The following is a 72089-nucleotide window of genomic DNA, read 5'->3' as shown; positions in this document are numbered from 1 at the left end:
TGTCTGTGGCCTGCAATAACTTCAGGCAATGCTGTGTACCGGGCCTGCCTATGATGTAGATTACAGATTGCCTCAGTCAATATCTGTTCCAAAATCCTTCTCATTTGCTTTTTGATATGGCAAAGACTAGAAATCAAAACCCTACATTTCCCAGACTCCTTTGTACTAGAGTTCCAGGTGTAATTTAAGCTACCAGTAAGATGCATTTGTGCAAGGCTTGAATTAGAAACTGAGGTGAGTGGGCAGAAAGACATCCATTTCACTGGTATCAGTCTAACTAGCATGATATCATCTGAAGCTAGTAGTTCTGGTAGCAGCTTCCTGATTGCCTGGCTTGCTGATTGTGACTGAGTTCCCTTAGCAGGATGGTTCTTTGCTATGGGTCTAAGAAGTATTCCTGTAGGTCCAGCCTAGAGCTTGCTTTGCCCCATTTCTAGCAACAGTGTAAACCCATAATTTCCTATATAAATACATAAAATCCTTGCTTGTTAAAATAGTAAGAGTGGTTTTGTTATCCGCAACTGAATTTGACTGATACACAGGCTCTCGGGTATTCACAAAATATATAAACATGTTCTAAAATTTCTAGCAGTAAAATATCCTACTTTGCCTAGCCTGTCTCAAATGTATTTGCCTTCACTGTATATGGGGGTTCTATATATTATGTTGACTCTTCATATATCTTTCATCTTTCAAACATGCCTGCTCTTTACTATCTCTGGGTCTCAGGTTTCTTACCTATTAAAATTAATTGTGTATACTTTCTTCTTTATTGTCTTTGAAGGGATAAAGAGGAGGCAAAAATCTTTAACTTCTGATCACTAGGGGAAAGAAGGAGCAGAAACTTCTGCTCCAGGAAGACTTGGAAGGAGGAACACAAGTTGAAAATTGTTCTCTCCTTTTACCTGTTCCCTGTTTTACAAGTTCCTTGCCTGCATGCACGTTTGTGTCATCTCTTTGCTTGCAGTTCTTCCAAAGGCAAGGCTGCCTGGCTTAGTGAAAGAATGCCTGTGGTCTCACCCTGAGCAACTTTTATGTATTTCTGGAACGCTTTAGGCTTCAAGGATTCTATTGCTGTGTATAATACCTAAGAATATGGCTTATACATGCTGCTATCAAATTAAGCCTTGCCTCAGCCTTCTGGGCATAAAGGAACATTCCATTGATAGATCTGCTTGGTAGGCTAACACATTTTTGCTAGATATCAATTACTAAGTGTGTTCAGCTGGATCCAGGACATTTGCATATGATAGTCCATGTGATTTTGATTAGGACCACCAGCTAAGTTGAGGGTTTTGGGGACTCCAAATGGCTGGAAGAGCTTCATCACAATTCAATGTAAGTCATTTGGGAGTCTGAAGGGAAGGTTCTCCTCTGGGAAAATGTCCTCATCGTGCTGTTTTTCAGTGAGGTGGGTTCCCTGGGGAATATGGCATAACCGTTATGTGGTTCATGTTGACTGCCATACTGCCCCTCAGCAGTGTGAAGGCTGGGGTGGTTAGAGGTGGCTTTTGGATGTATTCTCTTAGGAAAAATTGCTCATTATGCAAGGGTTGATTTTATTTGTCAACTTTGGCTAGGCTATGGTATCTGGTTGTCTGGTCAACTAGTCTAGATATTGCTGTCAAGTATTTTGTAGATATGGTTAGTGTCTATAAGCAGTTGGCTTGAAGCAAAAAAGATTACTCTCCATAAAGTGCCTTGCACAATCAGTTGAAAGTCTTAGGAGGGAAAAACCTGAGGTTTCTTGGAGAAGAAGAAATTCTGTTCCTCTTGTTTCTCTGGAGAATCCTGACTAATATACATGGGAATTTCAGGAGTGAAAACTGAGCAAAAAGGCTAGGCAAAAGCGTATATATGAGGATATTTGAGCCAAGAGGGACCCATGAGATAAAATAATTCAAGTCCTTTATTCTACAGGTAAGAAACCTGAGACCCAGAGACAGTAAAGAGCAGGGATGAGGCACAGGGCCCAAGACTTCCAACCTAGCCACCTGCACTCTTTTCTGAATACCATGAGGATGCCCCAGGATTTTTGATTCTAAAGCAACAATCAGAGAAGGAATCTCAACCGTGCCTTCTACATACATCCTCTACATTTTTTGAAATGCTTTTGAAATCGACAATTGACCCTCAGCACTGGTCCAAGTGGGGAAAGTATCTTTCTATGCTGAGAAAGAAACAGTCTTTGAGCCTGAGGACTCCTGACTCTGATATCCCGCTGACATGGGTTCCATAGGCAATGCCAGATTTCAAAATTTGTGGTTCTCAAAGTAGGGTCCCCATCCCAGAAACATCAACATCACCAGGAAAATTGTTAGAAAGGCAAACTCTTGAGCCCCACCCAGACCTACTGTTGTCGAATTTGAGAGAAGTTCAATTATTTGAGTATAGAGAGGCCAGGACTCAGGAATGATTTTGAGAAGGAAAAATGGTTTATTGCCAGAACGGACTCGGGAACTTTCTGTTTGAATCCCGAGCCCCGAGCAAGATTTTCAAATGTCTTTTATACAGAGAGGAAAGGCCAAATGGTTCCTTTGTTTCAGTTCTCAATAGGCTTCAATTAGCATATATATCTTCCACATCTTAGGTAAGCTTTTAGCATGGACTCCAGATATTCTAGATAAGCTTTTAGCATATTTACTTTTTGCATTTCCCCTAAATACTTAAAGTTTATAGCCCTTGCATTGTTAAACTGTTTCCTGGGACTGGAGCCTGTTGCCATTGTTCCTAAGGGCAGGACTGCAGCCTCTTACTGTTCCACACCCACAGCCTTCAGCTTAGGTTATCTCTGAAGAGACAAAGAGCCTTCCACCCATAGCCCACATCACTACCAAATCCTAAACTTGGGGTTGGCATTGGCACACTTGGTATTTTTAAAAGCCCTCCAGGTGACTCTGATGCACAATCAAGTTTGAGAGTCACAGAAAAATTTTGGACTTCCCTTACATGATGTGATTTCAGAAGCAATTAGAATATTTCCTGCCCCTGGCCTGCTGTTGCCTGGAATTTCTACTCCTAAGATTTATATCTGTGGATTAAGACTTCTAGCTATAGATTATTTTGGAATATAAAGCATTTTGTACCTTCCAACCCTTTACATACTAGTGTGTACAATGTTACTAGAAACTTCCTTAAATATTGATTTTGATACAGTATATTTGTAATGTATTTATGCTTACTTATAAGAAAGCTATTGGAGCCAGTAATGAAGGCAAAGTAGAAGGGTGTCGTATAATGGGACACAAATACAAGGAGACAGCACATCTCAGGAACAGAATCAAAGCAGGAGGTGAATGCCTGCAGCACGCCTGCCTGTCTCTTGTCTCTGTTCTGCTCTAGAGGTCTGTTTTGTTTTCTCCCCTTGCTGAAGGCTGGCTTTGTCTACCTCTCAATCTATATGGGAGAACATGGCTACAGCCTAAGGCTCAAATGGAACAAGTCCAGTCACCAGGAAAGAGCCTGTATTTCTCTGCCAGTCTCAATTCTCAGTTCTCAGAAAGGGGAGTTCAGGCAAAGTAGTGCCTGCTCTCCACTTAAAGTCAATCACCTGTGGGTTAAGGGTGTAGAAACATGGTCTTGGGGAGCCCCATGCCTCTCATGGTGTGGATGAGGGATGTTCTATGAGAAGTGGTGTGGGCTGGGAAGTCAACCTAGTAGACAGAGAAAGCTTGAGGGCCCTTGGTTGGAAGGAAATTAGAGGAGCTTTATTTTAGGGTTGAGAGGACATGGAAAAGGGGAGGGGAGCAGGGGCATGAAAAGAGTGCATTTCCCAGGTGATAATTCTAAGGGATCAGACAAGACAGTGTTCTTTAACCCTTTCATGGCTATTGAACTGCCACTCTGCCACATGCTCCAAGTACCACAAAAGATTAGCCTCCTGCGTCCTTCCATTATTCCTAGTCTTGGTCATGACAGTCTTCAACTTTTTTGCTTAAGCTCTTCTTATATTCCTCATTTTCTGGTTTCTATTTTGCCATTGGCAGACTGATTTACTACATTTTCTGAGCTCCTTTCTCTTTGAATGTTGAGACTCTGTTCTATCTCTTATAACATTAGATCTCCTTTGTCAAACTATTTCAATTGCGAGGGACAGAAACCCAACGTAAGCAAACCTGGGGATTTATTGGCTCATAGAATTCTAAACTGCATGAGTTGTCTCACTTCAGGAATAGCTGGATCTAGGAACTCAAACATAATCAGGAAGACACTTGCCTTTCTTCATCTCATGGCCCTGCCTTCCTTATTGCTGGCTCCAGTCTCTGATGGGCTCTATGATATGGTATAATGTGGCTACCCAAAGTGCTAGACTGACCTTTGACCAGCAGAGCAACTCCAGTAGGACAATGTTTCTCTCCTGATAGTCCCAACAGTAGCTGGGAGAGCTGTTCTTGTTCTTGTTCCGGCTTGGGTTCCCAGGCTGTCCATTCCCAGGAACGAGACAATGTGCTATTTTGATCGGTCCACTTGAGTCATGTGAGCTGCCCTGGAGCTTGGAGTTGAGGTCAGCTAAATCTGAATCGTGCACCCAAAGGGCTTTTGCCATTGGCAGGGGTGGGGGGTGGGATGGGGATGGATATGGGGCAGGCAAAAAAAAAAAAAAAAAACGAGAAGTATCTAGTGTATCTCCCACTTCAACTCAGATTCTTTTTCTTTTTGTGTTGCAATAGACTAATAAGTACCTCTCCTGGTTCAACAAGACCCTACTTCATAGATTTACTTAATTTTTCTGCATCCTGCAGGCAGTAGGAGAAGTGAGAGAATGAGTGCTTTAGGAGCTTGACCAAGGTGTTCTCCCATGAAAATCAAGCAATGTAATTAATATTTTCCCAATCATTTCTCAGTCCATACAGACTCCATTAAGTTAATGGATGGTATTTGCTAAATTTCATATTTTGCACTCATGAAAGTTTTCTGAAACCATACTAAAAACTAAAAGAAGACAGTATTTGTTAAAGCCCACCATTTATATATTTCATTATTTTTATTTAACATATCATTAGCTCCACAATCAAGACAAGTCTGAGGTCAAGGCTCAGCTGAGTCTATGGATTTTTGCCTGCCTGAAGGTGGGAAATGCTCTGCCCCTGCCTTTTTAAAAAATCTCTTTAAAAATCCCTTCAAAGACACATAGGGAATGTTCTGTATAGAGCTGGGAGACTTCCTGGTGATCTTTAAGAATTGTAGGGTCATGGTGGGAATTTTTTTCCCCCCAGATATGGCAGGGGAGGGTCACTGGTGCAGAGCATTTGTGGTGGTGGTGGTGGGGCGGATATTAGGAAAGGGTGGATCTGGGGCATGCTTCTATGGAATATGAATGTGTTCATCCTGTCATAGGGTGTTATCTCAGTGGGTGGAAACCCACACAATAAACAAGAAAATATTAAACTTGCTTCCTGGGGAGACCCGCTACATTTGCAAATAGAGGAGCATGAATCTCTCGAGTACATAGGCAGTGTCTAATAAAAGAAAACAGACTAGTATGTCAAACCCTCAATATGAATGGTGTAACTATGAAACTTATTCGCCAAAAATGGAAACTTAGTGGCCATAGGTTCTGGGGCAGGAGAGGGAAGAATAGGTGAAACATGGGGCACTTTTAAGGCATTGGAATTATTCTGCATGATTTTGCAATAACAGATGCAAAATGTACAGTGGAAGTATACAGTGCAAAATGTAAACCATAGTGTAAACTATTGACCATAGTTAGACAATGCTTCAATATTTGTTCATCAATTGTAACAAATGTACTATACTCATGTAGGATGTTGTTAATGGGGGAAAATAGGGGAGGGGGAAGGAGTAAGGTCTATGGGAATCCCCTGTATTTTCTATGTGACTTTTCTGTAACCTAAAGCTTCTTTGAAAATAAAGTGAAAAAAAAAAAAGAGAAGAAGATCCTAGGGGAAATTACAGAAGAAACTGTAAACATACGTAAAAGAGAACAGATCTTATGGTGATGAAAGGCACAATGCAAAAAAAAATTTTGGTTTTGTTTTTGGGGAGGTTTTGGACTGTAGAATGGTTGCAACTGTGGCAGGGGTGTTGGTGGTGTGGGGGTTGTGTGGGGAAGAGTGCACGTGGGGCATGCCTCTATGGGAATATGAATGTGTTCATATGGTCATGGATTTTGTCTCAGTGGGTGGAGATCCACACAATAACTGACAAAATATTGAATTCCCATCCAATTACATTCTCCAAAAGAGTGGTGAGAATCTCTAGAATACATGGGCAGAGCTTGGCAAAGTAGAACAATTTGCCAGGCCTTTGATATTGATGCTTATACTTATGAACCTTGTTCTTCTGAAATTGAAATGTAGCCTAGTAATATATAATGCCAGAGAGTTATCTCCTGAAAACCCCCTAGTTGCTCAAATATGGCCTCTCTTTAAGCCAAACTCAGCATATAAACTCACTACCTTCCCCCTGGTGTGGGACATGACTCCCAGGGATGAACCTCCTTGACACTGAGGGATTATTAACAATAGCCAATTAGAGATGCATTTGGAAAAAGACCTTAACCAAAAGGGGGGATATTAATACAAATAAGTTTTTATGGCTAAGAGATTTCGAAGTGATTTGGGAGGTCATTTCAAAGGTTATGCTTATGCACATCTTGCTGACTGTCCGGTAAAAGTGCTTCAAGTAGGGGTGCTCCTGAGGGCTCTAGACACATCTGGACGCTATAGGCAGGGCAGATAACCCCAGGAAATTGGCACTCTGTTGGTGGGCCTTACCTTGGAATATGTGATAACCTATCTCCTCATGTATTGGAATTAGACACATTTATAATTTTCCTACATTTGGTTCTTCTGCCCCTTTTATTTGAAACTATACTGATTACTATACCTGTTAAATATATGTTTCAGAGACCAAAGATTTCTTTGGTCTATTCATATGCCAGTTGAGCCCTAAATCTCAACAGAGTTGTAGCCAACATCTACTCTCCAGTTCCTCAGTCTTGCCTAGGACAACTAATAAAAGAATGATGATGGACAACACCCATCCCCCCAAAAAGAAAGTATCCACAATTGCAAGCAAGACAGTTTCACCCATCTGCCCATAGGATCTAAGCTCCCCTCATTCAGAAGCAGAGTATGTATCACCATCCCCAAATCCTCAAGATTGAGAAATGAACAAACATAAGGGGAGAATGCAACTATGAACTAAAGTAGACTTATTATTTTAGTAATGGAAGGACTTGTAACACCGATATAAAAACAGTAGCCACCAGAGGTTCTGAGGAGAAGGAGAGGGAAGAATATGTGTAACATAGCACATTTTTGGGACATTAGAATTATTCTGCATGACATTTCAGTGATGGATACAAGCCATTATACATTTTGTCAAAACCTATAAAATTGTGTGGTGCAAAGTGTAAACCATAATGTAAACTATAGAGCATGGTTAGTAGCAATACTTCAATATGTGTTCATCAATTGTAACAAATGTATCACACTAATCAAAGATGTTGTTAATGGGGGAAAGTGTAGGAGGGGGAATGGGTGGGGTATATCAGAATCTTCTATATTTTTGATGTAACATCTATGTAATCTAAAACTTCTTTAAAAATAAAGGAAAAAACTGTAGGATCGCTCTTTGCAAAACAGACTATTGCTATTCAGTACATTATTTTTCTCCTTAAATTTCTTCTGGGGTCTAAAGCTGTATTATCAGAAGCATTTTTTAATATCTTTCTGGTCTCAATTCTATATCTTCGTCCTGTCATCGTCTTCTTCTGGAATATATTCAAGACTTGGTTAAAGTCTCATTTTCTCCTTCCATGATGCCTTCATTGGTCCCCTTGATGCTAAGACTACATCAGTAAAAAAGTAATATGTCATTCTTGCTCTATTGAGGTGACTGATAATAAACCAAAATTATATAGAGCGTCCAATGCTTCCAATTGTGATTGGTGCTAAAAAGGAGAGTGTGCAGCAAGGGCCTCTAATTAGCATGGGGATGTGGGTGGGCAGCAGTAGTGAAGGTGTCCCTGAAACTGCTGCATTTAAATGGAATTTTGGAGGAAAAACAGGGGTAGTCTGGTGATGTGGGGCTTGCATGGGGGTGGGGTGGGGTTTGGTCTCATTCACGTCGGAGGGAACAGCAGCAAGGAGTTTGGCATGTTTGAGGAATGAAAGATCAACAATATGGCTGGCACGCTGTGGGTGAAGGGAATAGTAGCAAGAGATGACACTGGGAAGGAAGGTCAGGCCAATGATCTGGGACCTTGTGAGCCCTGTTAAGGAATTTGGACAAAATGCTATGAGCAGTGGGAAGTAATAACAAGATTTTAAACAAATACCAACCAAACAGATTTGTGTTGGTAAACGGTATTCTAACATCTGTATGGATTGGGGAGCTGGCAAGAATGGGTGTGGGAGACTCTTAAAGGGTATTCATATAGTGTTGCATCATTAGAGGACCTACCTTTGTTGGGTACTTATAATAACACTTGCCTTTGGTAAATGTGCCTCTCGTATCACCATTCATTTGGTTTTTCAATCCAGAATCCTTAGATTTCTTCCTCTGCCTTTCCTTCCCTCACCTGCCATTTCAAATACTTATCAAAGATGTCCCTCTAATCTCCTAAATATTCCTTTAATCCATCTGTGTCCTCCATCTCTGTTGCCAGCATTAGCTCTTGCCTGGAGGACTACGGCCTCTTTACTTATCTACTGCCCTCACTGTGCCCGGTGCCTTCCAACCTGATCTTCATACCACAACAAATTTGATCATATCACCTTCCTGCTTAAAATCTCCTAATGACGTCTTTTGCTCGCAAGATACAGACAGAATTTCTTAACATGGCCTCCAAGCCCCTTCAACATCTGACCTGAACCACCTCTCAACCTCCTCTCTCTCTATTTCAGTTACAGTGAATTCCCTCTGTCCACTGACTATTGAATTCCCTCCCAACACAGGGCTTTTCCCTGCCGTCCTCTCTGCTTAGAAGACTTTGTTTATACTCCCCACTTAGTAAACTCATGTTCCGTCCTCATCTTTCAGTTCCTCAGGGAGCCTCTTCTGCCTTCTCACACCAGGCCAATCTTATCATAAAATCCCATAGGTCCATATTCGTGCTTGTTATAGTTGCAATCTTGCATTTGTCTCAGTAGATTAATTCGTTTCCCCCACTGGTTGGTAAGCTCTCTGAGGGAAGGCTTAGCATTTGTCTTATGCCTAGAGCTTCATAGGCCCTCAGTAACTTGTTGAATGAAAAGTGACTAAACACATATCAAATGGTGCTTTTTATTGAACATTTGAATATGACCCAAGCCCTTTGCACACATTTTCCCAGTTCTTATCACAACCTGAAAAACAACTAGTAATCTGTTTTATTTATTTATTTATTTTTAAAAGATTGATATTATTTATTTCTTGTCCCTTCCCTCTTGCCCCCCCCCCCCGCCCCCCTCCCCTGTTGCCTGCTTTCTGTGTGCATTCACTGTGTGTTCTCCTGAGTCCGCTTGCATTATCCCGTGGCACTGGGAATCTGCGTCTCTTTTTGTTGCATCATCTTGCTGGGTCAGCTCTGCGTGGTGCCACTCCTGGGTGGGCTGTGCTTTTTTCATGCAGGGCAGCTCTCCTTGCAGGGTGCACTCCTTGCACGTGGGGCACCCCTACGAGCGGGTGCCCCTGCCTGGCACGGCATTCCTTGTGTGTGGCAGCACTGTGTGTGGGTCAGCTTACCACATGGGTAGGAGGCCCTGGGTCTCGAACCCTGGGCCTTCCATATGGTAGGTGGATGCTCTTATCAGTTGAGCCATGTCTGCGTTCCAATTTTTTTTATTTTAAAGATAAGGAAAATTGCAGCTCAGAGACGTGACCTTACCAAAGATTACAGAGTTCATAAGTGGTATCTATACAGGATTAAAATCCTATTTTATCTCTTTCTGAAGGCTGTCCTGTTTCAGCTGTAGCCTACAGAATGTTAAGGCTGGAAGGAACCTGGAAAGCATTTGGTCTAATGCTGGCATCATGCTGAGAAGGAAGCTGAGGCTCGTGGTTAAAAATAAAAGACATATTAGATCAAATAGAGTATCCACAACAGAACACATACTAGAAACTAAATTTTTCCTGACTGTGCTTTTTCTATTATATTATGCCATTTTAACCCTTTGAGTAAAGAGTGGGAGCTGTGACTCAACATATTTTGGTTTATTTTTTAAATACCCACAATTGCCAAAAGTAACCACCCAGACTAGGGTCAGAATTAAATTGTACTCGGAGCAAAGAACCCTGGCAGATTTCAGGTTATAGGGGCTGCAAAGGGAGCAAGGGCAGGAGTGAATGGTAAATAAAACCAGTTTTCTTGCTGATTTTTTTTTTTTTTTTGCTACTTAATGTAAAGCCACAATCATCACCATGGCAACACATTCGCTGCACGCAACATGAATATGTAGATTCCCTAGGGGGAAACTGGAAAACTGGAACCTTTGTGCACCTTTACTTGAAAGAAGAAAATATTTCAATCCAAAGTTGCATAAACAGGGCTCTGCGTCCACGTAGATAATTATTCCAAATGACTCCATAACCATCAGAAGTGAATGATGTCCTTGCTGAGGTTACAGAAGGACAGCTTATGATTGAAATTGTGTTTATGCATGTGCCTGTGCATGTGGGAGGGAAAGAGAGGGAGGGAGGGAGGTGGGGGGAAGGATTTGAAATCAAAGGCTATGGGAGCTTTTGGAGTGGCTCTGGGAATTTTGTAATGTACCTCTCTTATTTTACAAATGGAGAAATTGAGGGGAATCTGCTTAAATAGTGGCCTTTTTTCAAATCTGAAGCTTCCAAAGGGCCCTGATTATTGAAGCATTTAAACATTTGCTCCTCCAGAGTGTTGACTAGATTGTAGACCATGGGACAGCCAAGGCCAGAAGAGGAGCGTTGCAGCTCGAGAATTTCTTTCTATATGGGAGAAACTTAGGGCAGTCATCTTGTGAGAGGGTCGAGAGAGGACTGGGTGAGCGTGGAAGGGTCCACAATATGGTTTCTACTTAGATTATATTCTAACTGGGTTAGACTTAGAGAGGACCTATGATACCCTCCCCCTCCTCCAAGCATCCCTTGCAGCCCCCACAGAGAAGAAAGAACCCTCCAGTTTTCTACTTCACCTCACTAAGTGAAACCTATGGAAAGGTCTGTGGATTTGGATGCCAATATCCCAAGTGAGGAGGGGGCCACCATACCTCAAGTGAGGTCTAAGGTACAAGTGCAGAGACCATCCTAGATTTCCTGAAAGAATGCCAGTTCTAAACACTTCTGTGACTCCATAAGTAATTGTTAGATTGGAGGCAGGGACTTGGGGCTCCTCATTCCTGCAGACTCTATTTCAATGCTTTCTCTCATTCTCACTGTACCTCTTCCTGTGCGGATAACATAATCAGAAATGCATCTCTACCTACCTACTTGCCTACCCTTCTACCTATCTCTTCACCTCTATTTACCTCTCTTGCCTGCTCTCTTTATTGAGATATAAATGTGAGTGTGTGTTTATTTTTTTGAGATATAAATGTTTGTGCCTATAAAAAGATATATACATAAATAAATATGGTATATATGTGACTGAATGTATAGCACATATTTAATGGGCACATACTATGTATGACAGGCACTTTTATATACTCCTGACATACTTCACTGAACAAAAAAAGACAAAAGTCCTTGCCTTTGTGGAGCTTACATTTTAGAGAAGAAAAACAATGAGCAATAAACATAATAAATTAGTCACAATAAAACCTATACAAGAATTAGGGTGAGGCAAGCGGAATGGGAGTTGGGGGCAGGTTGCAGTGTTCTCTGAGGTGGTCAGGAAAGTCCTTGGTGAAGTGATACTTGAGTAAGTACAAGTGAATATTGTCCAGGAGTGGCTCCTAAGTCTCAGAGCAAATAGCAGCTGTTTGGTTTAAGCGACATGAATTTTCCATTGCCTTATTTTCTTTGAGATGTTGGAAGTCCCAGGAAACCCTGCATTGTTAAGTCAGTGAACAGGCAAAATTTGAGTGAGAAAAGCCAGATCCTAAGTTCATCAGAAAGAGACTGCAGTGTCAGACTTTAGTTTAAAAAAAAACAAAACTGAAGAACCAGACTGGGAAGATCAAGGCCAGGTCCTGATGACAGGTTGGCGTCAGCTTGGAGGCGTGAAGAAAGTGAACAATTTATGGTCGGCCAGTGAGGTTGCATTATAATTCCTGGTCTGTATAAGAGCTCAAGGAACAGAACAATGTTTCCAGGTTCTGGTTTCATTTTATGTTGTTCTCATTTTTTATGGATTTCAGACTCTTCAAAGGTATTCTTTAGGGACTTTTGTTTCCAAAGGAAAACCAAAAGAATGATACTGGAATTTTATAGATAGGATGGGTGAAAGAAGGGCTCACCCTATCACCCTGAGAAGAATTGTTTTGAGTGTAGAGCCAGCTGACTGCAAAACAGGGAAAACACATAAGTAATATAGGCCCTGGGAAGTGCATGTGGTAAGATTATGTCCTGCCAAAGCAGAGAAGACACAAGGAAGAAGGAATTATTTACTGTTCATAAGAGACTGCTCTAAACCCCAAAAGCTGATTCATAAATGCTATCATCACCCTGTAAACACAATAAAAACAAAATAAAGATTATAGTACATGTACCATCCCATCTACATTGACAAAATCCAGTGACTGTAATGAATCATTATTGTAATTCCCATTGTCATCTTAATATTATTATTATTTTTGCATTTAAAGTCTTTTTTTTAATTGATTTTGTAAAAATATTACATTTAAAAAAATATATATGAGGACCCATTCAACCCCACCACCCCCACCCCACCACTTCCTCCCCAGCAACACTCATTCCCATCATCATGACACATCCATTGCATTTGGTAAGTACATCTCTGGGCACCTCTGCACCTCATGGTCAATGGGCCACATCATGGCCCATACTCTCCCCCATTCCATCCAGTGGGCCCTGTGAAGATTTACAATGTCCGGTGAGTGCCCCTGAAGCACCATCCAGGGCAGCTCCAAGTCCCAAAGACGCCTCCACATCTCGTCTCTTCCTGCCATTCCCCATACCCATTAGCCACCATGTCCACTTTTCCCACTCCAATGCCACCTTTTCTCTGTGGACATTGGATTGGTTGTATCCATTGCACCTCTATGTCAAGAGGAGGCTCAGATTCCACGTGGATACTGGATGCAATCCTCCCGCTTTCAGTTGTAGGCACTCTAGGCTACATGGTGTGGTGGTTGTCCTTCTTCAACTCCATCTTAGCTGAGTGAGGTGAGTCCAATAAATCAGATTGTAGGTGCTGGAGTCTGTTGAGGCTCAGGGCCTGGCTATCACATTGTCAGTCCAGAGATTCAGATCCCCTAAATATATCTTAAACCCCAACACCAACTACAACTCCAGCACAGTAGCATGAAAGTCTTATGAAGAGAGATTCCATCTGAGTCCAGATTCATCACGCATAAACACCAGCTCCAAAGAAGGGCCATCTGACATGGCAGTTATAAAGTCTATTTTGTCCAATATTAGTATAGCTACTCCTGCCCTTTTTTGATTATTGTTTGCTTCTAAGATTGTTTTCCAGCCATTCCCTTTCAGGCTCTTCAATCCCTGGGTCTAAAGTGGGTTTCTTGTAGGCAGCATATAGATGTGTCATATTTCCTTATCCATTCTGCCAATCTGTGCCTCTTTACAGCTGAGTTTAATCCATTAACATTCAGTATTACTACTCTCAAGAAATTACTTACATTAGACATATTTTCTGGGGGTTTAAGTATGTCATACATTGTTTTCATTTCTCTTTTTGTCTTTTTAGTTGTTCTTACACTCTCCTTCCACTTTCTCTCCTTTTTGATTACATTGCATGAAATTTTTCTAGCTTCCATGCTCCTATAGCATAAAATTCAAATGGTGTAAAATACTGCCAAGTTCCTTTATCTGTCCTCAGCCTACATCTCCAAATTCGTTTTCTACCACTCTCCTATAGGCATCCTTCCTGCTGCTGGAAGAACTTTTTGCAGTTCCCCAAATAAATCATACAGTTCCATGCTGCAGTATCTTTGGTCATGCCTAAAACATGCTTCCCACCCTCCCCCACCTGGCTGGATATGTCACTTCCTACTGGCAGTTTTCCTATCCTTTCTTTTGCCTTAGTCTGATTAGGGTCTTAAACTCCCAGAGTATCCTGGGAATATTTCTCTCACAGTACTTAACCATTTGTAATGTAATGTTTATTTATTTATTTATTTTTCTTATGCCACAGACTAAGAATTTCTTGAGGGCAGAGTTGAAATGATCTCTAACCCCAGCTTCTAGAATAGGACTGCAGTGCCCAGCATGTAGAGTGACTCAATGAATGTGTGTGTGAAGTTAAATCAAAGCACTGAAAATCTCAAACATTGTGATGTCCAAGACATAAAGACAGGAATCCTGGTAACTTCTCAGAAATCATTAAACTAGTGATTGTGAAAGAGATGGAGCTTGATAGGTCATAACTATTAGTAACAGTTTTCCAAGGTCAGCAGTTCACTATGAGCAGTTACTGGGTCCTATTGACTTCTCTACAACCCCATAGGTGACTGAGCAATTTGGGGTGGAGCAGGGGGTGGGCGTGAGGGGTTTGGGTAAAAGACTTTTCCAATTCCATTCATTTCCACAGATTTTAAACCCTGTATTTCCACTGTCTTCATATAAACTTCAACCAGCATGGACACTGTTCTACAAATGGAATTGATCAAATTGTAGCATGACAGTGCATTTAGTCTTTAATCTAAGACAGACCAGCTAACAGCCCCCTCTGTGCAAGGCCACTCTGTGTCCAAATTAGGTAGCAGGTGGACTCAGTGTGGTTGTAGGATACACATCTTGACCTGCCTCCTCTCTCCAAGCATCCCTCCCATTTTCCCAGGCTCTGGGTTGCCAACTACTGCGCCCTGTACAAGGCTCACCTCCATCCCTATGCCACTGCCCATCAGAACTGTCCTATTTTAATCCTTCCCTTCAGATTTTTGGGAGATGATTGACTTGCTAATCTTTATTGGACTAATTCTTATTAAGCTGCCAGTGCCATAGATTCATAGGATCTTAGAATTTTTAATCCTTAGAGTTGGTCTGATATAATCCCTTAATTTTGCAGAAGAGAAAAATGGAAGTTCTAGAGAGAGGAAGTAACCAACTGACAGAGAAAGAACTATTATCTGGGTTTTCCCTGGCTTTACAGCTAGTCCCACAAACTAGACTCAAATCCCTGCACAGTCATTTATGGATCATGTAGCCTTGGGAAAACTGCTTAAGCTTCCAGAGCCTCAATTTTGTTCTCTGTAAAACTCAGATAATGCTGCCTTCTTCCTCACAGGTTTGTTATTATGATTAAATAAGTAAAATGTATATAAACATATAATAGGCTTTGCTAAGTCCCTGACCTGCAGGAACCTCTCGATAAAGGCTAAAAAAGTTTATCATCCTCACCCCAAACTGGGGTCTTGTACCAGGATCCTAGGGACAGTTAGTTTGGGGCAGGAGACCGTCTGTAGTTCCAGGTCATGGCATCGGGGAGCCCTTGTTTTGACCACTTACAGCTTACTTTGCTTATCGGCCTTTCAAGATTAAGTGAACATGTCTCCTAACAACTAACGTTTCAGTTATTCGCATTCAACCTACTTGAGAGGGAGAAGCCTTTTAAGCCTCTCCCCGCCCATCTGTGCTTCTAGATTAAGGTCTATCTCCATTCGTCCGTCCCCCGCTTGCACAGACGTTTCTTCTGACATTGGCTGTAGTTGGAGCAGCCTCTGTGGAGGGTTTCGGCGGAATGCTCAAGAGGGCAGTGTGGTAATGCCTAAGAAAGCAGCCTCGTCTCGAGGAAAGCCTTGGCCATTTTTACATGAAAATGTTTACCCTGGAAATTAAATTATATTTGGGATTTTGGGTTTCCCCTCCCCCTCCCCCGCCGTGGGAGGTTTCGGAAAGTTACTGCGGTGCCCAGCACAGTCAGGGGCTGTCAGCGTTTCGGCCGGGCTGCCCCAGGCCCTGCAGGGTCCTTCAGCACCTCTGTCCCCGGGGACCCTGTGCACGTGGGGGGCTGGGACTCCCGCGCGGTGGTCCTGGCTTCGCTTGCCCACACATTCTCCAATCTTCAACCACTTTTGCATCAACAGTTTAGGATGAACTTCAAACATAAGTAGGATGGTTAGAGAGGGCGTGTGTGAGCGTGTATGTTCCAAAATATTTCTGAGAAAGTAGCTCTTAAAAATGCTGCCAGTGTATCCATGGACTCATGCATATTCATAGACTGCTTCTCTTTACGTTCAAATTTTCTCCTCTGTCAACAGAGGCGTTAGATAAGTTCTAAGGCCCTTCTAGGCTCTGGCATTCCAGAGTACTAGGTATTCAAGAAGAGAAAGAAATCGATGAAATGACCCAGCCCCCAGGAAATCCCTTCTTTCTCTGTGACTTCTAGCAATGAAACCAGTCACGAAACGTTCTTAATAACTTGAAGATGAACAATCTTGTACTCTAGGTGTCTTGCCCTTTTAACTCAACATTCACCACCAAATAAATATGCACTGACACTTCAGCATGTGTCAGGAACTGAGCATATAAAGTGGCGAAGAAAACAAACACAGTTCTTACTCTCATGGAGCTTGCAGAGTACTATGTAAATAATCACACATGTAAAAAGTATAATCACAGAGTGAGATAAAAGCATACTCTTTCTATGAGTGCAGGAGAAATACAGGGTACAAAGATAAAGCATAAGGGGGATCTAATTTAGAACAAGGGGCCAGGGGATGAGGAAGAGTGATATTTTAACTAAGATATAAAAGATACATGATGAGTGGCTAAGCAAAGAGTCTACATCACCCTGTGTGTAAGAACGAAGGCATGAAACCAAATTATTGACATAGAATGGCTCATTAAAAGTGGTGCCAGTGGGGAGCAGATGTAGCTCAAGTGGTTGTGTGCCTGCTTCTCATGTACGAGGTACCAGGTTCTATCCCCAGTGCCTCCTAAAAACAAACAAGCAAAAATAGTGGTGGCAGTGATCCTGTCTTTTGACACCCAAGGAAGACACCGATACATTCCAATTCCCAGTTAATATTAGTAGCAAAGCCCATGCTATTCCATGTAGAGAAATTGAATTGTCAAAGAATCAGAGCATCCCACTGTCAGAAGAAACCTTAGAGTTCATCTGATTCATTTCAGATTTTGAAATCTCCTGGAAAATAGGTAGAACAGTTATTGTCAGAATTCTTTCAGGGGAATCAATGTCTTAAAAGTTCACAGTTTACACTCTTTATAGTTTAACTTTTTCCTTACATTGATTTCTTTGATATCCCCCTTGCTTAGATTTCCCTTGCTAGACTGTAAGTTCCATGAGGGCAGAAATCCAGTCTGCTGTGCTCAGCGATGTATCTCAAGTATCAACAATAGTGACTGCCATATAGTAGCTGCTCAAAGCATATTTGTTGGGAGAATAAATTGAGGCTGAAATAGGTCTCCCTAAATTTTTTGCTGATTGACTCTATTTTACCTCTCTAGAACAACAAAGAAAAAGCCCAGTATCTCATATAATCTTACAATCATTTGAAAATAGCTCTTGTTTTCCAGATCTCCTATTCTGTCTGTTAAACATTTTTATTGGAGTGGTTTTGAATCCCTCTCAGTTTTGATCACTAATTCAGATCCAAGTGGGCATGCAATTGCAAACAAATATGGATCTATTTTTTATATTATCATCTATCCATCATTCTTTTGATTCTTTCTTTAACCTTTCACCTCTACATGTATTCTCCTGTCTGATAAGACTAACTGCAAGAATTAATACGTTTGGAGGTTCTACATCCAGTCAGGTTGTTAAAGGTTGCAAAAGACCTTCCACACGTGGTAAAACAAAAAGAAATGTTGATAATGTAAAACATATTCGTACGTACTGGAATGTCACAGAAGAGTGAATGTAAGAAATCATTGAAGAACTAAATTACAGAGAAAGATTGAGAGAGTGAGCATGAGAGAGAGAGAGAACATATGTATACCTCATAGGTGAGCAGGGAGTTGTACCTTCTGGGAGGGTGGGATAATTATGAAATCTGTTGCATGTAGGGGGAGATGAAACCTTTAAGTTTACTTGGTCCAGGAGAACCCATGGATAATTGGTAATGATGAGAATAGAGGGTTTGGATTAGATCCAGAAAGACTCCACATGAACTCATAATTTACTTGAAATAATAACCATCTCTAATGCTTACCCTCCACCCCCCATTTTGCTGCAAAAGTGTCAGTGAAAGCAAGACCAAAAAGCAGAAAGAACTTGTAAACTCTCGAGCATTCTTCTGGCTTGGAAATTGGCCTTAAATCCTTCATGCCAAGGGTGAGACTGTACCCCAACACCCTTCTGGCTTCAATATCAAACAGTGACAAGAAGATACCAACTGTTCATCGTCAGGGCCTACAGCAACAGATCTGGAAGCTGGGAGCTCAACTAACCAGACATTTGCCTAGTTTCTTAATGCTGGGAATTAATCCCAGAGCTACTTATTGCATGTTGAAATGTAAGTAATCACTTTCTCAACTTACCTATTACACATAGAAAAGAGTTCAATTCTCTAGGATAAACAAAACGAAACAGTATTGTGCTTCAATCCTTACTATAATTCTATATACAACTTCTGATATACAATAAAATATTATGAGATATGAAGAAGCTAGGAAATAAAACCATCATAAATGTTTCAGTAGAAACTGACCCACAGATGACCCAAACATTGCAACAGACAAGGATTTTTATAACTTTTGTATAAGAGACTTTTAAGGATTTATAGGGAAAGATGAAGAGACTGAGACTACATGAATAAAATTATAAAAGATAGGCAATATAGAAATTCTAGAGCTGGAAAACATAGCTGGAAAACAATACATATTAGGCGATTTAAAAAGAAATCTTCAGAACCAGATGGTTTTACTGGAAAATTCTACCAAATATTTAAATATTAAATAGTACCAATTCTAATAATCTCTTCCAAAAAATAGAAGAGGAAATAACACCTCCCAACTCATTTTTTGAGGTTATAATTACCTTAACACTATAAGTTTAGACAGTACCAAAAGAAAAGAAAATTACAGTCTGATACCCCTAATTATCATAGATGTAAAAATTCTCTACAAAATACTTGCAAATTGAATCCAGCAATAAAAAGTAATATATCACAACCAAAAAGAGATGATTCCAGGAATAATTTCAGCAAGACTGTTTCAGTATTCAAAAAATCAATGTAATCTACCATATTAACAGTTTAAAGAAGAAGGACCACATGATCATTTACATTAGTGCAGAAAATTCAATATATTCTAACATATTTCAATGTAATATCATAAACAATATGAAACTAAAATTTAAAAAATAGCATAATTTATAATACCCCTAAGCAAATGAGATACTTTAATATAGATCTAACAAAAATGTACAGGATATGTATGCTGAAAACTATAAAATGCCAATGAAGAAATAAAATAAAACCTACATAAATGGAGAAACACACCATGTTTGTGGATGAAAAACTCAACTTAGTAAAGATATCAATTCTTCCCAAGTTTATAAAAAAGTTTAATATAATTCCTATCAAAATCTCAACAAGATTTTTTTTTAATAGGTATAGAAAAGTTGATTACAAAATTTATATGGTATGTGACAGGAACTAGAATAGCTAAAACAATTTTGAAAACAAAGAATAATGGAAGAATAACCCAATTCTATTTTAAGACTTGCAGTCTAGCTACAGTATTCAAAATAGTGTAGTTGCGGAGACATAGACACATGTAAATCAATGGAACATAATATAAAATTCAGAAACAGACCCACACAAATATGGTCAACTGATTTTTTTTTTCAGAGTTACTGGGTAATGAACCCAGGGACCTCATACATACAAAACGGGCACTTAGCCATTGAACTACACCTGCTCCACCAACTGAATTTTGCCAAAGGTGAAAAAGCAATTCAACGGGGAAAATACACACTTTTCAACAAATGATGTTGAAATAATTGGACACACATAATTGGACAGACAGAAAACATGAACCTTGATAATACATCCAGTCTTATGCAAAAGTTATCTCAAAATGGATCTTAGATGGAAAGGTAAACCATTAAGCTATAAAACAGGTTAGATGGCCTTAACCACAGAACAAACACTTCAGAAAAAGGGATTAGGAGCTCGAGGACAGTTCAGTTTCTAAAGAAGCCAAAATAAATCACAGAGAAGAAGAAGAAAAAAGAAAAAGAAAACAATGTTCTGTGGGAAAATATCACGCAGTCTAATATAAATATAATCAGAATCCTGGGGAAAAAATGAGGCAGAATAATATCTGAAAAATAACATATGAAAAATTTTTGAATTTGGTGAAAAATAGCAAACCATAATCACAAAAACTGTGCAATTTTCAAAAAGTATAAATGCACAGAAAACCACATATATATACAAAGTGTTTATACTTGTACAAACTTAAGAGAAAAATCATTTTAAAAAAGAGAAAATTCTAAAAGAAACTAGAGATATAAAAGGTCTTATAACACACATAACAACAATCAGATTAATAGGTAACTACTCAGGAACAATTTAAGCCAAAAGGCAATGGAATGACATTTAAAAATTGTTATAAGAAAAAAAGAAGAACTGTTAACTTTAATTTTAACTATTGAATATATATTTCAAAAATTAAGGTAAAATAAAGATATTTTCTGATAAATAAACCTGAAGGAATACAGTGTTCAGCAGGCATGTACTGCATGACATGCTAAAGAAAGTTTCTTCAGAAAGAAGTCAAATGAAACAAGTTGGAAATTTGGCTTTAAAAGAAGAATCGAAAAGCAACAGATATGTTAAATAAGTTGGTAAATATAGAAGGCCATTTTTAATCTACTTTCCTTATTTCTTTAAAAGATATATAACAGTTTAAAGTAAGAACAATATATGAGGTTTAAAATAAATACAGTGTTTTGGTTTTCTAAAATTTTTTTTTGTTTGTGCGGCAAGATTTTGTTCTGAACTGAGTCTACATTCATGAGGAATATTGTGCCATAATTTCCTTTTCTTGTAATATCTTTGTCTGGTATCAGAGTAATTCTGGCCTCATAAAATGATTTGGGAAGTATTTGCATCTCTTCTATTGTGACCATGTAGAACTGGTAGAATTTCTTCTCTAAATTTTTGGTAGAATTAGCCTGTAAAACCATCTGAATCTAGAGTTTTCTTTATTGGAAGATTTTTTAAAACTATAAATTTAACTTTTTTGATAGATGTTGGACTGTTTGGGCTGTCTATTTCTTCTTACCTGAGTTTCAGTAGTTTGGGTCTTTCAAGAAATTTATTCGTTTAATGTAAATTGTAGAATTTATATGCATAGACTTGTTCGTTGTGTTCCTTTATTCTTTTTAAATTCTGTAGGGTTTGTAGTGATGTCCCCTCTGTCCTTCCTGTTATTTGCATTTTACACAATCTTTCCCATTTTATTTCTTGGTTGGTTTGGCTAGAGATTTATCAGAAGAACAAACTATAATCCAGTAGGTTAACTTTTAGTATATTACATTGAGAAAGGGACCTACAAGGGCAAAAGTGCCTAGGGCCTATGAATGTCATAGTGCAGCCTATTCTGTAATTATATAGATCATATATTAGCTGGTAATCTTGATCAAGTTATGGAAGTTTAATATCTTGGTCTGTTTTCTCATCAATGAAATAGGAGGTATTAATAGTAGTTACTTCATAGGAATATGGCTTTTTGGAAGATTAAACAATAAGCACTAATACTTATTAGTGCTTATTGAACTGTTGTATAATGAATGCCTTATAGAAAGCAGTTGTTTTAAAAGTGTGTACATATGATATACTACATACTTTGCTTAAACATTCTGTTTGGTGTTTTTTATTAATTAAATACAGTTAGGGACCCTTGTATTATAGTACAGCGTGCATTTTGGAGATTCTTTCTCAGTTTCATAAAGTTTGTATGAGAACCCCTTATATCAAGGTCTAAAAACTGCAGTTATTGGTTGCATGCTAATTATCATTCTAGCTTTTATGCAAAGATATAAGAAAGAGTAAGTCATGTAGGCATTTTATGGATTGATGATTCTGTTGTATATCTTTAGTGGAACATAGGTCTGAGTTGCTTTTCTATTTGGAGTAATGGTTTTACACCCACATACTTTCACTTTATACTTAGTCCTCTATTTTACTACTGCATTTAATGGCAAAAAGCACTTAGGGAAACAATTTGTTACCACTGGCCAGAGGATTTTCTGTGTATGAAATTCATTGACCCTAGGGCATCAAAAACGTAAACTGGCCTGGTTCATGTCATGCTCCAATTTAGTGATTCTAGGGAGAGTGACTATCTATCAACAGGCTTTGGGGCCCTTAGATTATTTTCTGGAATTAACAGTTTACATATTTGGCACATTTTTTTTGAGGAGTTGTTGCCTTTTAAAAAAAAAATTGATTTCCCAGAGTTCTTAATATATTATGGATATTAAACTGTGACTAATTATGCATTAATATTATCATCTCCCAGTCTGTAATTTGTCTTTTAACTATGTTTATGATGTCTTTTTCCTTCACAAATGCTTTCTTTAAAAAAACATATTGAGGGAAACGGACTTTGGCCCAGTGGTTAGGGCATCCGTCTACCATATGGGAGGTCCGCGGTTCAAACCCCGGGCCTCCTTGACCCGTGTGGAGCTGGCCATGCGCAGTGCTGATGCGCGCAAGGAGTGCCGTGCCACACAAGGGTGTCCCCCGCATGGGGGAGCCCCACGCGCAAGGAGTGCACCCGTGAGGAAAGCCGCCCAGCGTGAAAAGAAAGTGCAGCCTGCCCAGGAATGGCGCCGCTAACACTTCCTGTGCCGCTGACGACAACAGAAGCGGACAAAGAAACAAGACGCAGCAAATAGACACAGAGAACAGACAACCAGGGGAGGGGGGGAAATTAAATAAATAAATAAATCTTTAAAAAAAAAAAAAACATATTGAAATATATCATGTGCAGGGAATGGCACATATCATAGGTGCTTGATGAACACACCTATGTAGCCAGCACCCCACAGGCTGCCTTCCAGTCTTTCCTTCCCCCAGAGGTAACCACTGTCCACACTTCTAAAATTGTTAGTTAGTTGTGTCTGGTTTTTAAACTTTTTGTAATTGGAAAATGCAGCATGTGTTCTTTTACTCCAGCTTCTTTTCTCAATAGAATGGCAATGAAATATGTTTGTGTTGTTGCCTGATGCAATCCTTTGTTCCTTCTCATAACTATAATATTTTATTCTTAGAATGTGACACAGATCATTTATCCATTGTACTATTAGTGGACAGTGTTTTCATTTTTAGCTAATCTAAATAATTGTCCTATGAACTTTCTTGCTTGTATTTTTGGAAAACATATGTATGCATTTCTGTTTGACATATAACTAGGAGTGAGATTGTTGGTCTTAAGATAATCATTTATCAGTTTTATAGCTAGTACCACACAGTATTCCAAAATTTAGTACCAATTTACATTTTCACCAGTCCTGCACAAAAATTCCTATTGTTCTACCACCACTTAACTATTGCCTCTTAGTATTAACAGTATTTTCCATTTTATCCATTGTGGTGAGTATGTAGTAAAATGGTATGATGGTTTTAATTTATATGTTACTAACAATTAATGAAGCTGAACATCTTTTTTATATACTTATTAAAACTTGGACTTTCTCTTTTATGAAGTGCCTGTTCAAGTCTTTGGCTTCTTTGGGGGGATGTGATGTTCTGCCTTTTCTTTTTGATTTGTAGGAAAAGTTCTAGAAAAGAACATGTATATAATCTCCTCCCTCACTCAGTGGTTTGTCATTTCAATCCCTAATGACATCTTTTTATCACAGTATAACTTTTCTATCATTTCTCTATATTTTTATATTCGACTTTTTTCTATATTTTAATTTTGAACCATGTAAATATTATCTTTTTAAAACTGAAGCACATATATACAGAGAATCACTCTTAAGTACATAACTCAGTTTTCACAAAATGAACAGATCCATGTAACCAGATTTCAGATGAAGAAACAGGATATTACCAGTGACCCAGAAATTTCCCTTGTATCTCTTTCTAGTCAGTTTCCCAAAGGGTAACCACTAACCCAATTTATAAATCCATGGATTAATTTTTCTAGCTTTTAACTTTATATGAGCAGAATTATACTTTTATTTTGGGGGTTGGCTTCTTTTGCTCAATATTAGGTATCATTACATGAAGCAAATTATTTTATTCTCACTGCTGAATGAAATTCTTTTGTATGAATATGCAATAGGATATTCATCCTACCTTTGATGAGTATTTTGATCATTTCCATGCCACAGCCATTAGGCATAGTACTGCTATCAACTACCTTGTACATCTTTTGGAGAATATATGTTTACTCATATATCTGGGTATATAATTGGTGGGTCATATGTTATGCATATGCTCAGTATTAATAGATAACTTCCACAGTTTTTCAAATTCTTTTTTTTTTTTTTTTACCAATTTATGCTCCCACCAGTAGTCTTTAGAGACATTTGAGGGAGCCAGTGAACGCTAGAAGAATTGCAAAGCCCGCATTGGTTATTGATTTGAGCCATTGAATTTTAGGCTCAATATTGTGTCAATATTTAACTGATACACTCATGTTCTTGGAATAAACTCCTCTTGGTTATGATATTTCATCCTTTATACATTTCTGAGTTCTAATTTTTAATTTAGATTAAAATTTTTGCATCTTTGTTCATTAGAGATGTTAACCTTTAAATTCCCTTTCTTGCCATGCTTTTAGTATCAAAGTTATGTTGGTCTCATAAATTGAGATGAGAATGTTTATACCACCACATCACCCCAAGATTTTTTTCTAATATCTGGAAGAAAAGTGTGAAATGTTTTTATCATTTCTTCTGTAAATATGAGGGACAATTCACTCGTAAAGCCTTTTAGACCTTGAGATTATATTGTGGAAAGATTTTAAATTATAGACTCAATTTATTTAATGTATCTTTATTTACATGATATGTAAATATAGAATATATATTTCAAATATATACTTATTTATTAAAGTTGGTACAAAAGTAATTATGGTTTTGCATTGTTGAAATTTGTTGTTTGATATTGGCATACATTTTTCAATAAATTGTGGTTAAGTTATATATCATTTCTCACTTTATGTGTGTTTGGTAATGACTTATTATTTGCTGTTTATTTTATATTTATTTTAGACTATGGACATGATGTTAGACAAAAAGCAAATTCGAGTGATTTTCTTAGCGTTGAGCCATAAAGCAGTGGAGGCTACTTGCAACATCAACACATTTGGCCCAGGAACTGCTAACACAGTGTGGTGCTGGTTCAAGAAGTTTTTACAAAGGAAAGGAGAGCCTTGAAGATGAGGAGTGGCCAGCCATCAGAAGTTGACAATGACCACCTGAGAGCAATCATAGACGCTGATCACGATCTTACAACATGAGAAGTTGCCTGAGAACTCAATGTTGACCATTCTACAGTCACTCGGCATTTGAAGCTAATTGGAGAGGTGAAAAAACTTGATAAGTGGGTGCCTCATGAGCTCACCAACAATCAAAAAAATCATTTTGAAGTGTCTTCTCTTATTCTACGCAACAACAATGAACCAGTTCTCCATTGGATTGTGATGTGCGACAAAAAGTGGATTTTATATGACAACCAGTGATGACCAGCTCAGTGGCTAGACAGAGAAGAAGCTCCAAAGCACTTCCCACATCCAGCTTGCACCAAAAAAAGGCCATGGTCACTGTTTGGTGGTCTGCTGCTGGTCTGATCCACTACATCTTTCTGAATCCCAGTGAAACCATTACATCTGAGAAATATGCTCATCAAATCGATGAGATACACTGAAAACTGCAGTGCCTGCAGCTAGCATTGGTCAACAGAAAGGGCCCAATTCTTCTCCACGACAATGCCAGACCGCTCGTCACACAACCAATGCTTCAAAAGTTGAATGAATTGGGCTAGGAAGTTTTGCCTCACTTGCCATATTCACCTGACCTCTCGCCAACTGACTACCACTTCTTCAAGCATCTCAACAATGTTTTGCAGGGAAAATGCTTGCACAACCAGCAGGATGCAGAAAATGCTTAATAAGAGTTTATTCAATCCCAAAGCATGGATTTTTAGGCTGCAGGAATAAGCAAACTTATTTCTTGTTGGCAAATATGTGTTGATTGCAATGGTTCCTATTTTGATTAATAAAGATGTGTTCAAGCCTAGTTATAATGATTTAAAATTCACGGTCCAAAACTGCAATTCCTTTTGCACCAACCTAATATATCTTATTTCTTCTTGTTTCAGTTTTGACATTTAGGAGATTTCTAGAAATGTGTCAAATTTATTGAGACTTTCAAAATTACACACATGAAGTTGTTAACAATATCCTTTTATTATCTATTAATATCTGTAAGGTCTGTAGTGATCTCATGTTTTCCTACTAGTATGGGATTTTCCCCATCTTTCTTTTCTTAATCAGATTTTCTAGAAGTCTATTAATTTTTTTAACCTACTCTGAGTCACTCTAAAAAATTTATCTATTAATAAATTAGTTTTGATTTCATTATTTTCTTTGCTTATCATTATGCTTTCCTTTCATTTTCTTTGGGGTTAATTTTTTCCTTCAGCTTCTTTGGTTGAATACCTAGATAAATGATATTCAGCTTTTCATATTTCTAATACATGCACTTCTAGGCTATATCTTTCTCTCTTAGCACAGGTTTGCCTGTATTTCACATTATTATTTTCATTATTATTTAGTTCAAATGCTTTCTGATATCCATTGTTATTTTTTCTTTGCCATTTGGATTACTTAGAAGTATATCTGCTTAATTTTTAAAGAGTGGGAATTCTCCAGTTATCTGTTTATTTTCAATTTCTTGCATTATACCACTGTGGCCAGACTTTGAGCATGCTCTGAATGTTTGTCAATTATTCAATGATTTATCTACCCTTGTTCTGTATTCAGAGCAGAGGAAAGACTCCATGTATAAACTTATTATGCCTTCTTTTTTGGTTTTCAAGTTGTAAGCTGTAATACCATAGGATCTTGTGGTTTTCCAAGTCATCTGATTGTCAGAAAGAGGAACAACAAGCCTAATTTCTATCCTCCTCTTTCCCTATATCATTTTATTTCGAACAGATCTAACTTTTATCTAGTAAACTTCAGTAGAATAAAATTTTAGTTTTAAACTTTTGGCTGTTTAAACAATGTTTAAAAGCCACTTAATTAGAATATACTGCTGTCCCTTCCAACTTTGATATCCTACCTTTCTGAATAATTTCCTATTAGCAAAATTCAAATCATTTTGCAAGGATCAGAATGATCTAATCAATTAATATTGCACCCTAATAGATAGCTGTTACTTATTCCATAAATGTTAGGGAAAATTCCCTGGTAGAGCCTTCTAGGATTTGGGATTATATTGTGGAAAGGTTTTAAATTATAGAATCAAAGATATACAGGTTATTCCAATAATATCATATCATTTTTCTTTATCAAATGGCACAGGTGAAGTATTTTTGTACATTGCCATTGGAAATCTATATTGAAAATTATTTGGCTTCATTGTATTTTTTTCTATATAAGGAAGAAATTGGACTAGAGTCAGATATCACAAATTCAAATTTCTACAGGAGCCAAGAAGAGAAAATCAGATTGATATCACTCCTTTTCATGGAAGTATTCAATCTTTCTACAAAGTTCACAGGGGGTGACCAGGAAAATAAATGGAGCTGAGAAGTATTTCAGGTATAAAGACAATTAGATGTGCTCAAATGTGAAGCATTTTGGCACCCAACAGCCCTTCTATCTCTGTTTCACTCTTACACACCCACAGATACATTTGATGACAAAATCAATGAATTAAAGATATAAAGCAAAAACCAATCAATCAGAAATGCAGCAGACACAGTAAAACAGTAGTGGTATGTACTGAATCCTTTTAAATCTAAGACTTATTCAAGCCAATATGTAAATTATATTTACAGACCATATTATTCAAGTGCCAAAATATGATTAAAAAGATAATACAATTTATTAAACAACCAAGTGAGGCAGTTAGAAGAAGTAGGAGGAGCTATGGGATTTTCCTTTGATAGAGTCAATTGATAGGGTCCAAAACGGAAACATATTAAAAAATATCAAACTCCTAAATAGTTTTCATAATATGTATCTTTCATGACCCTTAGAGGGATATTTTAGGCAAATAAGAAATAAGGTCACTTTGTACTTCCTCCTTTCTATTAACATCAAGTTAAATTAAAATGAAGACTTTTTTGCAAAAGAATCTCAGCATGTTCCTGTTTTTATACATTTTCAAATTTATGATTCTGTCTTGCATATTTAAAAATGACAGCGCAAATGATATATTCCCAGTCTTAATGATGGTTGTTTCTTGGTGGAAGATTTAAGGTGATGTGAGACAGCATTTTTCTTTGTACTGCTCTCCATGGCTAAAATTATTTATAATGATCATGCAATAACTTTACAGAAAGTCTAATTAAATATTTGTCTTCTAAATAAAAATCAGCAAAGTAAAATCTTGTAGCTCATTCCATAGGCTACATTATAACCTAAATGATCTTTGGGAGTTCTTGTAATTCTAAATCCCATCAGTCTGGTTCCAACTAATAAAATGAGATAACTCGTGAGACTTATGTTCCTGCCTCTCAGAGGGAAAGGAATCCACCTCCTTCTCTGGCCTTACTCCTGGGGCTTTCCTTACTCCCCTACCACCCCTCTTTTTCCTGTGCAGTGTGTTTACAGTTTCCTCCACTGTCCTATGTGAATTGGAATTTAAATTCTACACAGCATATTGTGGGACAAATGGATCAGAAGAGATTGTTCCTCCCTGACGATTTCTCCCTTGGAAGGAACGGTATTTATTGTTTTAATTAGAGCACCAAGCTGTAGGAGGAAATGCAAGTCTTCAGCTCTTCTCCTGACAGCTTCAATTTGAGGAGGCAACTTGGAAACCTTCTCCTGCAAAAAGCGCCAGCTGGATAATTACTATTGTGTGGCTAATAGTTAGTGGGAGGGAATGGTCTGAGATTCAGTGTAAGAATCGTTAGCACATTTTAACATTCTAAATGGGGTTCCAAAAATGTTGCTGATGAAATGTTTGGGAGGTTTTACTTAAATGTGACTATTAATGTTCTCTTTGTGTGGAGGGAGGAGCAAGATGTTGGCATTAATCTAACCTGCAGCAAATGTCACTGAATTGCTGAGCTAGCTTTCTTTCTGTGTTGAAAGGAGAGACTAATTCCCCACAATTATTCCTCCAGGGAGCATTTAATTTACCAACCTGATTAAGACAAGAAAAGACAAAGTTTCCCCAGGCATTTTGGGATTTTAGAAGTCTGAATATGTCATAAATTTTCAAGGTAATAACCTTTAGTTGTGTCCAAGGGTGATTTCCAAAATAGTTAATGATGAGTACTGCATTGCTGAGACCAATCAGAAGGAAGCTGGCCATTATGATGCCATACAGGTGCCAATTGCCTCCAGATCAGCCTTGACTCATCTCATTTGCGGTTGATGTATATTGTCTTTGGGAGGAAAGATGAAAGTCTTTGTTCATCTTTAGAAGAAGAAATTATTTATAGGCAGATTTGATGACTTTTTATAAATTCTGAACATGATCTTCCTTCATTCATTTATTTACTCAACAACCATGGCATTGAAGCCACTATGTGCCAAACATAGGCGTTGCAAAGATAAGCACAGATTACAGGCCCTGCCCTCAGATATTTATGCTGTAAAGCAGATGGAAAGGGCCAGATAATGAATTTTTTCAGTTTTGCAGATCAGGCAGTTTTTGGTGCAACTACTCATCTCCACTCTTGTAATGTGAAAGCAGCCATAGATAATAAATAAACAAATGTGCGTGGCTGTGTTCCAATAAAACTTTACTTATGGACACTGAAAGTTGAATTTCGTATAATTTTCACATGTCATAAGCATTATTTTTCCTTTAATTTTTTCTTTCCCTGATGATTTGAAAATGTTAAAAACCATTAGTAGCTGGCAGGCTGCACAAACACAGGTGGTAGTGTTGTAGAATTTGAGAGAAGTTCAATTATTTGAGTATAGAGAGGCCAGGACTCAGGTATGATTTTGAGAAGGAAAAATGGTTTATTGATGGCCGGCCGGACTCGGGAGCTTTCAGTTTGAATCCCGAGCCCTGAACAAGATTTTCAAATGTCTTTTATACCGCAAGGAAAGGCCAAATGGTCGCTTTGTTTCAGTTTTCAATAGGCTTCAATTAGCATATATATCTTCCACATCTTAGGTAAGCTTTTAGCATGGACTCCAGACATTCTAGATAAGCCTTTAGCATATTTGGTTTGCATTTCCCCTGAATACTTAAAGTTTATAGACCTTGCATTGTTAAACTGTTTCCTGCTCCCCAAGGGCAGGACTGCAGCCTTTCATCATCCCACACCCACAAGTCACAGATAGTTTAGATTATCTCTGAAGAGACAAAGAGCCTGCCACCCATAGCCCACATCATTTCCCCCCTTTGCCAAAGTTTAACTTGCTAAGCTTTGGCATAATTATTGTTGGAGCTATGAGGTGGATGGCTGTTTGTTGTTTTGATTGATTATTTATCAATCTTTAGTGTAGCATCCAGGACTGTTTTTAAGAGTTTAGAAGATTTCATTCTGGACAGCAGAATCTTGGGGCGGGAGCCTCCTGCAGTCATCCTGAGGCCACCGGCGCTCACATGGATTTCCAGTCAGGTTCCAGATCCATCTATTAATTTTATTTTACCCTTGAAGAGTTTAATTTAAACCTTTAATTAAAAAGGGGTGCTGAAGGTAGATTGATCTCTTTTCTGTAACTGCTTCCTGCTGGCCATGGGCTGTAGTCATTGCCTAATAAGGTGTAAAACTCTTAATTTATTCTAACTGGAGGAAGATGGATCTGGAATTCTGTACAAAGTTGGATGAAATTTTCATATGGTTAATAAGATGTTCACTCTGAAAGAAACAAACTTAATTAAAAATTTGGAATACCCGTTTTTAAAAGAGGACACATTGGATTACAGAGGTAGACAAGGTTAGGTGCCTATAAAGATGGCACTCCTTAAAAGCTGGTGGGAACAGCATATATATTCTTTTTTAAGTTATCTATCTTTAGAGATAAATTGCAACAGACACTTAGCTTTGTCTGAAGACACATTCCAAGCTGTTCAATGATTGACACTCATTCGCTCTGTCAGATGCTCCTGGTGAACTGGCACTCCTTGGGCAACTGGCTTCACTCAGGATTAAAACACTAATTTGGAAATACTCTTAGTTTTCACCTGTGGAAGTGATCAGAACTACAGAATAAAGATTTTTACACCTTGGTTTTCATTGTACAATTTCTAGCAATTTTGACTTGTTCAATAGGTGACTCACCATCAGCAAGCAAGCCTCACTTTTGCTACACAGCAGAGTACAGCAGAATATAGAAGTTGATTGAGACTGGCTGAGACTGCCACCTTATTCTATAGACATGTTATTAACTGTTTAGAAAATGATTTTACCAGGAATTTAACATGTCTAATACACTTCTGCACTTGATCCAAAATAGAAAAGATAACATTACAATTATTAGGCATATATTTAGTACGGGATAAAAGTACAGCACTTAATATTAACTAATGTATTACTTAATGCATAAGGATTCAGAGTTGCAATTATTAGTTTTGAGTTTCAGGTTTGTAATACCTTACATGTTATCTCTCCATGAGAGCAGGCCATAATGCCAATTGAGTTTAAGTTTCACTTACAGTATCCTGGTATCATGGCTCCACTTAGCATGTTCTTCAACGCAGTGAGCAAGTTGCAGCATCCTTCATCTTAGAGAGATTTTCCAGTATTCTACTAGCCTGGTGCATAGTGCTCTCTGGCACTATGGAACAGTGCCAGTCTGGAGGCGATAGCCATTGTACACTTGGCTGTACCGAGTCATTATTGGCTGCTGCAGGAGCTTGAAACTGCAATATAGTTTCCATCGACTTCAGGAGCAGAACCAGAGACTGATATAGCACATATTTTAATTGAGGGGTCAGTGACCAGCCTAGCCAATAACTCACATGGAGAGGCCACCTGTAATGTATTCAAGGCCTGGTTTGAATGCACAAGAGTTTGACAATGTTAAAGTTTATTCCTTGTTTTTATATATATTTTAAACAACTTAATGCAACACATATATCAAATGACTGTTTACTTATACAATTTTACTATGAAGATAACAGTAGGTACTTTACTTTAGTAATAGAGGAAAAATATTATTTTTCATTGTTAGAATGAAAACAGAATATTTCCAATAGAATCAAAACAACTTTTTATTACCATTTACTTAAATGTGTACTTTGCAGTGGCCTTCAGACAGGTTTATTATCATGAAGTTATTTCTGCTACCAATACCAATCTAAGTTTTTTTAGTTAACAATGACTTCTACAACTAGAACTATTTAAACATTTTCAGTTTGGAAGATGTTTTACAAACTCTTTATAATTGACTATAACCACATTGACTAGCCACCTCATGTTTAAATAAACTTACTAAATTACAATTACCAATGAAAGAAATTTACTCTTTATTTAAGAGAGCATATCTACAATCTTTTTCCTTTAGCCTAATTTCACCAATGTGAACTTACAATTTTCATTACTGTAAAGATTTTGTACATATAATGTTATTTTAGTTTATAAATTAACTATGGGAGATTACACTCAAGTTAAATAAAATTGAAACCATAATAGTTTATGCAAGGAATGTTCTTTTTCCCTTACAGGAAGCTAAAAACTTCTTTTCTTTGTTTAAGTTATGAAAATTAATAATTTAAAAGCATACTGACTACCAGGTTTTAAAACACATGCATACTGACTACCAGGTTTTAAAACACATTCCACAATTACTTAATTTTTTAAAAATCATAACCCAGGAAAGATCTCTCCATAGTTTTCATGGACTTTCCTTTACTTACTGAAATTTGTTAATAGAGCCACTAATTACCTTTATTTTGTTGGAAAGAAATCTTCTGGAAGAAAATAAGGCTCACCAGATTGTGGAGAAGAAAATAATTTATTCTCAATCTTGCAAGAAGGGGCGCAGAGCCAGATATGGCTGGTGCCCCAAACAAAGAAAAATGACACAATTTATACCCCTAAGCCTAGCATGCAAGCTCTTCCTCTGTTTTTCCATAGATTGGATACTTCAGAAGTTACAGCTTATCTGAGATTTAACTTTCCCACGCAAAAGTTTGATTTCACTGCTTCCTCTATCACATTCCAACCATTTTAGTTTTTACCTGCTCCCCCCTTTGTCAAATAAGGAATAGAATTTAGTGCTGAAATGGCACCGACTTAGCTCCTTCTTGGGCATCCTTCCACTGCCCATAGGACTGGCCTAAACTGGTCTCCTCCACTGCTGTCCAACCCGGGAGTGGGAGACTGAGGCAGCAGGCCGCCAGGTTACATCAACATTTTTCTTATGGGAAAATTAACCTAATCTTTGTTTTTTTTTGCATTTTATGGCTGACAAAAGGTTTAAACTGGGAAATTACCAGGCAAACTGATTAATTCCCTAGCCTAGTAGATAGGTTTAATCTGCTACACCTAGTCTTGCCTCTAAAGCTCTTGCAAAGAGGAGGCCCTTTCCCAATTGTTTCTATAATCAGATTTCTATGACTTTTTCATCCTGCTTAGTTTAATTTGGGCTTTAAGAACATTTATTTACATATATAACTGCATATTTAATTAACAATTTGAATAGAGCTCTTTTAAGAATTTTCATTTGTTAATTTGATATTATTATCCTGATGTATGAAGACATACACTGAGCAAATGGGCAGACACAAAGAGTTAGACACAGAAACAAAACTCATTGATATTATTTATAATTTGCATTATTTTATATACTGTTTAGCTTAATTTGGAGTCCTGAAATATATATTACTTATAACTGCATATTTAACCTCAACAATTTGAGCAAATAGGCAGACATGAATAGTTTGACACAACAACATAACTTTAGTTACTTTAAACTTCTAATTCTTACAAAACAAGTGTGACTGCAAAACATTTCAAAGACTCTTGAAACTCTTAATTTGCACTATGACTGTGCAGTTTTATACTATGACTATGCAGTTTTACACAAGAATTTTCTTTCTTAATGGATTGTAACCAAAATGTTCTCAATGCTTTAGCACTATTTTTTTGTTTCAGAACTTTATATTTTACTTTGAATTTAGCAGAATTTTGGATAAGCAACAAGATTAATTTTATATATATTTACTGAGGCTATTTGAAGCCTCAGGGAGACAGACTGCTTTCTCTCATGAATTGCCACTCTTAGGAACACTGACCGTCAAGGCAGGAGACTTCTCCCCCTCCACCCCCCTTTTTGATTTTGGAGATAATAAAACTCCAGTGGTCATTTAACCTTATTCTATCAGGCAGCAATTTATTTAGTTTACACTTGAATTCATGAGAGAAAGGGTTACTAATACCAGGAGAGGAGACAGTGATGTCCCAGCTCTTCTCTGGCCTATAGGGGCAGAAGCTATTATGAAATAACCATAGGCAAAGGCAAGGGGTGAGGTTAGACTTGAAGTAACCATAAATTAAGGAAAGGTAAAGTTTAGAGTTTACACTTAATAATTTCAAGCTAAATTCACCCAGCTATAATTTCAGTTATTACCTTTCCACTGTTTTATAATATAAATGCATTTATAAATGATTTTAACTCTTAGTTACAGTTTTTATTAATTTTTTTAAAAACCTATTAATTTTATAACACCTTTAAATACCTTTCATTCGACTTATAACATATTAAATGAACTTAACCATTACTTTAGTTTTTCCTTTAAAGTAAAAGAATAAATCTCTTGCAGTTACTTTGAAATAAAAAGCTATTTTTCAGGATTTGATTTCTAGAACATAAATGTTCCTTTAAAAGAGGTAAGACTCTTCTTCAAATACTGAGGAAATGATGAGGTTAAAGCACAAGAAGCTATTTTGTAAAGATTTTCTTTGTATATTGATCTTACTCAATTTTAATCATAAAAATTTTCCTTCCACAAACCTTCTACACTTTCAGTATTCATTCAAGTTCTGTCCCACACTCTACTCTTTCCAATAATCAATCATTTTATCTTAGGACAAAATCATCTTCTGTTTTCTTAACAATAAAAACACACTCCATATATCCCACATACTAAGTTACCAGGCAAACTTCTTACAACATATAATTGCCATTAATACTAAACAAGTTTGTTAAAATAATGAACTTTTCTTCACTTTAAATACTTAGTAGCATGTAATACCAGAAACAGTTTTTTTGGAAGCAAGTTGGCAGGGGAGACTGGCTGCCGAATAAGATTGTTATAAAATTGCCTTTTATTATTATTATTATCAATTCAGTTTTTGTTAAATAATGACCTTCTGCAATTAGCCATTTAAATACCTTAATTTAAACAATGCTTTGTAAAACTTTTATAATTATTTATACCCTTAATTAATTATTTATACCTTCACAGAACACATTCTCTTACTTAAAGTTACTACAATACCTTCTAAGAACCTGGGCAGAATGCAAAGGTATTTTGGCTTTGACACCCTAAGGAAGGAACTTTACTGCATTTATTCTGATTCTGCTTTTCACCCCCTTCACTTCCCCCCCTTCCAGGCAGTCGGGTGCACAACAAACAGGAATGCGGCTTATGAATAGAAGGGTGGACTCACTGGAAAGGGGCAAGCCGCTCCTCGCTTTCCAGCTTTCAGCCAAAATGGGCAGACAGAACCTACTCAAATTTGGCAACTCTCCCAGGGACCCAGCCACCCTGACTGGGACATCCCCAACAAACTTGGGTGCATGGCGCGGACACAGATGGCCTCCAAGCCCCGGCAAAGGGCCAGACCAGAGACAAGACAGCAGAGCATGCACAAACATCCAGACTCCTCAGCTTTTGCCCCAGAATCATTTCACCCCCTTGCCAATGGCAAGGGAGGGCTCCAGCTCAGCTGTAATTCTACTTTACATAAGGACACAACTCCAACACTAGCATTGAGCTGACACAGACAGAAGCACAAAGGTCACTAATCTGACCCACAAGTTTATATAGTTATTTTCACCATGGCTGCCCCCACAGCCATCACAAACCTCAGAACACTTAACATTTGGTGTAAAGCAAATTCATTCACAAATTAGCACCATAACAAAAGATTTCAGCTAGACTTTTTCCACTGTTTAAACTTTACACCCAGACCAAGCTCCACCAGAAAAGCCGATCCATTTTCCTGTAACCAAGTTTTGTTTTCCTTAATCTAGACCAATTTCCAGGACATTAGGACTTGAACCTATAAATAGCCCTTCCTATTAAAATCGAGACTCCACTCCTTTAGTGGATATAAGACCAGTACCAGATTCTAACATGCAGTTAGACAAACCCAAAACACCAGGGCTTTTCCCCGGTTTTTCTCCTTTTCCCATGCCTAGAGAGAACAGCTTCCCCCCAGCCTTCTGGGGCTACTAGGGTTCTCTCGGGAGGTGATCAGCCTCCCCTTCCTAGCAATTAAAGCTAGGGCCTTCCAGACTGTGCTCACCCGGGGAGTCTTACCTTCTTCCAAGTTCGGAGTTCTTTTTTGTTCCCAGAATCTTTCTCTTCAGACCTTCCATTGCCCTCGATTTTTGTCGGGAAGATTCTGGTGGAGCCTACATCTTTTCTGGATTAAATTTAATCCAGGGACGCCCAGATTTGGGGTTCACCTGAGTCCTCCCGGCTTCCTCGGGGATTTGGAAGGGGCAGCAAAATGCTACCGTCTCTGGCCTTCATTTGTTGTCCCATCTGGGTCGCCAAATATGTTGTAGAATTTGAGAGAAGTTCAATTATTTGAGTATAGAGAGGCCAGGACTCAGGTATGATTTTGAGAAGGAAAAATGGTTTATTGATGGCCGGCTGGACTCGGGAGCTTTCAGTTTGAATCCCGAGCCCTGAATAAGATTTTCAAATGTCTTTTATACCGCGAGGAAAGGCCAAATGGTCGCTTTGTTTCAGTTCTCAATAGGCTTCAATTAGCATATATATCTTCCACATCTTAGGTAAGCTTTTACCATGGACTCCAGACATTCTAGATAAGCCTTTAGCATATTTGGTTTGCATTTCCCTTGAATACTTAAAGTTTATAGACCTTGCATTGTTAAACTGTTTCCTGCTCCCCAAGGGCAGGACTGCAGCCTTTCATCATCCCACACCCACAAGTCACAGATAGTTTAGATTATCTCTGAAGAGACAAAGAGCCTGCCACCCATAGCCCACATCAGTAGGACAGATTTGGTCTGCAGGACATGCTTTGCAAGTCCATTATATAGAGGGTGGATAGTAGAGGGGATCAAATCATTAGCATCAATTAACTGATGTTGAAAGTGGAATGAGAAAATAAAAACTGGCATAGAAGTATGTCGAGGCGTGTGTGAATCTCAGAATCTTAGCACTGAAAGAAGTTTCAGTGACTGTTTCGACCTTATTAAGCCCCACAGTATGTTTGCTTTCTCTCTGTGACATTCCCTTCTGGAATAGTCCAGCCCCTGTGGAAAACCTTTAATGGTGGCACATTGGCAACTTTCTGGCATAGCCCATTGAATTGTTGTAGTGCAGCATTTTCATAAAATTTGTAATTTTATTAAATACAAATGAATTTCATTAATGCATTTCAGCAAGCCTCCCCAAGTATCCCTATTCTGCCCAAGGGGTTGGGTCTTGGAAAACTGATACCTTTTCCACATGACATAATTTGCAGACAGCTCTCCCATCTTTAGCTACTTAACATTTCCCCCCTCCCCCTTTTTAAGAGTTTTTAAGTGAGTTGATTCATCAAGAACAAGAGAGAACCATAATGCTTTGTTTACCTATTTTCAGTCATGTAGCATCATTCTTCTAATTGGAAAGTTGAAAATGTGTGGTTCTAGGTTTCCTATTCTTTCTGTATACAGTATAGCTCATTTGTTTGCAGCATGGAGAAAATCAAAAAGAAGGGTAGGGAAAAGAAAATAAGATTGTTTCCTATTAAAGTGGTGATTCAAAACGTTTTTGCATAATAATAATACATGCCAATGTGTCCTGTTAAAATTAATCTGCTTATGTGATAAGGATTTTAGAACATGGGACATGGCTGAGTTTCACCTGAGAAAAAGTGCTGATCCCAAATCAGCATTATGCTCCTTGCAAAATGAAATTGCTAAAGCTGGCTATTCTCATAACTTTTCCTGTTTTCTTATCTTGTTCCAATATAAGGGAACCTTTTTGGAGTCAGCTTAATAACAGAAGTTGTGTTCAAATGGACCAAAGAATAGGGTAAAATGTGTGTGTATGTCTATGTTGTATACTTGTACCTACGCACTATATCATAACTCTTGGACATGATGCTGTATAATGAATATAAAAGATTATGGAGTCAAACAGACTATATCAAATAGTTCTACTACATAAGTTACTTCCCAAAGTATCTTTAAGCTTTAGTTGATTCATTTGTAAAATATCAGTAATAATATCCATTTTATGTCATCAAAGGAAAATGTTAGCAAACTAACAGAATGGCTGGCACTTAGATATGATTCTTTTTTTCTTCTTTTCAGCCTCTCCCAAATTGCATCTAGGGTTAATAATTAGCTAAGTAGGAATGAGGGAGAAAAGATGGGGAGATGCTGGAATACCTAACAGGAGAAAATTCCAAGCTGGAGATACAAATACATTATCTAGGTAATTTGCTCTTTGGTTCCTTTATATTAAAACCTTTCCCCAGAGTAATTAAAATAGGACTGTAATATGATTAAATATTTAGCTTAAAAAGAAAATCTGTTTCTCATCTGGAATTGTTTACAAGGTACCAGGCTAATGTGGCCCTCATTGAAAATGTAAATGTTGATTTAAGCATGTGAGATTGTCTCAAAGTCTGATAAGAAAGCAATGTCTATGGTATTCCTGGAGGTAGAGAGTATTAAGAACTTTTGACCTTGGGGGCTAAGGCATTTGGATTCTAGCTAACATTTTTATGGCAGCTTGCTTTGCACAAGGCATTTGCTATACATATTATATGAATCAACTTCTTTCATCCTCAAAACAAAGTTACAGGCACTTTTATTATCCCCAATCTACAGATAGAGAAACAGAGGTAGGAGGGACGCACAAGGAGTTAGTGGCAGAGCTGGGGTCCAAATCCAGGCCAGCTGGCTGGTTTATACTGCCCCTCCTGTTTTTTCAATTGTACCCCTCCCATCTCTACACACATTTATCCTTTCTCTTTCTTTCATTGGGAGAAAAAAAGAGCAGTACTTCAAGTCTGATCATCAGGGAGTCTTAAACCCATAAGGCCCAGAAGATGGCATGAACGAGTGATGCAGACCATGTAAGGAGGTCTATAGACAAAACGCCCACGTGAAGGGAGCAGCTAGTACTCAGCTCCCATGAATTTTTTAAAAAAGACTTATTTCTCTCCCCTTCCCCACCCCCACCCCCAGTTGCCTGCTCTCTGTGTCCATTAGCTGTGTGTTCTTCTGTGTCCACTTGTATTCTTGTCAGCGGCACTGGCAATCTATGTCTCTTTTTGTTGCGTCGTCTTGCTGCATCAGCTCTCCGTGTGTGTGGCGCCATTCCTGGGCAAGCTGCACTTTTTTTGCATTGGGCGCCTCTCCTTACGGGGCACACTCCTTGCGTGTGGGACACCCCATGTCGTATGGCACTCTGTGCGTGCATCAGCACTGTGCATGGGCCAGCTCATCACACGGGTCAGGAGGCCCTGGGTATAAATCTTGGACCTCCCACATAGTAGGTGGATGCTCTGTCCATTGAGCTAAATCTGCTTCTCTCCCATGAATTTTTTGAACAAAGGGAATTCACTTCCTTCAACATTTAGCACATATTTGCTAACACCCACCCAGTGGTAGGCAGTGTCATAGGTGCTAAGGCTGTGGTGGTTAAAATGGAGCTAAAGACCTAAAAACATCACTGATGTGGCATTCTAGTAGATGAAGAGACAAAATAAATAAATGAGTACATAATATAATACAGACCTGAATGCTTAGGGATTTCTTGTCATTGTATTAAAAAATGCTGGGGACTGAACATTTTCCATTGACCCTAGAAAGTTCTTAGTTCCACTTGTTTCTCCCCTCCCTTGATAAACTCAAATGGATCCACCAAGGGCTGCCAAACTGTGGACCTAGTCTTGTCATCCCTGCCTCTTGTTCCAGGACCCATGCAATTTCAGTTTATGCAGTAAAAAATACTTAAACAAAAAGCATTAACTGAACTTCCTGATGTACCCTCTAAACTCTTTAAACCACTTGCTTCCTATAGAACAGTCATCTTGAGTTGTTCTCACATTGCACATTTTAATAAAGTCTTAAGTTAAAAGTTTTGGCTGGTTATCTTCTTCCATGTCTTAGTAGGGAAAGGGATCTTAGAAATGTGCTTACTTCATCCTCTCATTGTAGAACAGTGATGATTTCCCAGGAATGAGTAATGAGCGGCTGGCAATAATTTCACTAGTCTAGCCTATTAGTTATAGACTGCGTAAGCTTTAAGTGACTCACTGCCAACTGACCCTCAGCTTCCTCTTCTAAAAAATGGGGAGGAATTGGAATAAGTGGCCTCAAAAGCCCTTTCAGTTTTAAACTTTCATGGCTCTGTAAGAATAAGAGCCAACAAGTTGGATATCCTATGGTTTTAAAATATTTAAGATGAAAATCAAGACTTCTTTGGGCCTTCTATTATTCAATACAGTAAATGTCACTCTATCACAAATTTTATAAATCAGCAAATGTCTTTTTTGTAATTCACCTGGGATGTTTTTCTATCTTCAGCTATATGGCACGTTAGTTATTTGTGAGGTTACATTCATGTCCATGTTGTTTCATAATTTTACTTTTGTTCTAAAATCTTGTCCTACTCTCCTATACGAGACAATCTCCCTTTTCTGCAAACCTTCACAATGGACTGAACACTGCTAATTATCCCTGTGTCATGCTCTTAGATTCTTAGCCAGACTGCAATTCTCTGAAGAAGAGGAGTCCAGTAATTCCACATTTACACTTTTTAAGAGAAATCAGATATAGATTTATATGTAAAATCTTATTTTTAAATGTTGTCAGTTAAAACATTTTCAAAACACTATGCAGCCGTGTAAAATACATCTACAAATCAATCTTATCTCATTGACTAACAGAGTTCTCTGAAAAAAGGAATCCATGAAAATTTGAAGATTATGTTTAGGGAAGTAAGAAAGGAAATCTCTGGAAACTATTTCCATTAAGTAACTCAGCAAAAACACATGTGTGGAACTAAAAAAAGACTGGATGACTCCTTCATTTATTCAACATGCATTTATTTAGAGTTTGTTTGCCAAGTACTATTCCTACCTTCAAGAAACGAATAGTCTTATTCAGCAACAAGGCTTATAAATCAAGTAGTATTAATAAAAAGTATATGTATTAGTCAGCCAAAGGGGTGTTGAAGCAAAGTACCAGAAATCTGTTGGCTTTTATAAAGGGTATTTATTTGGGGTAGGAGCTTACAGCTCCCAGGCCATAAATCATGTTACTTCCCTCACCAGTCTTTTGCCTGTTGGAGCAAGATGGCTGCCAGTGTCTGTGAAGGTTCAGGCTTCCTTGGTTTCTCTCTTCCCAGGTCTTGCTTCTCTCCAGGATCAGGGTTCCTCTCTTCCCAGGGCTTGCTTCTTTATGGGCTCAGGGTTTCTCTTTTCCTTGGGTTTGCCTCTCTTTCCTCTGTGTGCTTACTTCCCAGGGCTCCAGCTTAAGACTTCAGCATCAAACCCTAACATCAAAATTCCAACATCAACAACCCTCCAGCTCTGTCCTTTGCCATGTCTTTTATCTGTGAGTCCACACCCACCACAGGTGGGAACTCAACATCCTACTGACATGGCCCAATCAAAGCCCTAATCATAATTTAATCATGCTAAAGTACAGACCAGTTTATAAACATAATCCAATATCTATTTTGGAATTCATAATTATATCAAACTGCTAAAGAATATAAATTATTTCTTATAAAAGAAGTTCCCAAAATCCTAAAAAAATGTTAGCAAATCATATTCTGTAGTATATGGAAAGGACAGGACTTTGCAACTGAGTTGATTCACCATCTTTGATTCCAGATGTGTGGGTTGGCACAGTATTAGAAAATCTATTACTATACTTCATTACATTAAGACAGTAGCATTTAAAAAATTAGTATTTCCAATAGAAGCTGAAATTTTAAAAATGAAGTGCAGTATTCATTTCTGTTAAAACTCTAAGTAAAATAAGAACAGAAAGATAGCTCCTATATGAGATAACATCCCATTGTCAAAAACCAACAATAAAACTTATTTGGTGGTTTAGTGCTATAAGATTTCTCACTAATGTCAGAAATAACACAGAGATATATGCACTCCCCACTGAAATTAGGCAATCAAATTACAGCAAAACCCATAAAACTCTATACATAAATTTTTTAAAAACCTACAATGGTTTGTGAAGAAGATAATTTAACTGAAGAACATAAAATGATATCTGAATAAAGGAAGACATAATCATGTTTCTGGATAGAAAGCCTAACCATTGTAAAGATGTCAAACATCACCAAATTAATATACACATTAAACATAATTCCAATAAAAAATCTCATTATTTTTGAAAAATTTTGTTTTGGTTAGAGAGAAAGGCTAACAAAGGGTGGTAAAATTTTACTGGAAAAAATAAAAACATGAAAATAGGCTAGGATGTTTTTTAAAACCTTTTTGTTTTGAATCATTTTAAACTTACAAAAAAAGTTGCATAAATAGTAGAATGTTCCCATGTGACCAATACTCTACTTCCTCTGGTGTTAACATTTTACATAACCAAAGAACAGTGGCCAAAACTAAGAAGTTAATCTTGCTCTACTACTCTTAATTAAACCACAGGATGTATTCAGATTTCAACAGTTTTCCTGCTAATGTCTTTTTTTTTATTTTAACTTTTTAAACTCTTTATTATAGTAACATGCATCCAATTCAAGTTTTCCCATTTTCACCACTTTCCAGTGTACAATGCGGTGCTTTAATTACATTCACAGGGTTGTGCTGCCATCACCAACATCCATTCCCTACTAATGTCCTTTACTCTTTCAGAACTCAATCCAGGGGCCCACGTTGCAGTTAATTACCGTGTCTGCTCTGCCTCCTCCCAGCTGTGATAGTCCCTGGGTCTTTCCCTTTCCTCATGACCTTGGCACCACTGAAGAGTACTGGTGAATTGTTTTCTAGAACGTACTTCAGTTTGGGGCTGTCTGATGTTTCCTCATGATTAGATTGAGGCTCTGTGTTACTGTTAAGGATGCCTCAGAGGAGATGCGCCCTTCTCAGTGCATCACACGGGGGAATGTGATGCTGAGGTGTATTACAGGGTATTGAGCCTCCTTCACTTGGGTAAGTGCTGTCTGCCAGGGCTCTCCACTGTAAATTACTTCCTTCCCTCTTGAAATTACCAAATATTTTGAGGGAGATACTTTGAGACTATGCAAATAGTCTGCTTAAGCTTTTGCCTAATTTGAGGATTCACCCATGGATCTAGGCTAAACATTTTTAAAAAAATGATTTATGCAGGAAGACTTGCCCTATCAGATTTTCGGTGCACTAGAAAGCTTTGGTGATTAAAGGCATGTGATCCTGGCCCCAGAAATAACAAACAGATGAGTGGATAAGAATGAGCTCATTAACAGATCTAAGTGCATAGGCAAATATAGACATAAATAGTGTGGAAAGGACGAATTATTAAATAATTTATGTGGGGATAATAAGCTACCATTTGGGGGAAAATAAAGTTTAATCTCTATTTTAAGTATGCACAAAATAAATTATAAATATCAACATATGTAATTACTATAAATGCATTACAAGAAAGTAGAGGAGAATAGATATATAACCTTGGAAAGAGAAAATCTTTGTTAAGCAGGCCTCAAAACTGCAAGCCATAAATTAAAAGACTGACAAAATCTACTGCCTAAAAGCTTAAAATTTCTATCCAGTGAATGACATTGTAAACAAAAAAAATTTTAATGAAGAAGCCTACTGGGAACTCTGTGTGTATGTGTGAGTATGTATGTCTGTGTATAAATATATTTAAGAGCTCTTACATATCAGTGTAAAATAATAACCAGCTGGAAAGAAAAAGGTCAAGAGTCATAGTCAGGAAATTAACTGATAAAGCAATGTAAAAGGCCAGAGGTCATGGGAAAAGAGGGTAAAATCAGTAATTAGCAAAAGACAAATAATAGCAATTAGCTAACCATTTGGTGATTTACCATTACCTAGACTGGATTTTGAAATATCAATAATATTCTGTGTTAGTGAGTGTATGAGGAGCTAGGCACTTTCAGACATTCTTGTTGAAAGTGTATTTTGCTGTACATTTTTAGAGGGCAATCAAAATTATAAATGCATAAATAATTTGATCCAGCAATCCCACTTCTAGGAACACAATTTGCATTAATTAGCATGCATGCCAAATAATATGTACATACAAAGATATCCATAGCAGCATTGCTTAAAACATCAAAAACTAGAACAAATATCAATCTATAGAAGCATGGTTAAATAAATTTCAGTAAATATATACAAAGGGATAACAAAGTTGCTGTTAAAAAGAGTGATTGGTCTATGTGTTCTGATAAGCAGGTATAATGGTTTATTTAAAGTAAAATCTGAAATGGAGGAGATATACCAAAAACCCATGAAAAATGTCCAATTCATCTAGTGGTCATAGAAACTAAAAATAAAACAAGAATGCAGAAAGACAATATATATAAATTCAGACTCTTTTATTAAATTATTCCACCCATAATATTTTTATCCTATGGAAATAATGAAGATGTAACAAATTTATGCATAGGAATTTCCTTAAAATGCCATAATAAATGAAACATCTAGCATTTAGGAAAATTATGAGCAAAACAGAATATTTTCATGTGAAATGAAAAATAAAAAACAAATACGTATCTGTAGCATAATCCCAGCATTATAAAAATGTCTAGAAAAAATGAGATAGAAATTGCTTTATATGTTAAAAATGCTTTTTTTTTCCTCCTTCAGACCAGAAATTCTGTATCTGGGAATCTATATTTTCCCATCCAAAAAGTAGATGAAATGTCATACTCCAAAATTTCTTCTGCAGCAATATTTATGATAGCTGAAACCTCAGAAACAAATTAAATGAACAGAAATTAGGGAATTTTGTAAATTAGGATTTGGCATATTCATATGATGGATTATTTTGTGGCTATTAAAATGTCTGTGGAAAAAGAATTTTAAGTGACACAAAAATATTTGTGATGTAAAAAGCAGGAAACAAAAAAGATATCTGGTCTTTGTAAAAATATATGCATAGAAGAAATTCAGGAAAAAAGTGCAATAAAATACAGTAGATGTTTCTTTTTATGGCTGGATCATGGACAATTTTAATATTTTTTTAATGCTTTTCTTTGTTTTACAGATTTTCTCCAATGAGTATGTATTGCTTTTAATCATATTTGTTTTAAAAGAAAAATCGCTAGGGATAGGATGTTTTCAGATGAATATTGTCAGTAGCCTCTCGACAACAATGAGATAGCAAAACTTGGCCTTTAAACTTAGAACAACCCACAAATCTGAGAGAAAATGAAGGGCAGACCTTTTTACTGTTGATTTTCTCCTGGGTGAGGGAAGACAAATACAGTAAAAATGATGGTAGGGATAAAAGGATAATTGGTGCTTTGGAGTTGGCACTGTGCTGTTTTGTAATAAAAAAATGTGATAATGATATTTTTTAGTCAGCAAGACACAAAACCCTGGGTGTATATAAAAGCTTAAGAGAAATGTATATTAGGAAGAAAAGGAAGAGGAAAGAGCTGACAATTCAATAAGGGTGAATGCAAGGTTTTATTTGTTTGTTCACTTTAAGCCTGATTAGAAGAGAAGTTTACAAAATGGTTACAAAAAGGGTGATGACTAGCTTTTCAAAAGCTAGGGGAGTAGATGTAGGTCAGTGGTTGAGTGCCTGCTTTCCAATGATGGGGTTCTGTGTTCAATCCCCAGTAACTCCTAAAAACAAAAACATACAAAAACGAACAAATGCGTCTAGAGTTCCTTAACAGCAAGCTTTCTTTTTCCCCCACAGTTTTAAAAATAAAGTTAATAGATCACAAAGAACATTGCAATAAAAAATATAAGGTTTCCATGTAACCCACTGCCCATCCCACAACCCCCATCATTTTTGTAAATTGTGTTTTTTGAAGATATATTCATCACCAAAAATGTTACCTTAAAAGACATAAGAGGTTTCTGTATACCCCCCAGCCCCTCACCCCACTCCTCCCACATCGTCAACCTCCCTCATCATCGTGGTATTCACATTGCTCTCAGTGAACACATTTAGGAGCACTGCTGCACCACATGGATTATAGTTTACCCTGTAGTTCACACTCTCTCCCAGGACATTCAGTGGGTTATGGCAGGATATATAAAGTCCAGCAACTGACCCTGCAATATCATTTAGGATAACTCAAAGTCCCAAAAATGCCCCCACATCACATCTCTTCCTCCCTCTCCTTGTCCTCAGTAACTACTGTGGCTACTTTCTCCACCTCAATGCTACAGTTTCTTCTATTACTCATCACAATAGTTTTATAGTAGAATATCAGTAAGTCCACTCTAATCCATATTTTATTCCTCCATTCTGTGGACCCTAGGATGGTGATGTCCACTCCACCTCTATATCAAGAGGGGGCTTAGATTCCACATGGTTGATGGATGCAATTCTTCTGCTTGCAGTTGCAGGCAATCTTGATTCCCTGGTGTGGTGGTTGACCATCTTCACCTCCCTCTTAGTTGGTCTGGGTAAGTCCAATGAACCAGAGAGTAGGAATTGAAACTCTGCTGAGGCTCAGGGTCCAGCTGGCACATGGGCAGTCCAGAGATTCAAGTCTCCTAAGTATACACCATGTCTAACATCAATCACACGTTCAGTAAAAGTGACAGAAGAGGCATGTGAAGAAAGGTCACATCTGAGTCCAGCTCCATCACACTCAAGAGCACAAGTTCCAAAGTAGGGCCCTCTGACATGGCACAGAACTCCAAATCCATCTGCCATGACCATATACCCTGTGGGTCTCCACAGTCTTCAGGAGAACCATTACCTAGGGTTGTATCTACTTTGTTTTTTTCTGGGGTCCTGCTCAGGCATGCATAAGCACGACCCCTCTGATGACCTCCTGACTCTTTTTTTGAAGTCTCTTAGCCATATCAACTCATTTGTCTTTGCCATTTCCCCCTCTTATTTAAGGTCAAAAAGCAGTTTTTAACACATGATCCTATATGTAGGCTGAGATATTCTGCTGGTCTGAGTTGACCCTTTTATTCAAGGTCTCTTTATAGTTGCATCACCAGTTAGTGATTGGTAGTAATCCCTTGGCACCAGGGAGGCTCATCCCTGGGAGTCATGTCCCACACTGGGGGGAAGGCAATGCATTTACATGCTGACTTTGGCTTAGAGAGTGGCTACATTTGAGCAACATGGAGGTTCTCAGGAGGTAACTCTTAGGCACCCTGAAGCCCTAGGTCTAGTTCATATTTTAGGCACATGGGATCATAAGCATAGTCATCAGTATCAAGGGCTCATTATTGGACCATCCTTCCTTGTTGATCTTTGCCGTTGTACTTGGGGAATTATTAACAGCAAGCTTTCTTTTTTTTTTTTAAAGATTTATTTATTTATTTATTTATCTCCTCTTCCCTCTCCCCTTCCCCACCCCCCCATTGTCTGTTCTCTGTGTCTATTTGCTGCATCTTCTTTGTCCACTTCTGCCATTATCAGTGGCACGGGAATCTGTTTCTTTTGGTTGCTTCATGTTGTTGTGTCAACTCTGTGTGTGTGTGGCACCATTCCTGGGCAGGCTGCACTTTCTTTCATGCTGGGCGGCTCTCCTTACTGGGCGCACTCCTTGCACATGGGGCTCCCCTACGCGGGGACACCCCTGCATGGCATGGCACTCCTTGTGTGCATCAGCACTGTGCATGGGCCAGCTGCACACGGGTCAAGGAGGCCCGGAGATGAACCGTGGACCTCCCATGTGGTAGATGGATGACCTAACCACTGGGCCAAGTCCGCCGCCCAGCAAGCTTTCTTAATACATGTAAATATTTACCTTTTAATCATTAAGACTATGGATGAGAATTAAACAGTAAAGGAACAATTAGGGTATGAAGAATTATTGCTTAATTTCAAACCATCAGAAATGAAGACACATGACACTAGAAAGCAACAGGATTAGATATATAAATACTTGGTTTACAGACATTTCTTTGGAAAGTCAACTTCAGGTACTGTCCAAATTTGATTTATTCTGATTTGTTAGTCAAACAAAATCAGTAAGTAGAAGCTACAAAGATTCAGTATTTCTGTTCAGTGTAAAGGTATTTGTTTCTATTCACTGAAAACATTTTATTTTATTTTTTAATTAATTAATTAATTTTTTATTACATACAGAAAATATGAGGTCCCCATACACCCCACCCCCCTCACCCCACTCCTCCCCCCATAGCAACAATCTCCTCCATCATCATGAGACATTCATTGCATTTGGTGAATACATCTCTGAGCACCGCTGCACTTCATGGTCAGTGGTCCACATCATAGCCCACACTCTCCCACGTTCCATCCAGTGGGCCATGGGAGGACACACAATGTCCGGTAATTGTCCCTGCAGCACCACCCAGGACAACTCCAAGTTCCGAAAACATCTCCACATCTTATCTCTTCTTCCCATTCCCCACACCCAGCAGCCACCATGGCCACTTTCTCCACACCAATGCCACACTTTCTTTGATTACTAATGACAATAATTTATAAATAGAATATCAGTAAATCCACTCTAATCCATATTCTATTCCTCCATCCTGTGGACCTTGGATTGGTAGTGTCCACTCCACATCTATATCAGGAGGGGGCTTAGATTCCACATGCATGCTGGATGCAATCCTCCTGCTTTCAGTTGTAGGCACTCTTGGCTCCATGGTGTGGTGGTCGACTTTCTTCAACTCCATGTTGGCTGAGTGGGGTAAGTCCAATAAACCAGAGTGTAGGAGCTGAAGTCTGTTGAGGCTCAGGGCCTGGCTATCATATGGTCAGTCCAGAGATTCAGATCCTCTGGGCATATATTAAACCCCAGCACCAACTACAGTTTTGGTAAATGTAACAGGAGAGGCTTGTGAAAAAAGATCACATCTAGTTCAGCTCCATCACACAGAAACACAAACTCCAAAGAAGGGCCAACTGACATGGCATTGAACTCCATCTGCCATGACCATAGAACTTGTGGGTCTCTGTAGCCCTCAGAAGAACCAATATCTGGGGTTGTATCTACTTTATCTGTCTCTGGGACTCTGCTGAGGTGTGCATAAGGGCAACCTCTCCTGGCTCTTTTTTGGAGACTCATAGCCATATAAACTCATTTATCCTTTCCATTTCCCCCTTGATTCAGATCAAAAAGCATTTTTAACTCCTGGTATTATATGTAGACTGAGATATTTTGCTGGTCCAAGTTGACCCTTACATTCAAGGTCATTTTTTAGTTACATCATTAGCTGGTACTTGGTAGTAATGCCTCGGTGCCAGGCAGGCTCATCCCTGGGAGTCATGTCCCACACTGGGGGGAAGGCAATGCATTTACATGCTGAGTTTGGCTTCGAGACTGGCCACATTTGAGCACCATGGAGGTTCTCAGGAGGTAAGTCTTAGGCACCCTGCAGCTCTAGGCCTTGTTCTTATTTCAGGAGCACAGGCTCACAAGCATATTCATTAGTATCAAGGGCTCATTGTTGGACTTTCATTCTTTTTTGTTCTTTGCCGTTGTACTTGGGGGATTGTTTCTGTTCCTTTAGGGACTGTGATAGAGCTCCCCTGCTAGGAACTCAGCACTCCCTCAGTTGTTGTTTTTAATTGTATCTACTATGAAAATATCCAAACATTTTTATGTACCCTGGATATATGCCCTATAGAACTTCCTGCCAACCATGTGTCCCCTGTCAATAACATCCCACACCAGTATTCCTCCTCTGCCATTGTTGAAACTCTCTGTGATCCAAAGCTTCCTGAAAAGTGAAGCCCAATATATTGCCAGGTTCCCTTATTAGTAAAATGGAATATAGCGATGAGTTTAAAGGTTAGATATAGAGTACATATTAACTTGGAAAAATTAAGGTAAAAATAAATTGAGGTATCAAAAAATAAAAAAATGCAAAAGCTTTGTTTTTGATGTGTTGCCTTCCATCACTGCAATAAGTGTTGCCCTGTATGCAAATTGGCAAGGCAACTACATCCATCTTTTCCTCAGTGTCTACGTCTTATCTTTTTCTTTTCTTTTTTCTAATTATTAAACTTATCTTCACAAGAGTTTTAGATCACAGTAATTCATATATACAATATATAGTACTCCCACATATCCAGCGTAAAACCTTTTCCCTTCCATAGCAATAGTCTTTTTACATATTCATACTTTATTTACTGAAACTGATGTACAGATATTGAGACAATAGCTTTCAAACAAGGTAACATTTGTGTTTACATTGTGGTTTATAATTTAGACTATACAATTTTCTAAATTTTTAGTTATCTTATGTTTTACATTATGATTTACATTTCAGCCTATCAGCCCCTATATATTTTTGGTGTAATTTAACATGTCTTATATCCATCCTTGCATACTCTTGTGAAACTCTTCAATTGCCCACACAGTTACATTGGTTCCATCTATTCAATACCTCTTTCCCCCTCCCCTTAGGGCCCACAGTGACAGTCAATCTTCATTGCTTGAAGGGCCATGTTCAGAGATACCTGCAACAGTGCTGAGGGCTTGATATGCTCAACTGCCCTAATGCCCTGGGAGCCACCATTTCTCTTGAGAGATACAGTTCCCTTTATTTGATGGCATCAGTCCTCCCCAGGATGTGGGTATACCTTCACTCTCATTATATGTGTCTCTACCCAATGATATAACCCACTATGGCTAAATGAGCATTCACATATTCCCTAGGAGCCTGTCCTCCATCAAATTATCCCCTTTAAGCATCTTAAACAGGTAACTTTCCTTATTATATTTTTGAAAAGGTTTTCTCAGCATTATACTCTCAATCAAATACCTGACAATCTCCTATAATCGTATGTTGCCCCACCCTCCCCCCAATTTCTTGGGCAATATTACCCATCCTCTCATCCCTAGCCCCCCTCAAGTCTGCAAAACCCCACCCAAAGGTAACCCTATGCCCCCATTTTATCCCTTCCTTGTACAAATACTTACCTCCAGCTTATCATAGATTTCACCATGTAGGTGTCAGCTTACATCCTTCCTCTACCCCCTGATTTCCTGTAAGCCTATCCTGCAGTCTCTAGCTCTTTGAGGCAGCTTGGTTTATTTCATATCATTGAGGTCATGTAGTATTTGTCCTTCAATGCCTGGGTTGCTTCATTCAACATAAGGTTCTCAAGATTCATCCATGTTATCACGTGTGTTTGTAGTGTATTTGTTTTTAAAGCTGAGTAGTATTCCATTGTATGTATATACCACATTTTATTTATCCATTCATCTGTTGATGGGCATTTGGGTTGATTCCAACTTTTGGCAATAGTGAACAATGCTGCTATGAACATTGGTGTACATATATCGCTTTGTGTCCTTGTTTTCAGTTCTACTGGGTATATACCCAGTAGTGGAATTGCTGAGTCATATGGCAAATCTATAGTTAGTTTTTTGAGAAACCACCAGACTGTCCTCCAGAAAGGTTGGATCCTTCTACATTCCCACCAGCAGTGGATGAGTGTTCCCATTCCTCCACATCCTCTCCAGCATTTGTAGTCTTCTGTTTTTTTCATAGCTGCCAATCTTATGTAAGATGGTATCTCATTGTAGTTTTGATTTGCATTTCCCTGATAGCTAAAGATTTGGAGCATTTTTTTCATGTGCTTTTTAGCCATTTGTATTTCTTCTTTGGAGAAGCGTCTGTTTAAATCTTTTTCCCATTTTTAAAATGGGTTGTTTATCTTTTTATTTTCAAGATATAGGAGTTCTTTATATATGCAAGTTATAAGTCTCCTATCAGAAATATGGTTACCAAATATTTTCTCCCATTGTGTAGGCTGTCTTTTCACTTTCTTGACAAACTCCTTTGAGGGGCAGAAGGCTTTAATTTTGAGGAAGTCCCATTTATCTATTTGTTCTTTTGCTGCTTGTGCTTTTGGTGTGAAGTTCATGAAGCCATTTCTTATTATAAGGTCTTGTATATGCTTCCCTACACTGCTTTCCAAAGTCTTTATGGTCTTGGCTCCTATATTTAGATCTTTGATCCATTTTGAGTTGATTTTTGTATAAGGTGTGAGATGGTAATCCCCTTTCATTCTTTTAGATATGGATATCCAGTTCTCCAGGCACCATTTGTTGAATAGACCATTCTATCCCAGTTGAGAGGGTTTGGTGGCTTTATCAAATATTTTATGGCTATATATATGAGGATCTATATCAGAATTCTCAGTTTGGTTCCATTGGTCTGTGTGTCTCTCCTTGTGCTAACACCATGCTGTTTTCACTACTGTAGCTTTGTAGTATGTTTTGAAGTCAGGTAGTGTGATTCCTCCAACTTTGTTTTTCTTTTTCAATATGTCTTTGGCTATTTGGGGCCTCTTTCCTTTCCAAATAAATTTCATAGCTAATTTTTCTAGTTCCTTAAAGAATGCTGTGTTGATTTTTATTCAGATTGCATTGAATGTGTAGATCAGTTTTGGTAAGATAGACATCTTAATAATATTTAGTCTTTCTGTCCATGAACAGGGAATATTCTTCCATTTACTTAGGTCTTCTTTGATTTCCTTGAACAGTCTTGTGTAGTTCTCTGTGTATAAGTTTTTTACATCTTTAGTTAAATTTATTCTTAGGTATTTGATTTTTTTATTTACTATTGTAAATGGTATTGGTTTCTTGATTTCCTCCTGAGCTTGCTCATTTTTGGTGTACAGAAATGCTACTGATTTTTATGCATTGATCTTATAACCTGCAACTTTACTAAACTCATTTATGAGTTCTAGAAGGGTTTTCTATGTTGAGGATCATGTCATCTGCAAATAATGAAATTTTGACTTCTTCCTTTCCAATCTGAATGCTTTTTATATCTGGTTCTTGCCTCAGTGCTCGAGCAAGTACTTCTAAGACAATGTTAAATAGAAGGGGAGAGAGTGGGCATCCTTGTCTTGTTCCTGATCTTAGAGGGAAGGATTTTAGGATTTCACCATTGTAAACGATGTTGGCTGTGGGTTTTTCATATATTCTCTTTATCATGTTCAAAATATTTCCTTGTATTCCAATCTTTTGCAGTGTTTTTATCAAGAAAGGATGCTGTATTTTGTCAAATGCTTTTTCTGCATCTATAGATATAATCATGTGATTTTTTTCCCTTCAATCTGTTTATATGGTGTATTACATTGGTTGATTTTCTTATGTTGAACCATCCTTGCATACCTGGAATGAATCCCACTTGGTCATGGTGGATAATTCGTTTAATGTGTTGTTGAATATGGTTAGCAAGTATTTTGTTGAAGATTTTTGTATCTAGGTTCATTAGAGAAATTGTTCTGTAATTTTCCTTTCTTGTGGTGTCTTTGTTTGGCTTTGGTACTAGGGTAATGTTGGCATCATAGAATGAGTTAGGCAATGTTCCTTCTGTTTTGTTTTTTTTGGCAGAGTTTCAGCAGGATTGGTGTTAGTTCTTTCTGGAATGTTTTGTAGAATTCACCTGTGAAGCCATCTGGCCTGGGCTCTTCTTAGTTGGGAGGTTTTTAATGACTGATTCTTTCTCTTTACTTGTGATTGGTTTGTTGAGATCATCAATTTCTTCTTTTGTCAATATAGGCTGCTTATGTGTTTCTAGGAATTTGTCCATTTCCTCTGAATTGTCATTTTTGTTGGAATATAGTTTTTCAAAGTATCCTCTTATGATAGTCTTTATTTCTCTGGGGTCAGTGGTGATGTCTCCTTTCTCATTTCTTATTTTGTGTATTTGCATCTTCTCTCTTTTTTTCTTTGTTAGTCTCGCTAAGGGTTTGTCAATTTTATTGCTCTTCTCAAAGAACCAGCTCTTGGTCTTCTTTATCTTTTCAAGTGCTTTCTTATTTTTTATTTCATTTAGTTCTGCTCTTATCTTTGTTATTTCTTTCTTTCTTCTTCCTGTGGGGTTACTTTGTTGTTTTTTTACTAATTCCTCTAAATGTGCAGTTAGTTATTCAATTTTTGCTCTTTCTTCTTTTTTCATGTATGAATTTATGGCTATAAATTTACCTCTCAGTACTGCTTTTGCTGCATCCCATAAGTTTTGGTATGTTGTGTTATCATTCTCATTTGTTTCAAGGTAGTTATTTATTTCTTTTGAGATTTCCTCTTTAACCCACTGTTTTTCTAAGAGTGTGCTGTTTAATTTCCATATCTTGGTGTGAAATCTGAGCCTCTGGCCCTTGCAGATTTCCAGCTTCACTCCACTGTGGTCAGAGATATTATTTTGTATGATTTTGATCTTTCTGAATTCATTAAGCCTTTCTTTGTGGCCTAGCATATGGTCTATCTTTGAGAATGATCCATGTGCACTTGAGAAAAATGTATATCCTGCTGTATTTGGGTGTAATGATCTGTATATGTCTATAAGATCCAGCTCCTCTAATATACTGTTCAAATAGTTTGTTTCTTTAGTGATTCTCTTTTGAGATGTTCTGTCCAAAGTTGATAGTGGTGTATTAAAATCTCCCACTATAATTGTAGAGGCATCTATTCTTTCACTTAGTTTTTCCAGTGTTTGCCTCATGTATTTGGAGGCGCCCTTGTTAGGAGCATAAATATTTATGATTGTTCATTCTTCTTGAGAGATTGTCCCTTTCACTAATATGTAGTATCCTTCTTTGTCTCTCACAATTTTTTCGCATTTAAAGTCGATTTTGTCTGATAATAATATAGCTACTCCTGCATTATTTTTGGTTATTGTTTGCTTGTAAGATTGTTTTCCAACCATTCACTTTCAGCCTCCATGAATCCCTGGGTCTAAGATGTGTTTCTTGTAGACAGCATGTAGATGGGTCATATTTCCTTATCCAATGTCCCAGTCTGAATCTTTTGATAGGTGAGTCTAATCCATTAACATTCAGTGTTATTATTTTCAAGGAATTATTTATGTTAGCCATTTTGATTGGACTTATGTTTGTCATATTTTGTTTGTTTTTTCCCTTCTCTTTTTGTCTTTTTTGTTGCTTTTACACTCTCCTCCAATTCTGCCTCTCCTGCTTTTTCCTTTCTTCCTGCAGAACTCCCTTTAGTATTTCTTGAAGGGCAGGGTTCTTGTTGGCATACTCTTTCAATTTCTGTTTATCTGTGAATATTTTGAACTCTCCATCACTTTTGAATGCCAGCTTTGCTGGATAGAGTATTCTTGGTTGGAAATTTTTTTCTTTTAGTACCTTGACTATATCATACCACTGCCTTCTTGCCTCCATGGTTTCAGATGAGAAATCAGCACTTAATTTTATGGAGCCTCCCTTGTATTTGATGGTTTTCTTTTCTCTTGCTGCTTTTAGAATTTTCTCTTTGTCTTGAGCATTGGATAATATGACAAGTATACATCTTGGGGTGGGCCTGTTGGGATTTATGATGTTTGGGGTGCGTTGTGCTTCCTGGACATGTACATCCATCTCTCTCAGTAGAGTTGAGAATTTTTCAGCCATTATTTCCTGCATCACCCCTTCTGTCCCCTTTCCCTTCTCTTCTCCTTCTGGGATGCCTATAACACATATATTTGTGCGTTTTGTATTGTCATTCAGGTCCCTAAGTCCTAGCTGCATTTTTTCTATCTTTTTATTGATGAATTCTACTATCTGTTTGATTTCAGATGTACTGCCTTCCACATCATTAACTCTCTCCTCTGCCTCTTCTAATCTTCCGCTATTTGCTGAGAGTGTATTTTTGACTTTTTGAACTGTGGTGTTCATTCCCATCATATCTGTTATCTTTTTGTGTATGTCTGCAATTTCCTCTCTAAGTGTTTTCTTCATATTGTTAATCTCTTTCTTTACGTCATTAAATTGGTCTCTAATATATGTTTTGAGATCTTTAATTACTTGTCCGATGTTCTGCTCCCCTTCCTGGTTTTTAGTTTGTTCATTGGATTCAGCCATGTTTTCCTGATTATTGGTTTGGTTTGTAGCTTTTTGTTGCTGTCTGCTCATCATTTTATCTTGATGGGTTTAATCAGTTCCTTAGCTTCTTTGTCTAGTCTTGGGATTAATTAGTTGTTGTTCTTGCATAAGTGTTATGTCTTCTCTTTTTCACTTTGTTCTTCTTACTCTAATTTCTTGTTGCTGGCTAAATTCACTTTGAAGGAAAATATTAGGGCCAGGGAAAGGAAAATGTGTAAGGAAAGAAAATGTGTAAAGTAGTATTGGTAATAAATGTTAACAGAGCAACAATGTGAGATCTGGGAGAATGGCTATTAGACTCATGTAAGTTGTGTAGAGTTATAACAGTAAGTATAATGAGATAGTTAACTGAATATGGGAAGGAATATAGTATGAATTAAAAAGCCAGTGTTTTCATGAAAGAGGGAAAGAGAAAAGAAAGACAATAATATTAAGAGTGGATAAAAGAGAGAAAATAGAACAAAGGTATTAGAAATTAAAAGTTAGACAATTTGGGGGCCAAAGAAAGGGAGGTGGAATGTAAGAGAGATAGTAGATGATGGAGGATAGCAAGATGTGGGGGAAAGGGGATAGTGTAGTTGGCCAAAATCAATTCACACAGAAACGAGGAAACAGAGGATGAGGAAACACAGCAAATGTGAAGCACTCCCTGCAGCACCTATTATATAAATAAAATAAAGTAAAATAAGAAGAAAAAGAGAGAAAAGAAAAAAAGAGAGAAGAAAAAAAGGGGGTGGGCAAAGAAAAGGGAGGGAAACAAGTAAGAAAAAGAAAAGAAGAACAAAAACCTGAATAAATGAAAAAGGACCTTGGGGGATAAAATGGGAGAAAAGACCAGGAGATAATGCAATATTAGCACCCAAGACAATAAAAAAAAGAAAAAAGAGAGGGAAAAAAAGAAGAGAAAAAAACCCACAAATGGCGAGGGCTAGGATAATCAAGGACCTCAGATGGACCTCAGGGCTCGGTGGATTCAGGGATGGGAAGTCTGTGGTATTGCAGACTCAAGGTGTGTGCGTCTCTGGAGTGTGGGCCACCAGGATTTAGGGGACACAGACTTGGGAATCACGCATCCATTTAACAGGGAGCCTGGGAGCACCACAGCGCAACACAGCCTTCAGGGTTCCCCGCAGCTGGGTGCCAGCCCTAGGGTAGGGGTCATGCCTGCAAACTCTGACCTCCATGTCAGAAACCCCAAATTCCATCTCTACCAAGAATCTCTTCCGTCACTGGCTCACCAAACAACTTCCAGACACCTCCCACCCTGCAAACCCCTGAAGCAGCCTGCTGCACTACCTACAGTTCAGGGACCCTGGCAGATGGGCCGCCAGCCCTAGGGGGAGGGGATCTAGGCAGAAGCTCTGACCTCCATGTCAGAAACCCAAAATTCCACCTCTCACAAGAATCTCCTCCGTCACTGTCTCACCAAATCAGCTTCCAGATACTTCCCACCCTGCAAGCCCTCGAAGCAGCCCGCTTAGGGCTTGGGAACTCCCCAGCGCAGCAAAGCCTCCAGGAATCGCCACTGCCAGGCCACCAGCCCCAGGGAGAAGGGTCCCGTGCACAGCCCCGATCTCCATGAAAGAGACCCAAAATTCTACCTCTTACAAGAATCTCCTCTGTCACCGTCCCACTAAATTGACATACAGACACCTCCTGCTCTGCAAACACATGAAACATCCTGGTCCAGCAGGACTCCAACCCTACTCAGCTGCTTCTTTGCAGGAGAGATTATAAGGTGCACTCACTCAGATGCCATCTTGCCCCCAGGCATCTGAAAATATTTTAAATGGATTTAGACTACCTTTTTAAAAATTATTTTTCAAATTATTATTAAAGGAACTTTAGATTACATACATGTTACATTAAAAAATATAAGGGTTCCCATATACACTACTCCCTTCCTCTCCCATACTTTCCCACATTAACAACATCCTTTGTTAGTGTGGTACATTTGTTAAAATTGATCAACACATATTGAAGCATTGCTAGTAACCATGGAATACAGTTTACATTATAGTTTACACACAATTTTTTTAGGTTATGACAAAATAGATGATTGTTTGTATCCATCAGTGTAATAAATGTCATGCAGGACAACTCCAATGTCCCAAAAATGCCCCCATAATACACTATTCTTCCCTCTCCCATCCCTCAGAACCTCTGATGGCCACTGCCTTTATATCAATGATGAGAGTTCTTTCATTGCTAGAATAATAAGTCTATAGTAGAATAATAATAAGTCTACTTTATTTCATTGTTCATTCCCAATGTTGAGGATTTTGGGATGGTGTGATGGTTAGGCTATTGTGTCAACTTGGCCAGGTAATTGTGCCCAGTTGTTTGGTCAAGCAAGCACTGGGCTAACTGTAATACAAGGGCATTTATGGACTTTACTCACCATTGACTTTACTGTGTTGTGAATCTTAGGTAGCTGAGTGCAATTATACCAATCATGGAGATTGCCATCAATAATGAGTGATGCTCTATCCAATCAGTCGAATGCCTTAAAAGGGGAAGTGATTCCAGCATTGAGTGAGAATTTCCCAGTTCATCTTTGGACAGCCAAAGTCTCCCAGAACTCATCAAGAACCTTCATTGGACTTTCATTGGTTGCAGCCTGCCTGCGGAACCTGGACTTGTGCATCTCCACGGTCATGTGAGAGACTCCTTTAAAATCACGTGCTTTTGACAGATATCTCTTGTTGACTGTTTCCCTAGAGAACCCTGACTAATACAGATGGTGATGCCCACACTGCTTCTAACTGAGAGGAGGCTTACAGCCCATGGGGCAGATAGATGGAGCTATCTTGCTTGCAGTTACAGACAATCTCTGTTCCTTGGGATGTTGTCCATCATCATCTCCTTGATAGTTGTCCTGGGTGAGTACTGAGGAAATTACTGCTGAAATTCAGGGCTCAACTGGCACATGGATGAACCAAAAATTGAAGTCTCTGGGACATACATTTATCAAGTATAGTGCTAATTATATGTTCAAATAACAAGGGTAGAAGAGCCATGTGTAAAGAACCTATAATAGAGTCTAACTCTGTTACACAGGGGAGCATAAATTCCTGAGAAAAGCCCACTGACAGGGTGCTGAATCCCTGAGCTGTCCGCCCAGCTTATAGTGTCTGGATGTCTCTAGAGCCTTCAGGAGCCCCACTATTTGAAACACTATTTACTGTGGCCTTCAATGAGATCCTTCTGTGACTTGCATAAGCATAACCGCTGGAAATACCCCCTGGACTCACTTTGAAATCTCTTAGCCATAAAAACTCATTTGTATTTACCATTTTCCCCTTTTGGTCAAGGTCTTTTTCAAGATGAATTGCTAGTTGGTGCTTGATAATAATCCCTTGGTGCTAGGGAGGCTCATCCCAGGGAGTCTTGTACCTTGCAGGGGGATGGGAGGAAGGTAGTGCATTTATAAGCTGAATTTGGCTTAGAGAGAGGTCACATTTGAGCAATAAGGAAGTTTCAAGAGATAACTCTTAGGAAGTACATAATAGTAGACAAAGTTTCAGTTTCTTAGAATAGTTTCTTAAGTACAATCACAACATGAAGGGCCTGGTGTAATGGTCTGTCTTCCTTCCCTAGGCACTGCCCTTACTCTTGGGGGATTCTTGCCATTCTATTAGAGAATATAGCAGAACTCTCCAGGATGGGAATTCAATATTCTTTTGATTATTGTGTGGACTACCTTTTGTGCTAATAACTCAACTCACTGTGGAATGCTGTCAGATACCATGTGATTGCAATTTCCTTGATGAAGCTCCTCTGCCATATACTACTTTGTTGCTTCACCACCCCATGTGTAGCTTTTTTTTGTATTTCCAATCTAATGAGTTGTATTACCATATTCTCTCCAATTGCTTCATTTGGTAATGTCGGGGTCATTTTAGCCTCCTCCCAGTTTCTTTTACCAAACTGGGTAAAATGAAAGCTATATAGAAATGCTTGTAACATCCTAAGAATCTCCTGATCAGTTTACCCCTCCACTGCTGTGTCATTCAGGTCCTTTTACATCTTCCACCTGACTTTTTTTCTTTTTAAGATTTATTTATTTTTAAATTTATTTCTCTCCCCTCCCCCCCCCCCCCCGAGTTGTCTGCTCTCTGTGTTCATTCACTGTGTGTTCTTCTGTGACCGCTTCCATCCTTATCAGCGGCACCAGGAATCTGTGTTTCTTTTTGTTGCATCATCTTGTTATGTCAGCTCTCCGTGTGTGCAGCACCATTCCTGGGCAGGCTGCACTTTCTTTTGTACTGGGCAGCTCTCCTTACAGGGTGCACTCTTTGCATGTGGTGCTCCCCTATGCGGGGGACACCTCTGCATGGCCCACCACTCCTTGTGCGCATCAGCACTGCGCATGGGTCAGCTCCACATGGCTCAAGGAGGCCCGGAGTTTGAACCCTGGACCTCCCATGTGGCAGGCAGATGCTCCATCCATTGGGCCAAGTCTGCTTCTCCCACCTGGCCTTTTAAGTAGCCTTCTAAACAATCCTCCGTGCTATCATTCTTGCTCAATCAATCCATCTTCTACCCTACTGATAGCACAGAGCCTCAACGAATATTTGCTAAATTAATGAATGAGTGAATGAATATGCAAATATTCATACAATGCCAATAAATGCATGCATTCCTCTCTATGAGATAAACAAAGCTCAAATCCTTTGACTTGCTCTGGTCTCTTTAAAACTTTGCAGCCTCATCTTTTTTTTTTTAAATGCATAATGCATTTATTTAGAAATCATTTTTTACAGAAAACAAGGGTGATTTTTCGTTTTTTAGGAAAAAAGCTGTATTTTAATACAACATCACCAAATATGAGAATATATACCAAAAAACCTGCAACAACTGGTCTTTAAAAAAAATCACAATGAGAGGAAACTTGATATGCTCTATTTGCAGGTGTTAGACTAATTGGAAATAAACACACACCTCCCCACCGCCCTCCCCACAAACACATAAGTACAGCTTATATAAGACAAGCCTGATTCACACACATGTGTACATATACACGCTGCCCTAAAAACATATGACATGGTTTTCCTGCATTTTACTCAGCTCAAAGAAATTCTTGATCTAAAACTATTTCATGCCTACCATTCTACATAGGAAATATCACCAAGATTAGATTTTTCCTGGGAGCTGTTAATTGAAAATATAAAATGTGTTTTATACATATACACACAGAAGTTGTTATATGGCACTTACCATTTAATAGTAACATTTTCCCCAAAAGCTTCATACAACACTGTTCACATTATGAGCGAGTAATACTTACACATGGGAACTCTAGAGTACACGCTCTGTAGATTTGTAAGGAGTTTTCCTCCCACTGAAAAAGTGCTCCCTGGCTAAGGAAGAGCCCCCACAGGGCCACTGTTATCCGTTCACCTGCTGCCCCTTTCCAGGGGTCCAGTCCTGACACATAAGATGGGAGGTGCAGCCTCATCTTTTGACATCTAAGTCTCTGGCACACAGTAGATCTCAAATGTTGGAAGCAGGATATCGAGCTAGAACAGTAGTTCTCAGTCTTTATGTATATTAGAATTGGATAGAGGGTAGGTGTTAAAACAGATTAATGGTCTCCATGCCCAGAGTTTAGGATTCAGGAAGACTGGGGTGGAGCCAGAACTTTTGTCTTTCCCTCAGTTTCTTGGATGATACTGATACTGCTGGTTTGAGGGCAATTCTTTGAGACCCTCTGAGCTAGTTTCCCTAAAAATTCCTTTCTGCTTTGATATTCAGTGATTTAGGGGTATTATAAAAACCTCTAAGGCATTTGTTTGTAATTTTATCCAAAATGATGGTATTTGAAATGATGATTTTGCTCTCAAGTCCAACTAGAGAAGCTAGAAAAATGTTATAAATCAAAATATGGCAGCTTAGGGAACACATTTTATACTCTAGATCTCAGAAAGGAAAGAAAAGAAAACCTATACTGGCCCTGAATAGTAGCTAAGAGCGTGGCCTTTTGGTTATAAAGGCCATGTTAAGTTCCAGCCATGCCTCTAACTAGCTGTGAAACCTTGGGTAAGTCACTTAATCCCATTAAGCTATCCTCCAAATGCAAATGGTAATAGGACCTATCTCAAAGGTTTGTTGAGTGGATGAGATAGAATCTTGTATGTAATGTGCTTAGCTAGATGCCTGGAACATAGTTGATGTGCAATAAACAGTGCTATTGCAATTCAAGAAGACCTATATTGATTTGGGTGCAACACACGTGACTTTTTTGAAACCATCAGAAAGCTGAGGTCATGGGGCAACTATCCCAAAATATAAGGAGAGATAATGCCCTCAGTAAGAGAGGAAGATGCAATTAGATACCAGTGAGGGGCTTTGAATCTTTTGGGCAGTAAAGAAATTTGGGTATTCTGCATAATTTTTAGTGTTTTTCTTCAGGAACCCCACTGGGTGCTCACAGAAAAGACTGGAGAGAGTCCCAAGAAAGTGTCCCTTAAGGTACGCACATAGCAAGGGGGAGAAACATCCAATGCTGGAGCGCCACAAATCTCCACTCTGACCCTTGTCTCCTATTTCACTAGAGATAAAAAGCCTTACTCAGTGAAAGGAAGGGCAGCAAACACTGTTGCCTTTAGTGCATTGGTGAACACTCAATGCTGGGGAAAGGGAGCAGAAGGAAAAAACTCCTACACTGGAAAGAAAAACAGAAGTAGTGTGGGGTCCAACTTACAGCTAAAGGAGGATCTGGGGCATCCACACTTCTGAGACCATGGGAATAGATGGAGACTTAATCAGAAAAACAGAAATGTCATCACCTGTACCACTCCATTACCAGGCTAACAAGTGTTAAATAGCAAGTAACAATGGAATACTGTTGGAAGATTATGTTGACTTAGAGTTATATACCCCAGAAAAACACATTTTTAATCTTAATCCATTCCTGTGGGTGTGATACATTGTAAATGGAATGTTTTGAAGACATTTAATTTTAGTTAAGTTGTGGCCAACTGAATCAGTCTGGGTCTTAATCCTGTTTCTAGAGACCTTATGAGAAAGCCACAGGGAAAAAGTCACAGGAGAAAGAAGCTGGTAGTCAACAGAACCCATAAAAGAAAGGAGATGCTTCTATGTGCATTGCCATGTGATGGAAAGGCCAAAGATCTAAGGATCACTGGCAACAAACCCTAGAAAGCCGCAGTCTTCAGGAAGAAAGTATTGCCTTTCTGATGCCTGGATTTTATACTTCTCCTAGCCTTAAAACTGTGAGCTAATAAATTCCTTTTTTAAGCCAACACACTGTATGGCATTTGTTTTAACAGCTAAGAAACTACAACAGAGAGGGAATAGAGAGGAACAAGGAAATGGGGAAAAGATGTTCTCTGAGACACAGTAAAAAAAGAAGACCTAAAGCTGAGGGTGGAGGCTCTATTGATATAAACCTACCAACTAGCCACTACTTTAAACACTAGGTATTACTAGAATAATTTGAACCCTGTAATGTACTGAGAGTGAGCATAGCAACAAAAACAACAAACCCAGCATTTCTAATTAGATTAACTAAAACCTCAGCATTAAGTTCCTAGCAGAAGGAAAAGTGTTCTCATTTCCAGACATAAAAATTATTTACCTCATTCTCTACTGTTCTATATAAGATGTTCAATTTTCAACAAAAAGTCATAAAATATATTACAAGGAAAGAAAACACAGCACACTTTCAAGAGACAAAGCAATAATCAGAACCAGACTCAGAGATGACACAGGTGTTGGAGCTAGCTGGCAAAGAATGTAAAATAAATGTTTAATTTTAAAGATTCTAATGAAAAATGTGGGCCATAATGCAAGATCAGGTGGTTTATTTAAATTTGAAAAGCAAAGAGAAAAAAAGCAGAACAGAGTAGTCAAGACCTATTAAATAATATCAAATGTTCTAACATACATATAATAGAAATTCCAGAAGGTGAATATAAACAGGACAGAAGAAATACTTGAAAATATAGTGCTTGAAGATTTTCCAAAATGAATGACAATACCAAATCATAAATCCAAGAAGCCTAGAAAATATCCAAGCAGGATAAATACCAAAGACACCAGTCATATCACTTTTCAAACTGCTGAAAACAAAAGATAAATAGAAAATCTTAAAGAAATCCAGAGAAAACATACATGAAGAAAGGTAAGGATTACATAAGACTTCTTTTTAGAAACTATGACTTCAAAAATTAAGTAGAAATAAAGTCTTTACCGAACAAACAAAAACTGAGAGAAGTAATTGGCAGACAGATCCATGATTCAACAAAAATGCTCAAGGAATTTCTGCAGACAAAAGAAATATGATACCAGACAGAAACTTGGGTCAATACAAAATAATGAAAAGCCCATGAAATACAATTAATAAAGGTAAATGGGATGCCTTTTTCTTGTATTTAATTGCTCTAAAAGATAATGGACTAATAACAATGAATTGTGTGCTTATAACAAATGTAAAGGTAAAATTATGACTTCAACAGAGCAAAGAAGGGAAGGGGAGAATTTGGAATATTCTATGTTCCTCACACTACATGTGAATTGACATAATATTGTTTGAAGGTTAGAGTCTGATTAATTGAAGATGTGCTTTGTGAACTCTAGAGCAACAACAAAGATATTCAAAGAAAAAGATACAAGTAATAAACCAAGAAAGGAGATAAAATGAATCATAAAAATGCTTAATTAACACAAGAGAAGAAAGAAAAAGGAGAGAAAAAGTTAAAAACAGGTTAAATAAATAGAAATATCTAAAGATGGCAGATTTTAATCCAATCATATCAATAATCACATTAAATATTAATGGTATAAACAGACCAATTACAAGACAGAGATTGTCAGAATGGATTAAAAACAAAACCAACTGTATGATACCTATAAAAATAATTTAAAAATAAAGACATGAATAGGTTGAAAATGAAGAGCTGGAAAAAGATTTATCAGGCAATCGCTAACCACATTTTATCACTAGGGAGCCAGATAAGAATAAACACATAAGAAAAGGTTATATAGTGAAAAGTGCTGTGAAGAAAAAGAAACAGTATGTTAATAAGTGTACCTGGGAGATATTTTATACTGGATGGTTAGGAAATTCCTATCAGAGAGGATTTTCTTTAAACTAAGATCTTTCTGATAAGAAGAGGTCAGCTCTGAGAGGATCTGGAAAAAGAATTTTCCTGGCAAAGGAAACAGAGAAAAGAGGCTAAGTTAGGAACTACCTTGGTATATTCAAGGAATAGAAAGCAAGTATGTGTGACTTTCATGGAATGATGGTGCCAAGAGTATATGAGATGAAGTTGGAGAGGTAAATAGGGGTAAATCATGAAGGCCAGGTACAGTGGATGCTGTAGATATGAGGCCTGCATCCATCTCTCCTCTAGGACTGAAGCACTCATATCCCTACCTTCTGGGAGGATTGATGGCTGACAGCCCTCAGTAGAGTCCCTCTCCAAGAATCACCCTTAGCCAAAAAGAGCCAAAACTTGTTTTTCAAGAAACTTAACCTGGACTCTAGGATACAGGGTTTGAATTTTTTTTCTAAGTATGTTGGTAGGCCGTTGGAGGTTTTGAAGTAGGGGAAATGATGTGATTTTATATAAAAGGAGTATTCTAGATGTTCAGTAGAGAATTGGATAAAAAGCTTACATGGTGGAATGAAGGATATAAGTTAGGATGCTATCGCATTGGAGTAGCTGGAGTATGGCAGGCCTGAAGGAGAGTGGTGGCAGGGGAGATGGAAAGAAGGAGACCAACTTGGGATATAATTTGGGAATAGAATGGATATCATTTACTGATGAATTAGAGTTGGGGATTTAGGGAAAGAGGAATCAAGTGCATTCAAGTTTTCCAAATTGATCAACTGAGCGGATCAGTCAGTTCAAGCAGAAGTTTATTTCTGGGGAAAAAAAACTGCCCCTGAGATTTTGGTAAAAATTTCATTGAATGTGTAGATTGTTTTGTGTAGTATTGCCACCTTAACAGTATTGAGTCTTCTAGTCTACAAACATGGGGCTCCTCTCCAATTATTTAGGCCTTCTTTAATTTCTTTCAGCAACGTCTTATAGTTTTCAGAGGCAAGTCTTCTTGGTTAAACTTATTCCAAAGTGTTTTATTCTTTTTGATGCTATTGTCAATGGAATTGTTTTCTTGATTACCTTTCAAATTGTTCATTGCTATTATATAGAAACAAAACTGATTTTTGCATGTAGATTTTACACTTGCAACTTTACTGATTTATTTATTAGCTCTAACAGAGAGCATACTTAAATAGTTTTTTAATTTAATTGACACTTACTTTATGACCTATGCTTGAGAATGGCCCACGTGTGTTTGAGAAGAATGTATATTAGGCTGCGGTTGGGTGGAGTACTCTATAAATATATGTTAGGGTCTAACTGATGTATAGTTCAAGTATTCTACTTCCTTGTTGGTCTTCTGCCTGGTGGTTTTATCTATTATTGAAAGTGGGATATTGAAATTGGCAACTATTTTTATTGAATTGTGTATTTATCCCTTGATTTTGAAGTAAATTAAGTTTTATGTTTGGGCAGATGTCAGAGTAGAGATAAAGAAACATCAACCTTATACAGAATAGAGAATGAGAATTGAGTAGAGGCAGGAGGTCAGAGTCAGAGGTCATCATGAGAGTGGAAACATTTCAGAGAGTACTAGAATCTCTAGGATGTGGAGTGGGAATGGGAAAAAGGATCATTTAACCCTATTCCCTCCAGGTTTCCAGGGGAGAAGGGGTCTTGGCCACTGGATAGATTATGTCTTTGCGATATAGGTTAGTACCTTGGAGGCACAATCCACAATGGATTCGCCAGAAACGCAATTGGACCAGAACTTTGGCTAACCCTGAAGCTGCACAGCCTGTCCCCTTAGAAAGAAAAAGGAAGGTCCCAGTGAACTAGGAAATTGGCACTTTTCTGTGGTTTTGGCAGGGAGTGAAATGTCACATAGCCCATTTGACTTAATTTTTGTATTTAAAAATCCCTCAGAAAAGCATGGTACAGCCTTATTTCTAGCATTAAAAAAAGCAGTCTTCCCAAACCAAATAGACCAGCCCAAGGCTGGGCTCTGTTGGACAACTCTACCTCTACTGGTGGCTTCAGCATTGGTAAATCTGATTTTAGGGGTGAATTGACACTTTCAGAAAGCAAATGTAATAGTAACTCTTGGGGGAGAGAGGGCAAAGGGGTAACTACTTTGCTCAAAGTTCTGTGACTTTATTAGTATTCGGGGGTTGTTCATGCCCTCAGGCTCTATTAATAAAAATTATTGGAGTATATTATTGAATCAAACTCAGCTCTTGGGAGGCCAAAGTGTTGCTTAAGGGCATTGGCGAAGATGGAAAACAATACCAGAATGTTAACTTTGGAAGAGTTTAGAGCTCTTCCAGACCCGTGGTTTTCAACCCCCATTCAGTGGAGCCCAAAGGTTCTAAGAGGCACTTCAAGGTAAGAAGAAACATTAGAGAGTTGAGGAAACAGGATTCTAAGGCTCGCACTAAAAAAAAAAAAAATCTCTCACTACTTCAACCAGAACAATTCTTCTGATTTGTTTTATATATCTGGATTGTGTCCCATATGAGATTTCACTTATTCACTAATATTCACTAGTATTCTGTCTTTTTTTTTCTTTTTCTTTTAAGTCAAGTTAGCAACTATTGATCTAGTTCAGGAGTTTGCAGACTTTTTGTAAAGAAACAGAAGGAAAATGTTTTAGACTTTTGGGCCATATATAATCTCTGTCTTTTAGTCTTCTTTGTTTTTGGTTTTATTTTGTTTTTACAACCCTTTGAAAATGTAAAAACATATTCTCAACTTGAAGGCCACATGAAAATAGGGATGAAGGCCATAGTTTACCAAAATTTATAGTTAAACTATTTCATTTTATACATGACTATACTGGGTCCTGCAGAGGGAAATTATTCCTCTAAGGTCACAAAACAAGTAGACAAGAGACAGGCTTTGAACCTCTATTCAGGGACTACTCCACTGCAGCATAATTCCTGTGTTTCCCCATAAGGCTGTCTGTACCATGAGCCACAATCTTGTTGAGTTTTGAGATCTATCTTTTCTTCCTTACAACAGCAAAACAGTTTTGGTTTCTCTGCTACAAAATTGACCACACAACACAACAACACACTAAGCTTTTTTTTTTTTCCCCCTAACTGGGGACTTTACATATATGGATCTTTTCCCAAAATGGCTTTGCTTTATTGATTACACTTCCAAGTCTAGGACTAATTTTCTGGGTTGTTTCTATCAGCCTGTGATATTCTGGGCAGAGAACCCAACCACAAAGTGCCATACTTCTGACCTACAGAACTGGGAGATGAAAAAATGGTGTCATTTTCTAAAGGCAGGGCAGACAACCCCAGGAATTCAACACCCTGTCAGTGGGCCTTATCTTGGAATATATGATAACCTATTCCCCCAGTGTATTGGACTTGGACTCATAATTTTCCAACACATGGTTCTTATGACCCTTTTATTTGAACTTATAATTGGCACTATACCCATTAAATAGGTGTCCCAGAGACTTAAATCTTCTATCTGTTAATATGCCAGTTGAGCCCTGAAGCTCAGCAAAGTTGCAGCCACCATCTACCCTCCAATTCATCAGACTCACCCAGGACAACTAACAAAAGGATGATGATGGAGAATGTCCATCCCCCAAAACAGAGAGTTTCTACAACTGCAAACAGCACAATTCCACCCATCTGCCCCATGGCATCTAAGCCCTCTCTCAATCAGAAGGAGAGTGAGCATCACCACCCCCAAATCCTCAAGACTGAGAAATGACAAAACATAAAAGGGGATTGCTACTATGGACTAGAGTAGACTTTTTATTATTCTAGTAATAGAAGAACTTTTAACACTGATATAAAGACAGTGATCGCCAGAGGTTCTGAGGGGAGGGAGAGGGAAGAATAGGTGCAACATGGGGCATTTTTGGGACATTGGAATTGTTCTGCATGACATTGCAGTGATGGATACAGGCCATTATACATTCTGTCAAAACCCATAAAATAGTGCAGTGTAAAGTGTAAACCATAATGTAAACTATAGACCATATATAATAGCAATACTTCAATATTTATTCATAAATTGTAACAAATGAATCACTCTAATGAAATGTTAATGGTGAAAATGTGGGAGGGGGCGGTGGGGAAGGATATGAGAATCCCCTATATTTTAGATGTAACACTTATGTAATCTAAAGCTTCTTTAAAACATTTAATTTCACTACATTTGTGGTTATTTGTTATACAGCAATAGAAAATGAATGTAACACTCCTCCTTGCCTCACTGAAGAGTAGGGTCTCAGTTTCCCCTTGATAGTATCAATCATCTTCGCTACGAATGTAACCCCTTCTTTGCCTACTGACTTAGCAGTTTGAGGAGTCCTAAATGGCCAGATGGCAATCTGGCTTCTAGTTTAATGAAACCATTAATGTATCCTCTGGTAGCAGTATATGTATAGATAGATAGATAGGTACATATGAATATATGACACCAATACCTTTGAGCCAGCAGAGGTCAAAATGGCACAATTTTGCTAGTGAAATTTTAGGGATTCCAGCAAGTGGACACACTCCCATTTCTGCTAATTCCCAGGCCTGGCTATCCTGTCTATTGGTAAAACGATCCCATATATTGGATATTGATTCAGAGCATATAGCACATCTTGGAGGACATTACTCCAGTCCTGCAAAGTATTGGCCCCCAGCTGGTGCCATAATCAAGTCTTTACAGTTCATTACATCAGATCAGCTGCTTTAGGGTGGTAGGTAATAGGGAACTTGGTTGAGACTCTATTGTGATGCAAATCACACTTCTATTCACCAGACTAGCGTTTTTCTGCTTCTGCAAATCAAATAAGAATTTGGAAGGCTAGCCATCTATTTAAGTCTGGGGACACGAAGATCCATTAGCCAACATCAAAGAACTCTGTGAGTAAAACCACTCTTAATACCACTTCAGCTCTGATGTCCATTAAATTAATTGTTTGTCTTTCTCCCGCAGTTAAGTACCACCACTTATACCCTGGCGTGCTGGTATACTATCCATCATGATTTGATTCAAGGATCCTAGTTCCCACTAGGTCATCCTCACTGAATTCAGGAAGCATTCCCCACTTTCATTCCTGGCCTACAGAGAATTGCTATTCCTTAGGGATGCTGAGAGTCCCCCATCAACATCTTTTTCAAAACTTTGCTGAAGAGCATGTTTTCTGAACTTTCTTGGGAATTATAACTATGGAGTGGTGATCTGGTCTTACATTATGAATCTATTCAGCACTCCAATATCCTTAGGCCTTTGGATACTTTCTTTTACCCTATACCAAGGTGGTTCTTGCTCCCTAGCTTCAGGGGTTCTTAACCTTTTCTGTTCCATAGACCCCTTTGCCAGTCACGTGAAAACCATGGACCCCCTTACTAAGTTCGCACTATACTTTGTATTATTTAATAGATATATCATAACTGTACAAACACATCCCCACAAGACTAATGTTTGTTTGAATTTCAATACAAGCTCACGGACCCCTGGTTAAGAACCCTTGGAATGGAAGCCATCTCTGGTCTAGGTTTGTCAACCAACTGAGAAAACAACCATTTCCTGTTCCTTGAGGTAGGACAATGTATCCAAAATCTCTGCTTATTTCATTTATGTTAATAAACTCCACATTATGTTAATCCCACCCTTTCCTTGTCCATTTCTATAGTCCCATCCTTATTCAACATCCCTAGGTTCTATTTCTAGGCTCTACAAATATTCCCCAGATTTTAGTAGATATAAATTTGCAGCATCTTCCGACCACTTTGGCATACATGGCACTTCCTCATCTGTTACATTTTGTACCTGATTCCCTAGGGCCTGCCAGGACTATAAAAGGTGGTGGGTTATCCTAAGGAGGGTCAGCATTCTCCTGTAAGACTGCTGCTCCAGAAGACGTCATTACCTATAAGGGTAGACTAAACTTCTTGGACAAGGGAGGAAGGGTAGCTTCTGTTGGAGCCAAAGGAGGTACAGCAGAATTTGGAAGTTCAAAGCCATATGACATTTTTCAAAGTGTCACGCCTTCCAAAACCAGGCACTAGTATTAACATAGCAGAAGCAATGAAGTTGTGAATGCAATTTCTATTGCATGATTAGATTTGGAATTAGCTTTTCTGAAATCTTGACCCTATGGCTATAGACAATAAAGTTCTCTTTCAGGCAGTCATAGATACTTTTTAGTTCCTTACTTGGTCCTTGATTTGGGAAAGGTCTATGGGACGCTTCAGTCTGTGGTGACTGTCTTTCATCAATATCAGCCATCAGGCAGAAGAGCAGAATGTAGAATAGAAGAGAGCAAAGTTAAGCTGGAACCACCTGGCTACCTCTGGGTCTGCTCTTCACTATGTCTGTCGATAAAACAACCTTCAGTAGGTAAAATCCACTGCTTTGTTTTCACCTTCCAGATTTCACACACATTGCTTTTTTGGTAAACTCTAACCTGGGATTATACAGGGAAGGGGATTCTGGAAATTGAAGCTCCCAGAGTAAATAAGTTGACAAAGCAATCTAACAGTTGATCAACAGTATTTGTTGATGATTGTTGAGTCTAAAACTCTGTGCCTGTTCCTGAAGATACAGGTAAAAATAATTTCTTCTGGGACTTAGCAATTCTTTCCCCGAGCAAGTGAGAGTAGGCTTGCTCTATGTGACTTTACCAAGCAG

The sequence above is a fragment of the Dasypus novemcinctus genome, chromosome 21 (assembly GCF_030445035.2).
Source record: "Dasypus novemcinctus isolate mDasNov1 chromosome 21, mDasNov1.1.hap2, whole genome shotgun sequence".
NCBI lineage: Eukaryota > Metazoa > Chordata > Mammalia > Cingulata > Dasypodidae > Dasypus > Dasypus novemcinctus.
Note: the sequence above shows the minus strand (reverse complement) of the source record.